Below are 72,089 nucleotides of genomic sequence, written 5' to 3' on the forward strand. Positions count from 1 at the left end.
CTAAGCTAGCCAGAGTCAGTGGATTGAACACTGGGCTTGGCCTAAGTGAGCCGAATAAAGTGGGTTAAATAGAGGGTGCGACCTAAGGAAGTCGACCCTAATTATTGTATTATATGTTTACTGTTGTTAATCTGATGATTATGGCATGTTAAATACATGGTTATAAGACTGTTGATTTGTCAATTATTATCGCTGATTATGTGAATGATGTGGACTGCTGAATATCTGGTTATCTTTTGTGAATTATTTGGTTATCGATATTGATTGTGCTATGATATCATAGTTTTCTTGCTGGACCTCGGCTCATGGGTTCTACGTGGTGCATGTAAAGGCAAGGGTAAGATGAATCAACCATGGGTTGGAGAGCTCTGGGGGCGAGGTGTACATTGTCAGCTGCTCGACTGCCACGGTCGAGGGATTGTACAGGGACGGAAACCTAAAATGTGTATTTTTCCATTAGAGTGGCTTTGTTTATTTATAATAATTGGAAATTTTGTAAATATGTCTTCTAAACCATGTTTTGGGATCCCATGTACTAAACATTTATTTTAATGAAAATTATCTATTTATGACTAAAATCTTTTAAACCTAACATGTTTATGACTTTAGGTTCACATTTTTATTTAAATGACTTGGTTAGCAAGTCTTTACTACAACAATTTTGACCAAATATGACATATTTGTAGGAGTGTTATTAATATACCTAATAAAAAAACACACGGATCTAATTTTTTAAGCTTTAGGCAGCAAATGAAAACTTAGGCGCCTGATTAAAAAGAAGAAGTAATACTTAGGCGCCAAATGAAATCGACCAAAGGAAAAACAAAAGAGGGTTTTCTCAATTATGAATCCCTAATACCTATCTTACACTTATCAACCTCTTGGTTCTCTCTCTCTCTCTCTCTCTCTCTCTCTCTCTCGACTCTTTCATCTTCACACTGGTGCTCTCTAGTCCCATCTGTTGAGCCGCTTAAACACACCTCGACCACGCTACCCTATCCTTCCCTATGTATCTCTCTCGGTCGCTGGCTAGAAGAAAGAACCCAGGTAAACATGACCTTCGTTTGTCTCTCCCTCTCATTTTATTCCCTTTTGTTTATCTGGGTTTTTCTTTTTTTTTAGGGAGTGTCGATTGTGCCGCCATTGATATGTCTGAGCTTGGCAGTTATTGGTTTGATTTTGTTTGGAAATTTTGGCTTTCTTTCCTTCTTTGTGACTCTCTCTCCGTCAATCGGGTTCTTCTCATTTCCTTCTCCAGATTTAGTTCTTTCCCTCTCACCCACGATCTCATTCTCTCTCTTTCATTCTCTGTTGTTGCAGATGTTAGCATGGAGGTGGGACTGTGGGGATGGTGTTGTAACAGCAGGGACTTCAATGGGACTAGGGTACCGTTGCCGTGAAGAAAATGGTTTATTTTGATTACATCCCCACTTATCTAAAATGGTAATGACTATTTTTTATTCTTAGGCATCATCTTTGATTAATTTTTAAAATAATTATTATATATTGTTTATGTTTTAGGGATTTATGCAATTTTTAATATGAATTATTGATGATGTTTCTATTAACTTTAGGTTTGGTTTGTTTGAGGATTTTGGATTACTAAATTTGGTGACTTTGAGGTTTGTGGATATGCTGCTAGCTTTGGGTATTCTATTTTTTATATTGGTTTTAGATTTAGAGTTTTTGAATTTTATGTTTTTGTATATTTAGATTTAGAGTTTCTGTTTTTTAGAGTTTTCTCAGTATGTTGTTGAAGGCAACTTTTCTTGATTTTCCTTTATGGCATCACATTCTTGTTCTTGAAGTCCTGAGGGTAATTCTAGAAGTGGAAACATACTCCTTGTTTATGTAGTATGTGTGACATAGAAGATTATGGTAGAGCCTTGTAAAGCTGTTTGAATAATTACAAAGGTCGAACTTTGACAGGGTTTTTGTTTGGAGGCACGAACTTTGCAGATTCTCTTCTAGAACTTTGATATGTAAGATCACTTGTACCAATCTTCTTTTTTTCGTTTAGGATATTTTCTTATGTAGCTGTATTAAGTCTGAGTGGCCTAATTTATGGTATCTTCTATATAGGCATCCCAAGAACACCAATATTGTTGAGGGCATGGTTAAGGCTTTGGCTAGAGTTGTTCCAAGTGTACATATAAGATATGTTTATGTACATATTTTATAAGATTTTTGGTTAGTCTTAGCTGGAAAAACTCAGACTAGTGGTGTTTAGTTCTAAATTTTTCATTTTTTTTTCTTTTTCATCTCTTTATCTATAATAAAACTTTTGTTTTTTAGACAAAATTGTTTATATTATTGTCTTCTTATAGAAAAAAAAATAATGGGTACAATCTTCTGGTTCAAATAAAACATTATGTGTAGTTTTGTACAGGCACACTTTGGATCGGATTGATGAGATTTTATCAGATGGAAATTAATTTGCATATTGTAATTTGCTTGACTTGAAGAAACTTTGACATGTAGGGTCAAGAGACTAGTGAGGAGAGCCTGGCAGTTGTTGCAGGGATGTTCAGCAGCAAAGCTAAAGGTAATCACCTCCTTGGCTAAGATCAAATATAATCTATTCTTATTTGTTTGATCAAGATAAAGAGGTTTTTTTTACATGTGTGTTTTTGTCGAAATCTTGGCACCCTGAGTTTGAGGATATGGTTGTCAGGACTATATTTCTAGCATATGTTATGTTGTCTTGCATTTGATTTATAGAATATGTTATATTGGATCAAGTTAAGGTGATGTAAGTAATTGTCGTAGTTGTGTTTGTAACTAATTTAAGAAGTACTCGAATTATAGGGGAATCATCTATTGTATTCTTAATTTTTCAAAAACAATGACCACGTGCCCTTTGCAGGAATTGAGTGGAGCCTTGATAATGATGTGTCCAATACTACAGTCTTAGTTGCTAGTGAAGCTCATGCTATAACTCTAGCTGTTGAGGTTTTGTTAGGAGTTGTCTTTACAGTGGCTGCATTAACAGATGAAGCAATGGATGTTGGTGAGGTATTTATTTTTTTTGCTATAAGAGTTCTCTGATATGTCTACAAATTAGTTTATGAATTTTGACCTATATCTAATTTGTTCATGAAATTGTTTAAAAATCATAGTTTAAAGTTTAATTAAGTGTTTGTTCTCTTTGTTTAATTAACCCTGTTCAATCCCCAAATAAAGTCCAGCCATTTACTGCAATTCAGAGTTGTTTCAGTTCTTATGACTGAGAATTGATTTTGTCCGTTAAGTTATATAATTTGGGGATTTTTATTTATGTTTTTGGATTTAGGTTTATGGTTCTGCTTTGTGATAATGATGTTTTGAGGGAGAATCTACATCTCCAAACTGATTTTAGGGATGTTTTGAATATTTTCTTTCCTTTGTACTGCTTAGGTTTGCACATAACATGCTTGTTAAAATGCCTCAATATGTACCAACTTCATAAACATCCATTTTACACCCAATTATGCCTCTTTGTTGTTCTTTCTCAGCTTTTTATTTTGGTTATTAGCTCTTGGAATTTCTAGATTATGTTCATGTTCAGCCACTTTTAGTTCATATATTGATTGGTGTCGAATTTTATTGATTGGTGAAGCTTTATTTGACACAAAGGATCATTGTGAAAATAAGTACTATTTGTGTGTCTTGAATTTGTTTGATGAAAGGTTCCTCTAAGATAAAATTATATTTAATTGATGATCTTGTATAGTTTGAGATGTATTTATGCATATTGTACTTGAACTTGCTGCAAGAAGCAATCTAAAACCAGTAACTTTGGAGCTTGGAGGAAAATCCCCATTTATTTTTTTTTACGATGCTGATGTGGATCAGGCCGTTAAGCTGGCACATTTTGCCCTGTTCTTTAATCAAGTATGACTTAATTTTTTTTTCTAAACAAGACTATTGATTCTGCAAAAGAAAAAAAAATCATTGTTGAAAACCAATCCCTTCCCTTTTGCAGGGACAATGCTTTTGTGTTGGTTCAAGAACTTATGTCCATGAGCGTGTGTATGACAAGTTTGTTGAAAAATCAAAGGCATGTGCAATGAAACGTGTTGTTGGCGATCCATTCAAGGCAGGCATTGAACAAGGCCCACAGGTAAATCAGTAGCTGTTCTATTTTATAGCAATCTTTATGAGATTGTCTTGTTTTTCACTAGCTTTTAGCTCTATGTTACTACTCATTTGAACACTATAAGAAGCCTAGGTTGCATTTTGATTTTTGGATTCAGAAAGAATGTTCAATTGTCACAAACCACTTTTAAGGTTTTCCATTAATCAACGAGTTGTATGTTCTGTTATTGATTAATGCTCTATTAATGTTTCAGATTGACCCAGAACAATTTAACAAGGTCCTGAGTTACATAAGATCTGGAAAAGAAAGTGGAGCTAAGCTGGAAACTGGAGGAGACAAAATTGGCTCAAGGGGTTACTATATTCCACAGTTTTATTTTTTGTTAGGATCCAGTTGCTTTAAATTTATATTTTGTTTAAGGAATATTTTTGAGTGATAATCTTTATAATCTTTGAAGTGGAAAGTGTCATGGTTTGAAGTAGTTCGTCTTCAAATGTAAAAATACTCATGGTTTATCATATATATTGAATATTTTAGATTTTTTAATCTATTTAATATTATACTGGTGATCAATTGAGATTTTTTTAATCAAAATACAATAATAAAAACTTTTTACAACAATTAAAAATGCATACTACAAAAATAACAAAATGTTATTACTGGGAGAATTTACAATAATTATGGTTGTTTTGTATAATATATTATAATTGGGAATAAAAAGTTATGATTTATATAATAGAATGAACTAAAAACGTTATAAAATGATCAAATATAACAATTTTCATATCAGTTGGAAAGTGTTATGCATAAAGTATAAGATTAAACTTCAAATTTATAACCAAATACTTTAACTAAATGTTATTATTTGAATATTATAGCAACTAAAAATGTGTTATTGAATAGTTTAAGATAACATCGAACATAACATTCAAATACTGTTATAGAAAAGACAGGACTTTTAATAACAGGAGCTATGTTAGCGTTTTCAGAAGCGTTATCAATACTCCCGGTTAGCAGTTTTTAAGTGTTATGAATACTGTTTTTTCTTGTAGTGCTTGCATTATTTTAAACACACAGTGTAACAGTCTTGGTTATCCAAGGCATTATAGTTTTATTCCTCAGGACCTTGTCCTTCCTTTCTAATATCTGGATTGACTGCTCCTCAAAGGATAAGTTTGCCTGCAGCTCCAGATCTTCATAACTCAGTACATGAGCCTCATCAGATACATACTTCCGCAGCATCAAAATATGAAATACATTATACACGGCCGACAATGCCGAAGGTAAAGCCAATCTATAGGCTACCTGAACAATCCTCTCCATGATCTCAAAAGGTCATACAAACCTAGGGCTCAGGTTGCCCTTTTTTCCCAAATCTCCTCACCTCTTTCAGTGGTGAAACTCTAAGGAAGACATAGTATCCCACTTGGAGATCCATGTGCATGCGCTTCGGATCCGCATAATTTTTCTGTCTACTCTGTGATGCAAGCATCTGAGCTCTAATCTTCTCAGTAGCCTCATTGGTCCTCTGAACCGCCTCAGGACCCAAGTATCTGTGTTCACCCATCTCATCTCAATGAATGGGTGATCTACATTTCCTACCATATAACATCTCATAAGGAGCCACTCCAATGGTCGTTTAGTAGCTGTTGTTGTAGGAAAACTCTATCAGAGACATCCAGTACACATGCTATCAGCATGTCCTCCAATATCTAGATAGTCCTCTAAGACTAACCATCGATCTAAGGATGATAAACTGTACTAAACTCCAGCTGTGTGCCCATTGCCTTCTGCAAACTTTCCCAAATCTTGGAAGTAAATGTGGGGTCCCGATCTGACACGATCGATCTCGGAGCCCCATGAAGATGTACTATCTCTCTCACATAGAGATCTTCATATTGGTCAACTGTATAAGTCATCCTCACTGGTAGAAAGTGAGCTAATTTGGTGTATCGGTCTGCAATAACCCACATTGAATCATGTTGACCCACCGTCCTGGGAAATCCCACCACAAAATCAATTGTGATGTCCTCCAACTTCCACTCTAGGATATCTAAGGGTTTTAATAGCCTACTGGTCTCTGATGTTCAGCCTTGACCTGCTGACACGTCAGACACTTGGTCACATACTCAGTTACGTCCCTCTTCATCCCAGGCCACCAATATAAAGTCTTCAGATCATGACACTTCTTCATGGTGTCGGGATACAAAGAGTACGGGGTAGTGTGAGCTTTATCCAGAATCTCTCGTCTAATAACAGTATCCATCAGAACATAGATCCGACCTTTTTATCTCAACAAGCCCATATTTAACACTGTATAATCCTTAGCTACCTCAGCTAGGACGTCCCCTTTGATCCTCGTCAACTGTGGTTTACTCAACTAACTTTTCTTTATCCTCTCCAAAAGAGTAGACTGTAGTGTGATGTTGGCTAACTGGCCTACCACCAACTCTATTCCAACTCTAGTCATATCCTCTGCCAACTCCCTGGATATCTGCTTCGCATTGTATGATTGTCCTGGACCCTTTTGGCTTAAGGCATCTGCCACCACGTTGGCCTTTCTTGGGTGATACATGTTTTCACAGACATAATCCTTTACCAACTCTAGCCAACACCTCTGACTCGTGTTCAGGTCTTTATGCGTGAAAGTATTTTAAGCTTATGTGGTCAGTGTATATCTCATACTTCTTGAACTTCGTAAACAATATGTGCTTTCTCAGCCTCTGTAAGACCACCCTGAGATGTTTCTCATCCTCTTCCTCTGACTGCGAATAAACTAAGATATTGTTGATAAAGATGATCACAAACTGGTCCAGATAGTCCTCGAACACCCTGTTCATCAAATCCATGAAAGTTGTCGAGGCATTAGTCAAACCAAATGATATGACGAGAAACTCGTAATGCCCATATCTTGTACGAAAGGCTATCTTTAGTATCTCTTCCTCCTTGATCCTCAGCCGGTGATAACCAGATTGAAGATCTATTTTTGAAAATACCATTTTTTTTCTTGTAACTGATTAAACAAATCATTTATCCTTGGCAGAGGATACCTACTCTTAATGGTCAACTTATTTAGTTCCCTATAGTCTATGCACATCCTCAGAGAATCATCCTTCTTCTTCATAAATAGGACTGGAGCATCCCATGGCGAGAAATTGGGTCTGATAAATCCCAAGTCTAACAACCCCTGTAGTCGTACCTTTAGTTCTTTCAACTCTGTTGGGGCCATTCTGTAAGGTGCCCTAGACATTGGCTCTATTCCTGGTGCCAGCTCGATAACAAATTTTATCTCTCTGTGTGGCGGCAACTCTGGTAATTCCTCTAGAAACACATCCAAAAACTCATAGACTAATCCAGTCTCTTCTGGTCCCACTGGCACGATCGACCTGAGTGGTATCTACCACACTGGCTAAGAATCCTATGCAACCACCTCGGAGCAGGTCTCTAGCTCTCAATACATATATCATAGGTACACGGGGTCCATGCACAATGCCAACAAATACCAAAAGGGTCTTCACCATAAGACTCAAAGGTTACCATCTTTTTCTTGCAATCTATGGTTTCCCCATACTTCTCTAACCAGTCCATACCCAGAATCATGTCAAATTCGGTCATAACAAACTCTATTAAGTCAATTGACAACTCTCTGCCGTTTACTATCACTGGCAGTGATCCAACCCATCTCCTGGATACTACCAATTCTCTAGTAGGCAACAAGGTCCCGAACCCCACAACATAATAGTCATATGGCCTACACAGTATATCAATAATCCTACTAGAAACATAAGAGTGTATAGCACCAGAGTCAATCAAAATAGAATGAGAGGTTCTAGCACTAGATAGATTCCATGTCACTACTGAGGGACTAGCCTCAGCTTCTCCCTGTGTCAGTGCGAACACTCGAGTTGGGGTCGAGCTGTCCACCTTCCTTGACTCTTCCTTTCTTGCTTTCGGACAATCTTTCTTTAAATGTCCCACTATCCCGTACAGAAAGCAGGCTTTTGCCCGATACTCTCCTATATGGTGCCTCCTGCATCTAACGCACTCTGGGAAGGTCCTCCAACCCTCATTGTTGCTCTGGCATCCTATCTGTATACTACGTGGTCTCCTGTCGGGGCCTGGAGCTGGAAAGGCATCTGGAGCCTTCCTTTTCAATTCATTAGGACCTCCGCCCCTACTCGAACCCATGAATGGAGGTCCCTTCCACCTAGTATCTCTCCTAGCCGTGTTCTCGCGCCATATCTTGTTCTCTACGCCCTCTGCAGTAAGGGCCTTCTCTACCGCATATGTTGTCACTCCAAGCACGGTGGTAATACGAACATCCTAGGCTATCATAGGTTGTAGCCCCTGAAGGAATCTTTCCTTCCTTTTCCCATCAGTGGGCACCAAGTCAGCAACAAACTTGGCCAATCTATCAAACCCCAGTGCGTGCTCTGACACTGACATATTTCCCCTAAAGCAATTTACCGAACTCTTCCGCCTTTGCAGCCCTAACTACATCATTATAATATTTCTCGTTGAACAGAGTTCTAAACTCTTCCCACTCCAGGGTATTAACATTTCTAGTCTGAGATATCACCTCCCACCAAATTCGGGCATCCTCCTAAAACATGAATGTGGCACAGGCCACCCTCTCATTACCAACCACCCTCAGGAACTCCAGGATGGTGGTGACCATACTCATCCATCGCTCGGTCTTAGCCAAATTTGCACTGCCCTAAAAAACTGGAGGGTGCTGCTTCCTGAACCTTTCATAAAGAGGTTCTCATCTATTCTCAGCCTCTGGCGGCTGCTCTAATGTTGGCACCATCACAGGTGGTACCTCTGACTGACTATTCCCTGCAGGAACCTGTTGTTGTCTCAAGAGGCGGATCTCTTCTTCCTGCCTCAATAATTTGGTGTAGCGCACCCAATTTTTTTTAAAATTAATTAATTTGTTCTTTGTTTTATTAATAATCATCAAGTGTTAGAAATTATTTTAATTGTTTGAATTTTTTGGTATGAATTGTGTGAATGTAATTGTTAGTTGTTTTATTTATTTATTAATTTAATTAGTAAGAAAATAGTTTTGGTTGAATGAACCAAGGTGCATGGTAGGTAGTGATGCACCTTAGTAATTGGGTGTGTGTATGTGCATGGTTGCATGGTGAGCATGCAATAGATTTCCTACAAATTATTTCCTTTTATTTGATTTATTTTAATTAATTAAAAGAATTAAAAAGAAAATAAAAGAAGAGGAAATGAGGGGTAGGCGTGCAAGGCAAGTGGGAAAGGGGTGATCTTCTTTTCCTAAATGGTTTGGGTTTAATTTGGATTAAATTGATGATGGATAGAAAAATGGGAAGGATATGGTTGTCATCTTCATTATTTTCCTTTTATTTAAGCAATCAAATAAAAATAAATAAAGAAAAAGATGAAACTTACCCATTTCCCATTAGGGCTAGTTATTTCTCTAGGTTAGATAAAAAGGAAAAATAGAGAGCTTTTCCCACACATGCTTGTGTGACCTTCGTCCATATAGAGAGAGAGAGAGAGAGAGAGAGAGCATGAGGAGCTAGAGAGAGAGAAGGAGAGAAAGGAAAAAAGAAAGAGAGAAAGAAATAGGGACAGATCAAGGAAGAAGAAGAAGGAAGAAAGCTAGGCTCAAGGGTTGTAGGTAATTGTTGTTCACTTTGTGTTTGATTTATGAAAAATAATTCTCCTTCCTCTCAATATTTAGTGACAATCTTTTCTTCTCTTGTTCATGTGGGATTCAAAAATCATAGGTGCTAAAAGGGAGAAACAACTTTATGGAATTGATCTTTATCAAGGATAGTTGAGCCCTAGCCTTATTTTGTTTTGATGATTGATGGTTATTTTTATTTTTTCTTTTGATGCCTATGGGGATTCGGCCTAGGGTGAAAAAAAAGGGAATGTGTGCATAGTTGATTTATTGTTGATTCTTTCGAATTCATCTTGATATTAGAAGCATGATCCTTGTAGAGATCCTATGTTTATGTTACCATGGTATTTTGATTTTATGATATATTGGAAAATATGCAAAGATGATGATAGATACATGCTAGGTTTCACGTGAATGTAAATGATGATTTTGGTATTTATGTTTATGTTCATGTAGGTTTCGGCCAAGGCATATGTAGAGATTGCATGTTGGGTTTTGTTTATGTTTCTCTTGATGTTCTATGAACTTGGTCATGTTATTTGGGAAATAGGAATATGCTTAGGGTTTGTGATGTTTTCTTTCATGTTCTTGTAAAATGAAAAAAGAAAATATGGGATGATGATGAGGTTTCGGCCTATAGGGTGTTGATGCATGTTTGTGTTGTTTTATTTTATTTGATGTCACCTACACTCATTAGAAATATGTTAGGTTATTTGGTTAATTGAGAATTTGTCTCAAGTCTTTTATAATTGTTAATTTGATGATACATGAAAGTTATGGTTTGGGCATTTTTAAAAAAAGCATGATTTAAATACGAATTTCATGTTAATTATGCTTACTGATTTGTAATATAATTGGTGAATATGATGGCGAAACAATGTTTTATGCTCAAGTAATGCCCTAAGATGATGTATGAGTTTATGTTAGCAAAAATATATTTTTATTTCACATATAAATTGTGTTTTTATCAAATTAACACGTGCAGATTTTTGTGTATATTTTATGAAAAAAATATGGTTTTTAATCCAAGTTTGTGACTTTGAATGAATTATTAGTTGCTGGAATTTTGATTAAAAAATGAGAAAGGTCTTTTAAATGAGATAAATAATGTTAGTGCATCAAATAAATTATACCCTAAGTTATGTATATGTAAAAGTGATATTTTTAAAATGTATATATGAATTTTTACGTTATTATTTAGGTGCAGTTTTTTTTTTATTTAAATAAGAAAATATTTTGGATTAAATTCAATTATGATTTTTAAACAAAATAAACAGTTGCTGAAACTTTGTGTTATTAAGCTAAAATAATTATTTTGTTTAAAATTTAAGAGTCTTACACCTAAATAATTCAAGTCTTAAATAATATAAGTGAAAATACATTTTTTCTACATTTTAAATTATATTTTTTCAAATTTAAACATGTAAATTGTTTATTGATTTAGAAAGGCTATTTTCTAAAGGAAACAAGAAATTTATTAAATATTTCTAAGTAGCTACAAATTTTGTTATTAAAGTTATTATTTTATGAGAAATTAGGAAAAGACTAAATGAATTCTTTTTTTTAAAGTAAATATAATGTATTAAATTGCTTAATCAAACTTTGAGATTTAAAGAAACAAATAATGGTAATTTAATTATATTGTTGAATTGTATTTGAAAAAGCAAGAAATAAGCATGTAAGAATTATCGTTTTAAAACGTTACATTTTAACAATGCTCCCACGTATACATATCGCATGCAAATGTATTTTTACGTTCAAATATATGTCTATTGTTCAAACATATGGTTTTTACTTTGTAACCATGAAGAGTTAATAGGTAGAATTAGCATTATTCATTTATGATTTTATGTGAAAATGTGTATGTTTGGAATTATTGGGAAACTTGTACCACGTGTGCATGGTATATGTGTTGGGCATGAGTATTGTTATGTGATTCTAAGAGAAGACGCTTGATTATGATTATAGGCTCGTTGTGAAGTTTTTCTCATTTTTTCTTTACTCGGACCTAATGTAAGGAAGTTAGATCGAATTTCTATGTTTACACTATGAATGGTAAGATTTGTATGTTATAAGGAAAATGATGTACTATGTATGATGATAGACCATATAATATGAAAAATGAAGTTTTATCTTGAAATGTTATGATGTGTATGATGCAACATGTGTTTCCTTTATTTTGATGTGAAATGGATTACATGTGTTTGTACGATGTATGAAAAGCAAAGGGTTGCTAGCGTGTTGAACGCGACACAACAAAGGTGTTACTAAGGATATGACGTAACTCATAGGGCGTATGCACCGAGGTTATTCAAGAATCTGAGATCCTGTTTACCTCTCAGAGGAGGTCTTTCCAGTTTTATGCTTTTGCTTGTTACCTCAAGAGGTGACATGGATAATAGCGGTGCCATGATCACAAGTATGATTATGATTATGAAGGTGATACGATATGATTATGAAAATAATACGATATGGATATGGTATGATATGTTATGAGTTTTACGATACGAATATGTTCTTCTTGTGTTTCCTTGAATATTGTTGTATTTGTTTGTAATTCCTGACTAGGCTTTTATCTCACCCCTTTACTTTTGCTCTATCAGGTAAAAAATAGGGTTTCTCTTTGGCACACGTTGTGATGTGGGGAGTTCCGACGTCTGGGTGTGTATGGCGTGGGGGTATCCTATGAACGAGTAAACGATCAACATAAGCGCCGATTTTTAAAGAATCATGTTATGGACTTTAGTTTTAAACTTTTCAGTGAGACTTAAATTTTATTTTCTTTAAATAATGCATAAGAACACTTTATTTTTATTTTAAACTATTGGGGCCAATTTGCATGTTTTATCAATGCTCCAATGAAATTTATTTGTTAAGTGGTATTTTCTTATTATCTATGAGATAATAGAAATTTTTACAAAGTAATAGAATAAGGCGTTTTACATCTGGCTTGCATATCAGCAAGCACTTGCTGCCAGTTCTCAGGAGCTAGCGGAGGGGTCTGACCCTGATTATCATTTTCGACATGTATTCCTTGGCTGACTTGCAGATCTGACTGCCCTGGAAGCACACTTTCAAACGTGCTGAGTCAAGCTTGTCTTTAGCGGCGAGTGTACATGCCCGGTTCATCATCAGGAACCCTAAAACATTGGCAGCTCCGATACCAAGTTGTAACGTCTTACTAATCAGGGACTGTTACGCCGTGAGTTTAAATTAGTGTTGGAATCGCTAAACGAGTCATTTGGACTAAAACATGTGATTAAGTGACTAATGTTTCAGGTATTAAAAATCTTGGTCAAGGAACATAAATTTTCATTAAAACTTTAGTCTTTACATGGGATCCCAAAATACAAGTTTTAAAAATTGTTTACAACTCAAGGATTACAAAATAAGCCGACCTAGGCAGCAAAACAAGGTCCAACCCTAGTTCCGATGCAATATCTCGGCTGTGGTAGTCAAGCAGATTCCATATGTACACATCATCTCTAACGCCCTCAAACTCATGGCTCGCCAAGCTTTTCCTTACCCTTACCTGCACCACATAGCACTCGTGAGCCAAGGCAGAGTAAGAAAACATACTTTCAGATTCAGGTAATCAACATAATATAACAACATGCTTAACAGTAATAACCAAAACCAAGCATACACATTGTACAAGTAAGCAACCACAGGGTCACACAAGTGTGTATCACACTTCTACTTATTCAAGTGGCATCCGAGCCAGTCAAGTGCATAATACACTCCCATTTATTCAGATGCAATCCGAGCTAGTCAAGTGAAAAATACACTCCCATTTATTAAGGTGGCATCATTGCCAGTGAAGCGCATAATACACTCCCCATTTATTCAGGTGGCATCCGAGCCAATCGAGTGCATAATATACTCCTAGGGTGGCCTAGCCATAATGGCCCGTGCTCAGTGCGCATAGTGCCGACCACGACTTATAAGCCAAGTCTTGTAAGCCCTCAACTTATAAGCCAAGCCCTTTTTTTTAGCCAAATATGCCTTCGACCTACAGAGCAAGCTTTTAGTTAAGTGCAGTAGTCAGATCCTCGACTTATTAGTCGAGCTTTCCAGTTAGGAACAAAGATCCATATAATACATTCATCATACACACATATACAACGCATTATAATGTACTTAAAATGATACTCACAGGCATAATTATAATCATGCTCATAACTGGGCCATAGCCCTAATCATGTTTACATTTAATAGTTGGGCCAAGCCCTAATCGTATTACATTTAACAACTGGACCAAGCCTTAATCATATTACATTTCACAACTAGGCCAAGCCCTAATCACGTATCTCATGCGTCGAGTGTAGTTTTCTTACCTCAATCTTCGTGCAAATAATGATAAGACCCTGAGCACTATCCTTGACCCGAGCCTAGCAGAAATACCTAGTCACAACACATGTATATGTTCATCAGTACCAAACTGAGCTCTAACTCTTAAAACCATTGTTCCCAATTAATGGGGCGTTAAAGATGTCCCTCGAGCCCCCAAGTGGGCTCCCAAATCATATTCCCAAGCCCCCGGGCCTAGCTCTAAAAATTCAGCAAACTAGCATTTTGGGGCCCCTGGTGCGGTCACACCCACAGAAAATTTGGGGCTTTTAGGCCATTGGCACGGTTGCGCCCCACAACTTGAGCTCCCCAATAGGATTCCAATTTGCCCCTTTCTGGGACACTAACGCGATTGCGCTAGGTCGCCAGAAATCAAGAATCTGCATAGAACATAGTGTTCTTCCCCAATTCGCAAACTCTACGATTTCCAGCCAAATCAAAACTCAAATTTGACCCAACCAATTGTTTCTAATAGGATTCCAACCACAGAAACAACATACTAGGCTTAGGTAACAAAACCCACTACTCAAACCATCACAAACACCACATATCAACTAGGAATAAAAAAATCTTAAAAACTTAAAAACACCATTGAATGTCAAAACAGGGGATTCTCACCTCTGAATTTTGAATTTCCTAGGGTAGATCATGACCCTAGTAACCTCTAGTCTGAAACCCATCTGCTAATCCACAAGAGTCCCCCTTCAATCTCAACCAAAATCAATTCCTTGGCCTAGCTTTGGTGTTCTTTGTGTGCTCTCCCCAAAATGCTCCATAAATCCAAAGAGAAGTGCTTGAACGTGATTAAGTGTTCAACTGCCCATTGCTATCTAATGTGGTTAAATGACCACATTGCCCTTGCCCCATTTAACCCCCAAAGGTTACTCTCAAGGGCAATTTAGTCCTTTGACACAATTCTCGCTAATCTTAAATTATCTCATATAATCTCAAATAATATATCAACTAATAATCGTCAATTAATTCTCGTTACTTTACAATTCCTGGTAATTTACCAAATTACCAAAATACCCTTAAGTTCGCCCCGAGCTGGGTATTTTACCTCATTGTGAATTTTCACTAACTAGCTCCCTAGGATGGCCTTGTGCCGGGTAACTCAAATATATCCACATAATAATGTGGTAACAATTGTATATCACATATATTTACAATTATACTCTCAGCAGGTCAAAATGACGAAAATGACCTTATAATAAGAAACAGACCCACATGCACATTTAATACACTTAACACATGCAAGCATAATCATATCATAATACAATTCACCTAATAACATGCTCATAACACATAAGCACCTTATTAACTCAATTATTGCCTCCCCGCCCCCTAATCTAGGCACTAAACCATATTAGGGAAATTGGGGCTTTACATTTTTCTTCCACTTCATTTTCTCTTCTTCTTCTTCTTCTTATTGTTTATTTGTTTCATTTTTCATTTAACATGTGTGCATACAACCATGGTGATGAACTATGATGGAAGTGTGTTTGTCCCTTGATTGTGTTCCTTTGGCTCTTTTGATAGACCAAAAAAGGGAGAATAATTATTTAGGGGGAGTACAAAAAGTTTCATGTTCTTGTGCTAATTGATCAAGTTTGGAACATGTTTTTTCATTTTGTGCCCTATGTGTTATATCTTGTGCATGGGGAGTTTTGAGTAAACTCTATGCTTCAACTAATGTATGTTTTGCACATACTTTTGAGTGAGGATAAAATAAGAGATTTTTGTTCGAAAAGATGTCAAAGGGGGAGGTTGTAAAACCATAAATTGGCTATCTTAAATAGAAAATGTATTTTATAACTCAAAATTATTTTTTACAAGTTTTAAGCAATTGTCCCAACAGGTTTATGATCTGTTGTGACAACTTATTTTTTCCAGGTTTGTTTTCTTAAGTCTTAATTCTCTAGAAATCATCATATCTATTTATGACAATTTTTTACTTGAAATTCCGTCCATATATGTTGATATTTAGTGAGAAAATATTATTTTATTTATAAGAAGATTTGTCTTTAAATAAAATATACTTTTCCTTTTTTAGACTTTGAGACTTTTTGTCAATTTATTAAAGACTATTTTGTGATATTTTTTATTGACAAATTTCGTGGTAATGGCTGGTTGTGAAAAGAAAGATTAAAAAAAATGTAGTTTCTTTTTTTTTTTAAAAAGAAAACTTTGTGTAATAAAGATTTTTTTTAAAGAATTGAATTGTGAAATTCACTTGTGATTCTTTCCTTTGGCAATTCAATCATATAAAGATTTTTCTTCCTGAAATGATTATTTTTATTTATAGAATTATTTTCTTTTAATATATCTTTCCTTGTTTGGAAAAGAAGACTTTTTGGTAAAATAAAATAATCTTTGTGAGATATTTTATTTTGCGCATCTCTGAAGGAAGTACTACATGATTTGATTTATTTTGGGAAATTTCTTTGTCCCACAATGAATTTGGTCATTTTAATTGTCCAGGTACATTCAAGCTGTTAAGACAGTTTCCTAATTTGTCGAAATAGATTCTGGCAGACAGACATAATTTTCTATTTAAATAATTTTTATGATTCTTTAATTGATTTTTGCAAATTTTGTGGACTGCTTTGAAAGACCATTTCAGCTATAAATAAAGGACCAAGCAGCCACAAATCCTTAGCTCTTTCACTTCTCATTTTTTAATATAATTTGTATTTTTGCGAGAGTTCTTTTTGTGAGATTGAGAGTTGATACCTTAATCTAGTATCTAGGAGCTATGTAGCTTCCTTTTGTATTCATCTCTTTTGTATAGAAATAAGTGTCATCCATTGATACGTGTTCAACAATTTTCGAGTGAAGATTTTCCTAAGACTTTCTTCGGGGGGAAGAAAGCATTCATCAACCTTTGAAGGGGGTTCAAGAGCATTGTTGTCTCATCAAGAAACTGGATTTTTGAAGGGTGTACAAAAGCTTGCGATATAAGTATAGAGGGAGTCTAATAATGTATAAGTCAATTGTGATTTTATACTTTGTGATACTTTAATAATTAGTTTCATCTCTGGGCATGTCCCCGTGGACTAGGATTTCCGAACCACGTAAAAAATCTCTAGTGTTGATTTTTTTATACTCATTTTTTATCTCTGTAATAATTTGTTTAGACAACTGCCTTGGTCGTTAGATCAGATTCTGATTCTGTCAAAACAACTTAATCACTATTTCGTAATTTATTAAGTTGTTTAATTTAATCACTTGGTAAATATTAAAATATGGAATTTCAGCTAATAATGTTGTTGTTATTAATTTTAGGACACCTCCACAAAAAAGAAAAAAAAAATAGTACACAAAACTTGTGAAAAAAAACGTTTGCTAATATTATAGTGAGAACTATGACCTTTTTTGGAATTATTATAAGTTATGATATCATAAATGAGAATAAAAATGAGTTTTTTTTTTCATATACATGTGCTGTTTATATATTGATTTCTAAATATAATTTAAGATTTTTTAATAGAAAAATTAATAAATTTATTAAATATTAAAGATATGGTATGAACTAGTAGAGGAATAACAAGAGATAGATTAAATGAAGAGATCATTAAAAAAAAGAAGAGAAAATAAAATGTGTTGAAAATAGATATCAAAATATATTTAGAAAAAGTAATATAAAAAATAAAATATGAAAAAAAAGGAGAAAATACAAAGTGATCATAGAGAAAGAAAGAAAGCAAAGAGAAAAAAAAATGATGATTTGAATAAATATTGTAAGAAAATGTGATGACAAAGATGATAATGTAAGACAAATGATGAGCAAGATAACACTAATGAAGAAAATAAAGTAACTTGCTAAAATTTAAATTTTGAGAGCAAAATTATAATATGTTGTATAATCCATGACTAGTAGTGTTAAATACTCATATATTTTTGCAAATAAATTAGATAATTATAAGGGTAGTGATTTCTTATAATAAACTTTTTAAACCACAAATTAAGTTGGACTATGTTATTTTAAAGTTATATAATTTTAAATTACATCACACTATATAATTGCTATTACATTACAAATAATATATGTTTGTTATTGATAATAAAACAACCAATAAATATAAATATACACATTTCATCAAAATTCCAAAAATATATTTTGTATGCCTTAAAAAAATATTATTTATAAATTAATTAGTATAAAAAGAAATAAATATTGAAATAATTATAATATAATATGACGGAGAAAAGGGCACCTAGGCACGCTCACCGTGGGATTAGGGTTGGAAAGCAGCGAATGAGCCCTACGTAATTATTGTTATCATTTGTTTATTATTATTATTATAAATCCCTTAAATTATTCTATGAGAAAGAGAAAAACAAGTCAGAAATTGTGAGGTTTACTTTTTGTTTCACAGCAACTGGGAACTATAGCGGTTTCGCTTTAAACCTCATCCCTCTCCCACCTACACCTTCTCTTCGCCCGAGCGCTGCTACTCTTTCTACTACGACTACTCACCTCGCCACACCCTCGATTGCATCCTCACCCGTCATCCTCTACCGACTCTGGTCAGATTCAGAGCACCCGCCCAAAACAATAACAACCAGGTTCGTGTTTTACATTGGTTTTTCAGCTGTAAAAGCTAAGATTTTGAATTGGGTCATTGGTGGTGCCGAGGTTTGGTTTTTGAGTATGTATATGGATTTATAGTAGCTTCTGAAAATGTTATATAAGCAGTGTTTCTAGTGCCTAAGGGTTCTTAAAAGATGAAGTTGTTGAGATTATTCTGATGAAGGTTCAACTTTTGGGGGGTAATTAGTGAAATTACCGAGAGAAGTTGCCATTGTGGCTATTTTCTGGTCCGTTTGGATGGAAAGGAACAATAAAATCTTTGAAGACGCCGAGGGAGATGTAGTGTCACTATGAAACATGGTTAAGTTGTGGTTGGTTTCTCAGCACTAAAGGCTTCAAAGATTGTAAAATTTTGAATTTGATTAGGGTTTGGTAGTATGTTTGTAAATTTTATATGATATCTTATCATCTTATGTGACTTTTTTTTCTTTTCATTTTAGATATTTCGATGATTTTCTTATAATGTCTAACATAATTTAGAAAAAAAAGAGAAGTTCAAGAGAATTAGTATGAAATTGGCCATCTGGGCCAAAAACCCGTTGACCGTACCATGTAATAAAGGAAAGAAACTTTAGTGTATGACTAGGTAGGCCCCCATGAGGAATTGCTCGTGATGGAAGCAAACTACTCCCATATGCCGGACCACTTTACGCATATATTTTAGTGCTAATTACAATGTTATGTTGCATTCTGGTCTCAATAATAGATTGCATTTAGCCTCTCATTATCCAACAATACCGGTATTTGGTTCCTAAAAGAATTGAGTGCTGGTAGTTCGGATAGATTATTTTACTTGGTGTTAACTGAACACGAACCATACTTGCTGGTTTTGCTTACCATTTGAGTTCAACCTGTGAAGTTCGTTGCAGTTTCTCTCATTTCTTTGTAATTTTGCATTATTTCTTATGATTTACCTTGTACTTTATCTCAATTTTTCTGTACTTCTACTTGCAATAGTCAATCAATATAATTGAGCTCATTTATTTGTTGAAGATATTTTGAATGGCAATTGTACCTTCTGGAAGTACTTGTGCTGCTCAATGGGGCATTCGTCCTCAGCCTATGCTGAAGCATGGGACAAACAAGATGACATCCCAATGTTGGTAAGCATATTTGAAAGCCTTGTTTGTAGAAATGGAAGTGTTTATATATATATATATTTATATATAAATTTAAAGTTTGGTTTGTCTGATCTACTGTCCTTTTTTCATTTGCTTAATTGTATGATGCAAGTTGATGGACAAATTGAAACTGTGTCAATATTCCTTATTAGATTTAAGTATCTTTAGTAATTAATTTTAAGAAAAGAATGCTTGACTGCTCACTTGAGCTGATGAGTTTTTTATTGGTGTCTCACGAAGGCTTTTGCGGTGTTTTAACTGTCATCTAGCTGTTAGGATACTAGGGTAAATATTGTTATAATTTTCAATTCTAGTTTAATGCTTAAGGGTTGTTTGATGTTTTTTATAACATATTGCTTGCAGTGTTAGAAGCAAAATATGCAATTTTGGGGCACCAGCATCAAGCTTATTTTCTCAGGATTCCTTGCATGCCCTGTCATCTTCAGTGTCATCTCAAACTTTACATCGCCGTAGAGGAGCAAGGTTTATAGTTAGAGCAGATGCTGTAAGTAGCAGCACTGGTTTTTATTTGCTCATTATAACAGAGCTAAATGCAATGAATACCAATTAGCTGCTCTACCTTCATTCATTGCATGGTGCTAACTTCTTTTTGTGTCCAGGATTTCTATTATATCCTTGGGGTGTCAAAAAACGCCAGCAAATCTGAAATTAAAAGCGGTTTGTATTGATGTTTTATTATTTAATTTCATGGACAGTTATTGTTTGTTTCCTTGCTGCCAGTGCCACTATTTTCTTTTAAATGCTTTGCTTTTCTGCTGCAAATTGCCTTCTAGGGCACGTTTCTTCACATGAATTTGTCTGGTTTTGACACCAACTGGTTGTTGTTTTTTATCTTCTCGTACAGCAAAGAAGTTCCATATTTTAATATGCTCATTCGGTCAAAACTGTCTTTACCTTCAGTCTTTCATATTTCATATGCAATATATGATTTTATAGTTAGAATCTCTCTCTTCACTAAATTTAATTGGATTGTTATTTTCACCATAGCTTATTGTCACCCTTTTCTCACATATATAGTTTTGTGTTGCTGTTTGTTTCAGCTTATAGGAAGCTTGCAAGGAGTTATCATCCAGATGTAAACAAGTGAGTTTAATTTTTTTTTTTCAGTTATAAAATGTCTCCCAATTTCAGATTCTCGGCATTGCTTTTGCTGTTTCGCGTGGTGTATGTATAGAGATGTATGCATGTGTTTGCTCTTTAGCGAGGTTCCTATTCTTACTTGCTGAGAGTTCACCCTTCTATATTGCAGAGAACCAGGGGCAGAACAGAAGTTTAAGGACATTAGTAATGCGTATGAGGTAAAATAATTATTTTGGATTTATGATTAGGAGGTTGAGGTTGGAGCACAATCCATTTATCTGGTCTAATAGGAGGGTAATTTATTTGCAGGTTCTGTCTGATGATGAAAAGAGATCCTTATATGACAGATATGGAGAGGCTGGACTTAAAGGTGCTGGTATGGGCACCGGGGTAAGTAAATCTGAAATCATGATACAGAAAATGAATTTTCATAGCTTGATGTTATTTGTTTACCATCTCACATGAGATGACCTTTGATTATCTCAGGATTTCAGCAATCCTTTTGATCTATTTGAGTCGCTATTTGAAGGGATGGGTGGTATGGGTGGTATGGGTGGTATGGGGGGAAGATCCAGGAGTAGAGCAGCTGATGGCCAGGACGAATATTACAATCTTGTCTTGAACTTTAAGGAAGCAGTTTTTGGGGTTGAGAAAGAGATTGAGATAAGTCGTCTAGAGAGCTGTGGAACTTGTAATGGTTCTGGTGCGAAACCAGGTACCACTCCTTCCAGATGTAGCACCTGTGGTGGGCAAGGTCAGGTTGTCTCATCAGCAAGGACACCATTAGGTGTCTTCCAGCAAGTTATGACATGTTCTACTTGTGGTGGAACTGGGGAAATGTCCACCCCTTGCAACACATGTTCTGGGGATGGTCGAGTTAGGCGAACAAAGCGGATTAGTCTGAAAGTTCCAGCTGGTGTGGATTCTGGAAGCCGATTGAGAGTTCGAAATGAAGGAAATGCTGGGAGACGAGGTGGATCTCCCGGCGACTTATTTGTTATTATTGAAGTTATCCCAGACCCTATCCTTAAACGTGATGACACCAACATTTTATACACCTGCAAGGTGTCTTACATTGATGCAATTTTGGGGACTACAATTAAGGTTCCAACAGTTGATGGCATGGTTGATTTGAAGATCCCAGCTGGTACCCAACCAAACACGACCCTTGTGATGGCAAAGAAAGGTGTTCCTCTTCTAAATAAAAACAACATGAGAGGTGATCAGCTGGTTCGAGTGCAGGTCGAAATACCAAAAAGATTAAGCAGTGATGAGAAGAAGCTAATCGAGGAACTTGCGGACCTAAGCAAGGGTAAGGCTGCAAGCAGAAGATAGTTGTTTGTGTGGTTCGTTTATTTATATCATTACTTCAAAATTATACCTTGTTGGTGCATCTTTTTTGGAATCTGGATGCACATTGAGAATTCAGCTGTTCCTCAGCCGTTGAATCAACTGTTGGGAAACAAAGATGCTTGGATGGTTGTGGTCGTAGGTAGAATTATCTTGTGATGATTGTCATCTTAACTAAAGCAGTTAACGAGGAAAGTGAAACTTTAAGGATATCCCCTTCCAATATGTACTAGTTATAAAACTCTACATCATAAAATATTCTTTGGAATCAGAGTAAACTTCTTAGATGTCTTGTATTTTTTTCCTTTCTTTTTTGTTCTGTTTGGATACAGAAGCAAAAGTACATTCGGTTTAGCCTGTTCTTTTCATCCATCAACAGTGACCTGGGTCACTATTTTTGATCGTTATAAAAAAACAATTCTTAAAGATATGAGGGATTACATGTTTGCAGTGCTTGTTCTTATGTTACACTGTCTACTGTAGTACCAAAATGCATTTGGTCAGGCTACAGCTGTTGATACTTCTCAATAAAAAACCTCGAGATTTAGAAAAAGAATTGAATTTAGTGTCAAAGATTTATTCTATGGGTTTCATTTGTTTTATTATTGGAAGAAGCATATGCTACTGTAACATTTGTTGCCTGTGCGGCTGTACACAGATAACATAGAATAGCTGTTCATATAAATCATACACTACTGGGCCACTGGCTGGTATATCATGTGTGATACTGATACATTCAAATCATTGAATATATCTTTTTATTAAAGACAGTCCATTGAAACTAAACCACTAACCCGAATACAGATAATATAAATCATACACTACCAGCTTACATATCATGTGTGATACTAATACATTCAAATCATTGAATATTTCTTTTTATTAAAGGCAGTCCATTATAACTAAACCACTAATCCGAATACTTCTTTAGTCCCTACCATCAAAGCCGAGACTCTTAATCAATTTGTCAAAATCATGATAAGAATCACCACCAATGTCAGTAGTTTCAGCTGCTTTCTTCTTCCAATACGAAGCCTTTTCCCTCATTTTCTCCCCCTTCTCCCCTTCCATCATCTCCTTCACAAGCCCAGTGACTTCCTCTCTTTTGACATCAGGGCTAATTTCCACCCCAATACCCAATGTTTTACAAGCAAAATGACAGTTGGTTTGCTGATCAGCAAAGAAAGGCCAGCAAATCACAGGCACACCAGCACACACAGTCTCCACAGTGGAGTTCCAACCACAATGGGTTAAGAAAACCCCAACTGAAGAATGTTCCAAAACTTCCTTTTGTTGGCACCAGTTTGCCAGCAGCCCTCTATCCTTAATCTCCTCGAAAAATTCTTCGGGCAAAACAGTGGCTGAATTAGAACCCATTATAACATCAGGCCTAACTATCCACACAAACGAGTGTTTACTATTAGCAAGTCCCCAAGCAAATTCTCTGAAATTGTCTTCAGTCATTGTTGTGATGCTTCCATAGTTCACGTACACAACTGAATTGGGTTCTCTTTTGTGGAGCCATTGGAGACATGTTGAGTCTTCTTTCCATAAGCTTGTACTCATGGACTTGACTTGACTTTCAGCTGGAAGATGACGGTTGAGCATAGGAAGTGGTCCTATAGTGTAGATGTTTGGGTACATGTCCGAGATCGAATCTAGTACTTCTAGCTCTAGCTCTCGGAATGTGTTGAAGATTATAGCGGAAGAAGTCAGGCAGTTCTTTGCTTGTGATCCGAGAAAATCGAACATTATGTCGTCGGTTGATGTCACTCTCAAGAAGCTTGGCAAGTCCCTCAGTCTTACATCTCTTATGCCTGGAATCCAGTCTATTGGTGTGTCAAGAGTACCATCTAGCATGAAGCTTTCGTCTGAAACATATGGAGGATTAAATTAAATTTTGAATTGTAACACCAAAGAAGACTAAAGGAGAAGTGTGACTGAGTATAGTTTACATGTTTTGTTAATCCAAAATAGGATATCAAGCATGAAAAGAAACAAGTTTTCTCTCAACCTATACATATCTAGATCTTTTTAGCACTTCGAGATATGAGTGATGCTTCATAGTATTTTACATGCAATTATCAAAACCAAATAAAGAGAATTCCAGGGCCATAAAAAAAAAAAAAAAAAGATCTATGAACAGTTGATATCTTTTAATATTATTATCATAATGAAAATATCTGAACGGATAACCTTCCTGACACTAAGTTAATTCGGGTTAATTCAATAGTAATAATGTTATTAAAAAAGAAAAAATCAATATCAGTTTATGAAGAAACTTATTATATAGAGACGATGAATAGTATTATTGGATTAGTTCGACGGTTGATTTGCTTAGGGAGTGAATGGAATAAGTCTAATAAATGGCTGGTCTCTTGTATGTTAAGATCTTGAAATATAACATTGGTTTGATATATGTGCCAATGATTTTTTTTTGTATAGATCCCCTTTATATGGAACTTTATTACACGCATAACATAAACATAAACATATATTATTTATATATATAAATATAAATATATCATATAAACATGTGAAGAACATGGGTTCAAGAAAGTTGGTACCTTTGAAAGGAACGATGCCTCTTCTAACAAGTTCATCGTATTGGAGGTACCCCATGAAGCTACAAGCAGAAGCAGTCCAGAAAACAACCTCTGGAATCCCAAACTCCCTAGCAGCTTTTATACCAAAGGTCATGATCCCATCAGTAATGATGCAAGTGACTGGAGGCACTTCAGAACAACTTCTGAGCTTATGTAAAAGCTCTTTAAATGGACCTAAACAGTTCTTTCTAGTTGCGTCACATAAAGGTGGAACTTCTTGGGTTGCATCACGATCTGATGGTGGCAAACCATCTGGTATGGTCTCAAACTGAAAGTCAGGTAGGCCTTTCACAGAGTCCGGACCTCTCGATCTGATTAATCGCCTGTGGTTGAACTCAGTGTTGACATAAGTTATATGGAAGCCTCTTGAGTGTAGAAGCTTGGCTAGTTGCATCATGGGGTTAACATGTCCTTGTGCTGGAAATGGAACACACACTGCATGCGGCTTCATCATTTCGCTGATTGAACCCATCTTTAGACCAAACTAATAAGCAAACAAGAAGATATGGGGATCAAGTGAGTTTGAGTTTGAGTTTACTAGAGCTTTTGGGAGCTAAAGCTTTAGTTGGCTTGGTTTTTGGTATATTTCAGTACCTATTTTTATAGGAGCTTCAAGGATTATTATACTATTTTAAACAAATGGCTGGACTTCATAGTACTAGCGTGTCAGACAACTTTACAGTATTCCACAGTGGACTTTTCCTATATTTTGGACAAAGAGATCATCAATATGATACGAAGATCAAGTACTCAATCACAATCATTGAATGACTATTTAACTTCTTTTACATTTTCTCACAACTTTAAGATTACCTTCTGAAATTAGATTTAATAAAATTGGATGAATTTTACAAGTAATTTTAATAGGGAAATTTCATGTGCTTGATAACTTAGAAAAATTGTTTAATATGATAACATAAGTTACTATCTCAAATGACAATTTCAATATTTTAGATAAAAATACATTTAACATTCAAACACATATTTTCTCTCTCAATCCGAACTCTCTCTCTCTTTCTCTCTATCCTTCTAATTTTGTAGATCTCAAAAAAATACAAAAATAAAAAAAAAAATCATCTAAAATCGACATTTGAGTGAAAAAATATGAACCTCCAAAGTTTTCGTCAAATTTCAGCGCAGAGCATTGAGATTGTATTGAAAAAGTATCCTTTTGGTCAAAAATTAAGTTTTTATGATTGCATCGCAACAACATCGAAACAGTATCGATTTTGCATCGAAACACCATCGATTGAGCATCGTTTTGGCCAAAAAACAAGTTTTCATGATTGCATCACAAGAGAATCGAAACACCATCGATTTTTCATCGAAATCGCATTGAAATACCATAAAAAAGCATCTAAATTGCATCAAAATGATGTCTTTTTGATGTAAAATCGATGCAATTTCGATGCTCTTGTGATGCAATCATGAAACTTGATTTTTGGCAAAAACGATGCTTTTTCAATGCAATTTTGATGCAAAATCGATGGTGTTTCGATGCTCTTGCGACACAATCATGAAAACTTATTTTCGGCCAAATTGATGGTCTTTCGATGTTGTTGCAATGCAATCATGAAAACTTGATTTTTGGCCAAAACGATGCGTTTTCGATGCAAAATCAATGGTGTTTCGATGCAAAATCGATGGTATTTTAATGCTCTTGCGATGCAATCATGAAAACTTGTTTTTTGGCCAAAACGATGCTTTTCGACGCAAAATCGATGATGTTTCGATGAAAAATCGATGATGTTTCGATGGTGTTGCGATGCAATCATGAAAACTTGATTTTTGGCTAAAACAATGCTTTTTCGATGCAATTTCGATGCCATTCCGATGCTCTGCATTAAAATTTGACGAAAACTTTGGAGGTTCATATTTTTTCACTCAAATGTCTGTTTCAGATGATTTTTTTTTTTAAAATTTGATATATTTTTTTAGATTTACAAGATTAGAATGAGAGAGAATGAGAGAATGAGAGTTGTTAGAGAGAGAGAGTTCAGATTGAGAGAGAGAAGGGATGCTTGAATGTTAGGGGTATTTTTGTCTAAACAATTGAAATTGTCATATATTTGGGATGGTAACTTATGTTAGCATATTAAAAAATTTCACTAAGTTATCATACATATAACATGAAATTTCCCTTTTGCTATTAAATTAGAAAGAAGATTAAAAAGATTAATCCAACACCTAAATAATCTCTCTAAATAATTTTATCGAATACAATTCTTATCTTTACTTAACTCTAAATAAAAAATTGCTATTTTGCATCCAATTTATTTTCTTTTAATTTTTTATTAGTTAATAATCAATTCTTCCATTTTTTATATCTTTTTTCTTATATTTTTTAGTCTAATTCAATTCTATTTAATCTTCCTATCCAAACGTGATCTAGGTTGTTCAAACTTTACTTTGTTGTTTTTAATTATGCTATTCGTGATGTTTTCAGGCAACTCAAATTACGATTAGTATAACTAATTAGTTGTTAGTTGCTCGGGTTGTTATTCTTTAACTACTTTCAGTTGTATTCTCTTTTCTGCTTCTTGTAATGATTTCATACATATTAATAAAGTCTTTTGCTCTTTGGTCAGGCCGAGACCTTTCTTTCATTCTTTTCACTTAGATTTACATGGTATCAGAAGCTTCAAGATCCTATAATGTTTCCAATCTTGCTTCCTTTCTTTGAGCTACTCCAATGGCGGACAACACCACCACCTGTCAAGATTCTGCTCCCCCAGTTCAATCCACAACCCTGCCATCCCCAGCTCCATCATCTTCTTTTTCTGCCCTTACAGTTCAGCAACAACAATTCATGGCCCTCTCCCAAGCCTTGAATCATACACTTCCAGCCAAACTTGATCTATCAAATTTCCTCTTATGGCAAGCCCAAATGGAAAATGTTATACTAGAAAATGGCATCGAAGACTTCCTTGATGGCACCAACATTGCTCCTCCTCAACAGATTGGATAATCCACTGCTCTCAATCCTGATTACACCAATTGGCGTCGGAAAGATCGACTAATTACCTGTTGGATCTACTCCTCCTTTACTCCAGAGATAATGTCTCAGATCGTGGGTCATACAACGAGCTTTGCTGCTTGGGGAGCACTTCCAATGATGGATTGCATTCTCAAGGTCAAGAGTCTCACGAACCAACTTGTTGTGGTTTCAGAACTAATCTCCGATCAAGATCAAGTGTTGTATCTTCTTGCTAGCCTCCGTGCCGATTACAACTCCTTTGTAGTCTTCATTACTTCGAAATCCAAAGGTATCTCCTTTGAACATGTCACAAGTCTACTTCTTGCTCACGAGTCTCGCCTTGAGCAAGAGACTACCATTGACGAAACAACCCTGATTACTACCAATGATGCTTATCGTCAACCTCCACATCGAATCAGGAATTGCACACCTTCTGTTCAAGGAAATTACTCCACCAATGGTGTCCCCACCCATGCTTCTCGTGGTTCTTTTTCTGGCAAGAACACAAACTCAGGATCAAGAATCACTTGCCAACTCTGCCTTCGGCCAGGTCACAATGCATACAATTTTTATAGGTGCTTTGACCCCAACCTTCCTACTTCGAATGCTTTGGCCCCGACACCATCATCACCTATTTCTGTCATGATTGGTAACTCTACTATGGTAGCTGATGATTCTTGGTTGGTTGGCTCCAGTGCTTCTCACCACTTTACTCCCAACTCTGCCAATCTTGATTCCCACTCTTCCTACATTGGTTCTGACTCTGTCAAAGTTGGGAATGGTAATACTCTTCCTATAATCTCATTTGGTTGTTACTCTTTACCAACTTCTTCTCATACTTTTCGTTTACAAAATGTGTATCATGTTCCTAAATTGTTTACTAACTTGTTATTTGTTTCCCAATTTTGTCTTGACAACAATGTGTCCATCGAATTCTATTCCAATATATGCCATATCATGGATTTCCAATCAAAGAAGGTGTTGCATCAAGGTACCTTGTTCAAGGTCTTTACACTCTTCAAGCAGCCAACTCTCTCAAAGTGTCAACCACTCCTCATGCCTCCAAGTAAGCCTTTCACACGACTGCTCTTCGACCCACTTCTTGTTTTGCTTTTCATGTTCAATTTCATGCTGTAACTCGTCAGCCTGTAACAATTTGGCATGCAAGGTTGGGTAATGTGTAAACAATGTCCTCCAGCAATGTAATTCTTCTCTTTCATATAATAAGATAAAAATATTGTTTGTTCAGCTTGTCAATGTGCCAAAAGTCACAGGCTCCCCATTTTCCTATTTGATACACATGCCACACGACCCTTGCAGCTCATTCATACAAACCTTTGGGGTCCTTCACCTACTCCTGCAACAGATGGGTCACATTACTTTATCTTGTTTTAGATGAATTTTCTAGATTTTGTTGGCTTTACTGTAACGCCCTAGTTAGCCAAGACAGTTACACTGTGTATTTTAAATAGTGCTTAACCCGCTAAACGAGTCATTAGGCCATAAACATGCATATAAATGTGATTAATGGTCCAAGGTTAAAAATTTCGGTCAAAAGGAATGGATATTTCATTAAAACATTAAACTGTACATGGGATCCCATAATAAACGTTTACAAAGTTGTTTATAGTTCCAAAATGGTCATTACAATTCAAAAGTTACAATCTGCCGACCTAAGTGGCAAAAGTAGGGTTTAACTCTAGTTCCTCTGAGAAACCTTGTCGTGGTGGTCAAGCGATCGCATATGTACACGTCGCCACCTAAGCTCTCTAACTCATGGCTGGTCCAGCTTTTCTTTCCCTTTACCTGCACCACGTAGCACCTGTGAGCCAAAGCCCAACAAGAAAACTTAAACATGCTCATAAGCACTGAATAACACATTTCCATAACATAATAGACATGCCAGTAGTAATAACCCTACCCATGCACGCATATCATTCATATAAATGACTACAACGTCATATGGGACCAAGTGCCCTAATAATTGATTAACAGAATCGTATCGCAGCCCGTTGCCCAAGTACGTGACTAATAAATCATACTGGGGCTCAGCGCCCTAGGATCTGGGACTAATAAGTCACCCTGGGGCCCATGGCCCTATCCTATGTATAACCAGCTTTGGAGCTGGCCCAGTGTACCTGATGCTTTAGTTTTCTACGACCATTGGGTTGGTCAAGTGTATAAGGCGCTCCTGATTAGGTCTAATCATATCGACCAGCTCTCAGCGCGCTATTGCCGCCATTGACTCATAATTCAATGCTTTACGACCAGCACTCAACGCTATTGTCGTCCTTGACTGATAAGTCAATGCTTTACGACTAGCGCTCAACGCTATTTCCATCCTTGACTAATAGGTCAATGCTTTTCTCAAGTATATAATGCTAACAGACATTCATCATATAACAAACATCCATATACAAAGCATTCAACATGCTTTAATCAATCATTCATAGGCATAATAATAATCATGCGCATTTACAGGGGCCAATGCCCAATCAAAAATATATTCAGCATTTGAGCCAAGCCCTAATCATGTATGTCACATAATAGGTGCATTTTTCTTACCTCATGTACGAGTGTAATATAAAATAAGAACGACCCCCGAGCACGATCCTGATCCTGAGCCCCTCGCGGTAACCTAGTCATAATCAAATATAAGATCCCGTCTGGTATCCCTGTTTTCCGCCTGTAACACGTGGCATGACCCAATGGTTCCGTGGGCCCTCTTAAAGAGGTCCAGGCCCATCCTGAGCCCAATGAGCGGGGAAGGAAGAAATCCTGATAGCCCAATCATCATCAAGCCCAATAACGTTCGATGGGCGCGGGCATAACGAAGGAACCAAGACTAAGATGCAAGCCCGACTCATCTTCCTGGTCCCAACTTACCTATATCCTCCGGGATGCCAATGAGGTGGTAGAATAACTATTTGATGGAGATAGACCTTATCAAGAGTCTAGGGGAGATATTCAGTGTCACAATGTCCGTCTTGGAAAATGAATCTGAGTCCTGGTGAACGAACCAGGACCCTGGTAAGTAAATTGGGACATTATTAAACAAACTCGGACCATACGTTTGGATAGGGCAAACCTGATCTTCCCTGATGCTAACATGTCCCCAAGAAATCTGGAAGTTGGTCTCCTCAACTAACCTGCAGAAGAGGGTACGCACGTAACGTACACTGTTCCTAGGAAACAGTACTGCCACTACTCTGATAGATCCTGTCCCCAAGATCTCCTTAGAAGCCCACGCGGACCAGTCCAAGCTAACGTACAATGTGCAACTGTAAGGCTTGGCCATGCTTGAGCCGGCCCAATGGGCCCAAATTAACTACATTTTATTATGTAATATTCTTTGTATTATGGCTCCATTAGCGAGCAAATCATGATTGCATCCCTATTGGGCCCGGATTAGCTCGGCCCAAGCCCACTGCACTTGACTGCCTATAAATAGGGCCAGTTGTGCACTGTAGCGAGGATCCCAGATTTTTTCTTGTAAGCAATTAGTATGCAAAAACTTGTAGAAAAATCCATTGTTAAAAGCTCTCTAATGCTTAATACAAATGACTTGTGGACTAAGTCTCATTAACGCCCCAACCACATAAAAACCTTGAATGTTCATCTCTAATTCTTTCATTTCAGCCCTCACTTCTAAAGATATTTCTAGTTTCCGAAAAACTCGGTAAATATTTTGGTGCTTTCATTGAGAGCTGAAGGAAGTTTGAATCGATCTCGATCATCTGTAAATATGGTGAACACCAGGCACATCGTATTTGATCCTGCTAACCAGCAACAACAAGACAATGGAGAACCATTGCCCAACCAAACATTTCCTCAAGACCAACCCGAGGCTACGCTATATCAGGGGCCTCTGCCCGAAGATTCCTAGAACTTCGGGGATGAGGGTGACTACGAAGAAGGCTATTACAAGGAAGATGAAGAGGAATATGAGGATCACGAGGATGGAAGCCTCGTTGATCCTGACGAGAAGGACATGATTCCTAAGCAGGAGGACCCAGAAAATTCGGAGGTAACCTGCCTGAGACAACAGGTCCTGGATCAGGAAGCCAAGATAGCTGAACAAAAAGAGGCTACCCGCAAAATGCAAGAGTCCCTCCAAGTTCTTCAGGCCTTCATTGCTGCCCAAGGATTGGCAGCCAATTCTTCAGCCGTTCCACCTCCAGGAACGCAGTCGCCTATCCCACCTATCAGGATTGGTGTAACCAACAACGCTAGCCCCATTCCTCCTCCGGAACCACATCCCGAAGCCGTCCCGTCAAATCCTGCTCATGAGAAAGGAAAAGCCAAAATGGTCGATCTTGTGGGAAAAACAAACCCCCAGAAGAAAGCTCATCTCTTTCCAAAAATAGGGGCTAACCCAAGGAAATTCCCTAGGAAAGAACGGATGAATCCTGTCCCAGGACGGGATCATCCGAAAAATCTGTAGGGGAAGCACTCACAGGGTATTAAGCCCCAAAATGTCCTGATACAGGACGAATGGGAATGACGCTTTTATCCCAGCGCCTTCGTGAACAAGGGTCACGGAGGGCACAAACGTGAAGAAGAACCAGAAGATGTCAGTTCGGGGGACAATACTTCCCGAGTAGACTTTCATGATGGCCCTAACATTCGAAAGGAACAGGCCCGCAAGGAGAAGATTCACCCCCAAGGAGGCGACTTGAGGAATAACCTCAATGACAGAAGGAATGAGAGAGTCCCCCTGGACGATGGAATGGCCAGACAGTTCATGGAATAGCTGGCCGCTCATAAGAAAGTCACGGACCGCTTGGTCCAGAAGCAAAAAGGCAGAGGTTCCGATTCTAAAAAAGAAGAAAAGGAGCCATGCGCCAAGCACATACTGGATGATCGTAGCTCATACCGGAAACGCGGACCCCAGAGATCACCTGTCCTGCTACAATTGTCTGATGATCGTAGCTCGCGTCTACGACAATGACAAGTGCCTATGTTTGTCGATCACTCTGGATGGACCCGCAGAAGAATGGTGGAAGAGACTTAAGCTGGGATCAATCCAATCTTGGTTTGGATTGCAGTCAACATTCCGTAAGCAGTTCGTAGCCACCATGAATCTGGACATGCAAGTCAATGCGCTAGCTAATGTCAAACAACATCCCACGAAAACCCTCAGGGCTTACATCTAGCGCTTCACAGAGGAAGCCTAAAAAACTAAGGTGGACGACGGACAGTGCCTGTGGCTCTCGAATCCGGAATCAAAGATGGATCCCCTCTCTGGGTTGACATGCAGCGCAGCAAGGCGGCCACCCTTGAAGAGTTCATCAGAAGGGCACAAGGTTTCATCAACTGGGAGGAGGCCCGAATCCAAGCCTTTGGGTGGCAGCTAGCAACCCAGCCAACCGCCCAAACCTTCCCCGGATACAGAGTGCAGTATCTGACAACTATCTATCTGGCACCCCAATGGCGTCCGGATTCGCTGGGACCCTTGTGATGCCATTCATGACCCCGACGGTCTATGGGCCCACTTCAACAAGGTACGCTCCGGCTTCGTCAACCCCATTTTTCGGGTACGGAGTTGCACCCATCGGGTACAGTTCTGCTCCCGGCATTGCCCAACCGCCTCAAGCCAGAGGAGTTGAGGCAAGCATAAACTCCTCCCGGGGAAAAATATCGGGCAAGAGCCAGAACCGATCCAAGCCATCAAAGAAGGGAATAAAGGGTTATGAGCCTCAATACATAGAATATACCAACCTGGCGGACACCCGGGAAAATATCTACCTGGAGACGAGCAACATAGTCCATTATCGGAAGTCAGCCCCCATGTTTAAAGGGGGAAAGAATTCGAGGGACATCAACAAAAGGTGCACTTACCACAAGGACGTGGGTCACACGACCGAAGAGTGTCGTCAGCTGAAGGATGAGATCATCAACTGGGACATCTCCAGCAATGGGTCAGGATGCCAACAGAGGTTCTGGGACTGCCAGCAATTCCCGAGCAACCTATGGCCCCAGGTGAACCTGGATCGTACCGAACTCCTCATGGAGGGTACGCTACATGCCTCTCAGGGGGCCCAATAGTGCAAGCACCTGGACCCGGAATGCCATATCCTCCCGGAACCGCGCCTCCACGAGTAGACGATCACATGGCCACCGTATCAGGAGGCCCTCATCTAGGAGGGCCATCCCGGAATGATCAGAAATGATACCTCAACGAAATCGAGCATGACCATGAGGTATGCGCCTTGGTCCAAACTCCGGTCTAGCGCCCGAAGTTAATGAACCTACCCATCACGTTCACAGAAGAGGATGCCTGGAACATTCATTTCCCGCACCCTTTGGTCATTGATGCCTAAATCACCAACAAAAGGGTATCCCAAGTGTTGGTAGATGACGGGAGCTCCGTCAACATACTGTTAAAGCCAACATTCACAACAATCAGATTGACAGAGGCAGATCTGGCCTCATGCCCAACACAGATCTACAACTTCAATGGGGATTCATTGCTCCCGATGGGTAAGATCCAACTACCTCTGACGTTGGGGAACAAGGTTCAGGGTTCGTTCAAATATTGCACTTTCGTAGTGGTAGACTGCCTCACTGTGCACAACATAATTTTTTGTCGTCCCGCTTTAGTCAATTTTGGCGCCATCACGTCCGTCCGTCGTCTCTACATGAAGTTCCCAGGCGATAGTAGAGGAGTGGGAAATATGCGGGTAGATCAAAACAGCGCCTGAAAGTGCTATCACATCTCCTCCCGAACAGTCTACATGGTCTGCGAAGAGCCTCTTGAAGAGGAAAACGCTGATCCAATCCCACTACCACAACCAGCATGGAGGGTGGTCCAGGAGGAGGATGAATTGAACCCGCAGATAGAAGTGGATAAGGAATTAGAATCCTTGGACGAGGTGTGCATCTATGACAGCGGCCCGACCAAAGTAATCCGAGTAAGATGAAACCTGAACTCGGAGGTCAAGGCTGCCATAATTGCTCGGGTGAAGGAGAATTGGGATGTCCTGGCCTGGTCTCATTCGGATATGACCGGGAGTGACTGAAACATCATATGTCATGCCATGAACATTGAAGTAAATGTAACTCCCGTCTGGCAGAAGTGAAGTCCCCTAGGGGCGGAGAGGGTAGAATCCCTCAAGTTAGAAGTCGAGAAGTTGTCCTCGGTCAACTTCATTCGGGAGGCCCTGTATCTCGTTTGGCTGGCCAATCTGGTGTTGGTACCAAAGCTGAATGGGACGTGGAGGACTTGCATCGACTTCACCAATCTTAACAAGGCCTCACCAAAAAATTGCTTCCCACTGCCCCCGATTGACCAAATGGGGGATGCTACTTTCGAATATGAGTTGTTGAGTTTCATTGATGCCTACTCTGGCTACAAACAGATCTCAATGCATGTAGCAGACCAGGAACACACCAACTTCCAGAGGAACAAAGGTGTATACTTCTACATCGTCATGCCCTTCGGGCTTAAGAACGCTGGGGCCACCTATCAGAGGCTGGTCAATAGGATATTCTGGAACCAACTGGGGAAGAACATGGAAGTCTACATAGACGACATGTTGGTCAAATCCAAGACCTCAGTCGAACACGCAAATGATCTGGTAGAAACATTTGCCATCATGCGGAAATATGGGATGAAGGTGAACCCCAAAAAGTGAACCTTTTGTGTGGCATCTGGGAAGTTTCTGGGCTTCATAGTAAGCTCAAGAGGAATAGAAGCCAACCCGGACAAGATCAGAGCACTAATCGAGATGCCTTCGCCACGAAAGCACAAAGACGTTCAAAGCTTGACAGAAAGAATAACATTATTGAGTCGCTTCGTCTCGAAGTCCACGGACATGTGCATCCCGTTCTTCAATATACTTCGCAAAAGCTAGAGGTTTGAATGGACGACCGAGTGTGAAAAGGATTTCCAGAAATTAAAGGAGCATTTGGCCCAAGCACCATTCGTGTCGAAACTAGTGGACGAGGAGCCATTGTACCTATATTTGGCAATGTCGAAACACGCCATCAGCGCTGCTTTAGTGCGAGAAGAGGGAAAGGTCCAGCTCCCGGTCTATTACGTAAGTAAAAGGTTGCTGGGCGTGGAGTCAAGATACCCATTAGTTGAGAAGCTTACATTTTTCTTACTGGCCGCCTCCAGGAAGCTTAGACCTTACTTTCAGGCCTACACCATTAAGGTACTGACAAACCATCCCCTACGACAAGTACAATAGAAACCCGAATCATCAGGGAGACTCTTAAAGTTGGCCATGGAGCTAAACCAGTTTGACATAGCATATGTCCGCAGGATTTCTATCAAGGGATAGGCCCTGGTCGACTTCATCTTATAATGCACTGGGATAACCAAAGATGAAGAGCCCATCGACCCCATACTCCCCCTGTGGAAAATATTCATAGATGGAGCTTCAAATGAAAATGGGACCGGGATCATCTTGATATCCCCGCAAGGTCACCACTTGCAAAGCAGCCTACGCTTCCAGTTTGAAGTGTCAAACAACGAGGCTGAGCATGAGGCCATGTTGGCCGAACTACGCCTGGCCCGGGAGGTAGGAGCAGCAAATATAGAAGTCCACAGCGACTCCCAACTGGTGGCCAGGTAGATTTCAGGAGAGAACCAAACGAAGGGGGAAAAGATGGCCGCCTAAGTGACACAAACCTGGGAGTTACTCGAATCTTTCAAGAAATACTTCATCCGCCAGATCCCTAGGGAACAGAATGTGTTTGCAGACACATTGGAAAAATTGGCCACAGATGTTGAAGCATAACTTTCTGGGGTTGTCCCGATCGTCCATCTTCCAGCGCCTAGTATTCAATCCCTCGTAATCATCAATGCCATCAATTAATCTACATCCTGGATGGGCCCTCTCATTCAGCACTTAACCATTGGGAAATTGCCCGCGGATAGGGCAGCTGCCAGGAAACTTTAGTACCAGGCTCCCAGATACGTCATGATGGATGGAAAACTCTATCACAGGGGGTTGTCCATGCTTTAACTTTGATGCGTATCCGGGACAAAAATGTGTGCAATCATGCACGAAGTGCACGAAGGTTTTTGTAGAGATCACACAGCAGGACTCAGCTTGTCCAAGAAAATCCTAAGGCAAGGATATTTCTGGCCAACGATGTAAAATTATTGTGTTGATTATGTCCGCAAATGTGAACAATGCCAAAGGTATGCAAAGATCCTGCGAGCCCCTCCGACGGAAATAACCTTAATGACTAGTCCCTGGACTTTTGCAGTATGGGGAATCGATTTAGTAGGATTGCTCCCGACCGGGAAGAGTAGAGTAAAATACGCCATTGTAGTCGTTGACTATTACACGAAGTGGGTATAAGTAGAACCAATGAGCACCATCACCTCCAAAAAGGCCCTGGACTTTTTCATCAACAACATTGTTTGCCGATACAACCTCCCTCACAAAATTGTGTCCGACAACGGGAAGCAATTTGATAGCGTCCATTTCACTAACTTCTGTGAAAGGCATGACATCATCAAAAGTTTCTCCGCAGTTGCAAGGCCTTAAGCAAATAGGAAAACGAAGGCCGTGAGCAAGATTTTGAAGGGGACATTAAAGAAAAAGCTACAAGCCCACAAGAGCAAGTGGCCGAAAGAGTTGCCCTGTGTCTATGGGCTTACCGGACCATAGAAAGAACATCAACCGGACATACTCCCTATGCAATGGTGTACGGATGTGAAGCGGTCATCCCAGTTGAAACGACGATCCCGTCTCACAGACGAGACACATATGATCCCATACAGAACCACACCTTACTTCAAGAATCTGTAGATCTCATTGAAGAGATCCAGGAAGAATCACAGGTGCAGCTGAAGATGTATCGGGGAAAGATCGCCAGACACTTTAAGTTAAGAGTCGGAGGTTCAAAACTGGTGATCTAGTCCTTAGAAGAGTCTTCCCTGAAACTCAAGATCCAAGAGTGGGGGTTCTAGTACCAAACTGGGAAGGACCCTATGAAATCTAAAACGAAATATGTTCGGGAACGTATCGCTTAAGGCGACTAGACGGAATGGAGGTCCCAAGGGCTTGGAACGTAGAACACCTCCGCCAGTACTATCAGTAGTCGGGAGGATCTAATTATTTTCCTTTCTAAATTTTTTTTGTTATTATTTCTAGTAATGTACGCCCCATGGAGATTTCTTGTTTAATGAAAAAGGTGTATCCAAAACATCATAAGAAATGTTGTAAGGAAAGAAAAAGTTCACGTCTGTCTTCATTTTTTACACAAACAAGTGACCTAAGACTACACTCTTCGGTCACTTGGGGGGTATGGCCATCTATACAAGTCCAGGATTAAAAAAAAAAGAGGATGCAAAGCTCAGGGTTTAGTCTGGATCCAGATTCGTATAGACTGAGGGTTCAAAACCTAAAAGGATGCAAGGCTGAAAGCTCAGTCCTATCTGGACCCACATCCTCCGAGGGGTTAAAAACCTAACTCCCAACAAAAATGATGCAAGGATAAAAACCCAGTCCTAACCTGGACCCACATCGTCCGGGGGGTTCAAAACCTAAAAGGATGCAAGGCTGAAAGTCCAGTCTTAACCCGGACCCACATTGTTCGGGGGGTTCAAAACCTAAAAAGGATACAAGGCTCAAAGCCCAATCCTAACCCGGACCGATATGGTCCGGGGGTTCGAAACCCATCTCCTAAAAATTGATCCAGACCTAACGTGGTCCAGGATAACCCAATCCCTATTCATGTTTTCCTTAGAATGGCCTAGAATCGTTGAAACATGAATCTTAGGTGTAAAATGGTTAAAATTAGTCTTATAAATGACCCAATCCGTTGGAACCTGAACCTCAGGTTCGAAATAAGATAGTCAACTAATCTTTGATGGTCCAGACCATTGGAACCTGGACACTAGAGTCAAGACAAATAAATCAAACGACAATTATTGACTCTTAAACGGTCCAGGCCGTTGGAACCTGAACCTTGGGTTTAGAACGAGTTAACTAATTAAATCATATTTAAAAAAAATCTCTAACGGTCTAGGCCGTTGGAGCCTGAACCATAGAGTCGGGGTAAATCAATTAAGTTATATTGATAAGTCCAAAACGGTCCAGGTCGTCAAGACCCGAACGTAGGTCTTAGGACAAGCTAAATACCTTCTACATTATTTCCCCTAATGGTACTGAGTGTTGGAACCAGGACCCAACATTCGACCTAGATTCATGCAGATTGATAAAAAACTTAGGGAATTTTAAGGAAAAACAGATGAATGTAAAATGGAAATCATTGTGCAGAAAATAAAATCAATATAACAAAACAGATAAATAAAAATTGTCTTAGACGCATCTGCGTCCATAAATATGATTATTACAAAAATATAAAAGAGAAGAGAAAAGAAGCCATAATCAAAGTACAAAGGCTCAGGCTTGAGCTTCTTGTTGATTCGGGGCATTTGGAGCGTTCTCGTCCTGTTGATCCCCAGTTGGTAGCACCACATTAGCCTTTTCTTTGGCTTCAAACTCAGCCCCCTTCGCAGCTGGATCCAGAAAGAGGAGGAGGTTCATGTCTTTGTCTTTGAGCCAAGCCATATAAATGGCCTCGTTGAAAGTGATCGCCAACATTTTGTCGGCTTGCTCCTTCTCCAAACGAGCCTCCTCGCTCCGCTTCATCTCCAACTGTACCATGGCCTCCAAAGCCTGGTTCCGGGAACCAAGGTTTGCCACCTTTTCCCGCTCCTAGCAAAGTTGGGACTCAGTCGCCTCCAGAAGAGCTTTGGTCAAAGCCTTCGAACTGCGAACATGAGATAGATCCGCCTCTAGATCATTCGCCAACTTCTTATGTTCGACTCTTTCTTGGACATCGCTTCCTCGTGCTGAGCCCGAACCCTGGGAGCCTCCTCACACTCAGTCGTAATCTGGGCAAACACCTTGGCCAGGGCCTCCCGGGTAGCTTCCTGCTGGTTAACGACCCCTTCCAGCTCCATCTGAGCTGTCTCTAGCTTCACCGCCATTTCTAGCACCAGATCCGCGTTCCTATGGGCCAACAAGGCATCCTGGAATAAATAAAAGTTAGAAAATCCTCAAGAAATAACGGTGATGGAAGACAAGACAAAACATATATGTGATTTACCACGGTGGCCTGATGACGAATGACTTGAGAGACGAATAGGGCATCTTGGCTGGCCAAGGTAGCGTACCGCTTCAGCTTGAGGGTGGGCATGGTAGTCCCCACCTGGGCCAGCGAATTCGCAGCCAACGGAGCTGTGTCCTGACCCAGTTTAGGCTGAAACCCGATCTCTGCTACCAATCAGTCCACGATGGGTTGGGGAGCATTGAAGGCCACTAAATGATTGGAAAACTCTACCTTCTGTCAGATGAGTAAAGCCTGGGCCACTTCATCCCGTTGGTCCCGAACTTCGTCCCAAGCCCGAGACACCACCTTCATCCTCTCTTCCCAAAGGATCAAGTCCTCTTCCTCGGGAAGGTTGGGTTGAAGGGAAGCCCGGGCGCATCCGGAAGCTGCTGTATGACGATCAGGCTCTCCCCAGAGAAATGCTCCTCAGCCAAGGCAAGATCCTTGGTCCTGGACCTATTGGCCCTCTTCGGGGACTCTGCAATGACCGAGTTCCCTGCCCTCTTCTCCGCCCTTCCACCTTTAGAGGGCTCCTGTTCCAAGTTAATAACCTGGAGAGGAGCAGATTGGTGCAGGCTTGGTTCGATAGGTGCCATCGGAAAGGAGCCCACAGTCGGAACTCTCTCAGGATCCTTTGCGAATGGCTCTAAGTCCCCGAGGACCAGCTCTATAATCTTCTTTTGGGATGGCCCCTCGGCAGCCTTCTTCGCCAAAGCCTTGGTTGCGGCCGCCCTGGCCGCGATCATCTCCTTCATATTGGCCACTATAATGGACATCTCTGAATCACCTAAAATGAGAATAAACACAACCGATCAGTGGTGCAAAGGAATAGGGACCATAAACTAATATAGAAAAAATAAGCAAGTCTAAGTCCTCTGGAACAACCCTTATTTATAGACTGGGCCTGACTTAACTCCCCTAGTGCGAAAGCATGAATTCGATCCCCTATGTCATCCAGGTCTAAAAAAATATCATACTGAAGGAACCAGGATTAATGCATGAGGGACAATAGATCCACGACAATGGGGCAAGGAAGCCCCACATTGCTAATGGTCTCGAACACATAATGATGGTACAGTTGCATATTCCTAGCTAAGCCTTCAAGATGAGGGGCATAAGTAAAAATCAAAGGCGTTTTACCTTGCCCTTGGGAGTTCCACTATTTGGTTGCCTCCCCTCAAGAAGGGCGTCCAGTTCTTCGGATGCGACCTTCTCCACTTGATGGGCCTGCTCTTTCTTCTTCTTCTTCTTCTCGCTTGACTGGGCCACGACCTCCACTGCCTCGATGTGAATGAGGGCCAGCTTCTCCCTTAAAGCCATATCCCTTTCACATTGTAGCCCCCAGAAACTGGGGGCGTCTATCGATTGGTGGGTGGCAATCAACTTGACCAAACAAAGGTTATCTGTGGTCACGAAGCCCCCCATGTCCAGTTCCTCGGCGCTGAGAGTGGCATAGAATTTCTTGCGGTCCAGGATGGATTTGGTGAGCTGAGTTTGGGCGTACGAACCTGTTTTCTAGGAACATGAGTGTGCAGTAAACAAAACTAAGGAGCTAGGTGAACCAGGAAGAAAAGTGACTTACCCACGCGCTGAAAGTCCAGCACCAATGTGGGGTTCTTCTCCAGGAGAACCCGGATGTCATAAACCAATAATGTCTGGTATCCGGGGGTGCTTCCAAGTGCTGAATGGAACCGAACTAACACCATGGGATTTCAGTCTGTAAAACTCGTCCTGCGTCTTATCCTTAGAATTAAGTTGCGGCTCCAGCTTGTAAGAATACAAAACCTCCGCGGGGGTAGGCGCTAGGATCTCCTTTGATGTGCAGAATATGCACCATCCCGTGAGCAACTTGTACACTTGAGGCAGAAGCTAGAAAGGCGCGGTCCCCATGAATTTAAGGAATTGCACAAAGCAATCATGGAGCGGATGAGTGGATCACGCACTGATGTGGCCTATGATCCAGGCCTTGAAATCGTCCACACTGGTATGGGCCTTCTCCTCCTTTCGGGCCAGTCGGTTGTAAAAAAGCCCTGGACTCGACTCCACTCCTAGGTGTTTTGAAACTACAGAGCTTTAATTGGCCTAGTCGAACACTAAATTGTGGATTCATCAATCCACGATCTGCACCTACCTCACCCAACGGTCCATGTTGAGAATCTCAAGGTTATCCCCATCCAACGGTTCCAGATGGTGCAAAAGAAATAAACAACCCACTCGAGTACCCAATAAACTTTTATCGTACATACGGGACGTCTCGAGAATTGCACTAACACCCATCAGTCACCTGAACAATCAAGAGATTCTTTCCAGATCTTAAGGGCTCGAGTTGCACAGACGCACCATCAACATGGAGACATGTGTCTGAGACATTGAGAATTTGAAAGGATGAGGATACCCAAATGGCCCTCGAGTAAATGAACCCGACTTCTGGTAAACGAACCATGATATTTGAGATTGATCCAGGAGAGTAAGGCAAGTCTCCACCATGCAAACATGGATGAAGACTTGGGGGGTAAATGTTATCCCCGTTTTCCACCCGTAACACGTGGCATGACCCAATGGGTCTGTGGGCCATCCTAAAGAGGTCCGAGCCCATCCTGAGCCCAATGAGCAAGGAAGGAAGAAATCATGATAGCCCAATCATCATCGAGCCCAACAACATTCGATGGGCACGATCATAACTAACGAACCGAGGCTAAGATGCAGGCCCTCTCATCTTCCCAGTCCTGACCTACCTGTATCATCTGGGATGCCAATGAGGTGGCAGAATAACTAGTTGATGGAGATAGGCCTTATCAAGAGTCTAGGGGAGATATTCAGTGTCACAATTTTCGTCTTGGCAAATGAACCCAAGTCCTCATGAATGAACCAGGACCCTGGTAAGTAAACCGGGACATTATTAAACGAACCCGGACCATACATCCGGATAGGGCAAACCCGATCTTCCCTAATGCTGACATGTCCCCGAGAAATCTGGAAGTTCGTCTCCTCAACTAACCTGCAGAAGAGGGTACGCACAGAACGTACACTATTCCTAGGAAACAATACTGCCACTACTATGACAGATCCTATCCCCACGATCTCCTTAGAAGCCCACGTAGACCAGTCTGAGCTAATGTACAATGGGCAGCTGTAAGGCTTGGCCATGCTTGAGCCTGCCCAATGGGCACAGATTAACAACATTTTATTATGTAATATTCTTCGTATTATGGCTCCATTAGCGAGAAAATTGTGATTACATCCCTATTGGCACTGGATTAGCCCAGCTCAAGCCCACTGCACTTGACTGACTATAAATAGGGCCAGTTGTGCACTGTAGTGAGGATCCCAGATTTTCTCTTGTAAGCAATTACTGTGCAAAAACTTGTAGAAAACTCCATTGTCAAAAACTCTCTAAGGCTTAATATAATTGACTTGTGGACTAAGGCTCATAAACGCCCCAACCACGTAAAAACCCTCATTGTTCATCTCTAATTCTTTCTTTTCATCCATCACTTCTTAAGATATTTCTAGTTTCTAAAAAACTTGGTAAACACCGTCAATAACGAGCAAATAAAGGTCTTCCGGACCAAGTCCTAGCCTCCTGAACCTTGAATTCTACCAAACCGAGAAGTAAAATCGATCCCGAGCCTTTAGGTTTGAAATATCGTCAATAAAACCTAAGGTCGCACAAAATGACCAGGCGGGTCGTGACTTTCCCTTAAGGGTCGCGACGTGCCTTCCAGACGAAAAGCCCCCATGTTTGGGTCCAGGGCATGGGTCGCGACATGCCCTTGAGGGTCGTAGCGCGCCACCAAGATAGAGCCCCCACCTAGGCCATGGGGTTTGCACGGGCCACGACACACCCCTACGAACCCAAAAATCTCTGTTTTTCCTCAGCCCAAAACTCATCAAAAATCACTACCAAATAACCCAAACATTACATCTCAATCCAAACAGCAAAACCCAGCTTAACCACATACAAAACACTACCAAAAACTCATACCAAAATCTTTAACTTACAAGCTTAAGAGCAACTATAACCACAAAAAAATACCAACTAAAACAGAGTTCATAATCTTTACCTTAGCTGTGAATCACACTCCCTTAGCTGCAGCTAATCACCTAACCTCAAGCTTTGAATCTTCAAGATTTGAATTCCAAACCTTAGCCTCAAAATCCCAAACCCAATTGAGAGAGAAACCATGAGAGAGAAGAGCACAATCGAGAGGGAAAAAAGAAGGCTAAAGTGTTATGTTTGTTTCCTTCAGCCAAGGGAGAAGGTGACTTATCACTAATTTTGCCCCCAAAATGACACATATGCTCCTTACCCTTTTGTCTTGCCTTCCTATGCCACGAGGGAAAACTTTTCATTAGCCAATTGTCCCGTTAATCATAATTAACATCTCAAAATTCCCGTTACTCTCAATATCCTCAAATAATTTCCCATTACATGCTCAATCCCGATAATGTACTAAATACCAATTACTCCTAGGCTCACCCCGAGCCCGATATTTGACCCCGTTAGGACCTAACCGCTAACTTGCCTCGTAAGATCACCTAGTGTCAAGTAACCCAAAAATATCCACATAATAATGTGGTTTCACACATATATAACATATATGAACACAAATATACAAATATGCCCTCAACGACCCAAAATTACAAAAATGTCCTGCTAATAAGAAACGAGCCCACATGCATGCAAATACAGCCATATAATAATACAACTCACAAGATCATGCATATAATCACATAATAACACAATAAACCAATTATTTCCCTCCTGCCCCCCTAATCAAGGCACTAAGCCACATTAGGGAAATTGGGAAGTTACAACTATCACATACCTTAACAGCTCGGGATACTGACTCTGCATATCTGACTCCAGCTCTCAGGACGCTTCCTCGACCTTGTTGTTCTTCCATAATACCTTAACCAAAGGTATAGTCTTGTTTCTCAGGACCTTGTCATTTCTGTCTAGTATCTAGACTGGTTGTTCCTCATAAGAGAGATCTGCCCCTAGCTCTAGATCCTAGTAACTCAACACATGAGTCACGTCTGACACATATTTCCAAAGGGTCGAAATATGAAATAAATTATATACGACTGACAGTGCTAGAGGTAAGGCCAACCTATAGGCCACCAGACCAATCCTCTCCAAGATCTCAAATGGTCCTACAAATCTAGGGCTCAGCTTGCCCTTCTTCCCAAATCTCCTCACCCTTTCCATGGTGAGACTCAAAGGAAGACATAGTCTCCCACTTGGAACTCCACATTCCTACATTTGGGATCAACATAACTTTTCTGCCTACTTTAAGAAGCGAGCATCCGAGCTCTGATTTTCTCAATAGCCTCATTGGTCCTCTGAACTGCCTCAGGACCCAAGTATCTCCTTTCTCCTGTCTCATCCTAATGAATGGGAGATCTACATTTCCTACCATACAACATCTCATAAGGAGCCACCCCAATGGTCGACTGATAGTTGTTATTGTAGGAAAACTCTATCAAAGGCAGATACTTACCCCAGGACCCATCAAAGTCCAGAACACATGCTCACACCATGAGGATGATAAGTAGTACTAAACTTCAATTGTGTACCCATGGCCCTCTGTAAACTTCCCCAAAACTTGGAAGTAAATGTGGGGTCTCGATCTAACACGATCGACCTCGGAGCCCCATTAAGGCGCACTATCTCTTTCACATAGAGATTTGCATTCTGGTCAACTGTATAAGTTGTCCTCACTAGTAAGAAGTGAGCTAACTTGGTGTATCGATCCATAATAACCTACACCGAATCATGTTGACCCACTGTCCTGGGTAACCCCCCTCACGAAATCCATCGTGATGTCCTCCCATTTCCATTCTAGGATGTCTAGAGGCTGTAATAGCCCTACTGGTCTCTGATGCTTAGCCTTGACCTATTGACATGTCAAGCACTTAGCCACATATTCTTTCACATCCCTCTTCATCCCAGGCCACCAACACAACGATCTCACATCTGGATACATCTTCGTGGTGCCTGGATGCAAATAGTAAGGGGTAGTATGAGATTCATCCAGAATCTCCCGTCTGATAACAATGTCCATCATAACACATATCCGACCTTTGTATCTCAACAAGCCCATTTCTGACATTGTGTAGTCCCTAGACAATCCAGCTAGGACGTCCTCTCTGATCTTTGTTAGTTGTGGATCGCCCAACTGACCTTCCTTTATTCTTTCTAATAGCGTAGACTGTAGCATAATGTTGGCCAACTGGCCCACCAGCAACTCTATACCAACTCTGGTCATATCCTCTGCCAACTCTCTAAATATCTGTCTCACACTGTATATCTGTCCCGAACCCTTATGGCTTAAAGCATATGCCACCACGTTGGCCTTCCCTGGTTGATATAAGATTTCACAATCATTATCCTTCACGAACTCTAGCCAACACCTCTGTCTCATGTTCAGATCTTTCTACGTGAAAAAGTACTTCAGGCTCTTGTGGTCAGTGTATATCTCACACTTCTCCCCATAAACGTAATGCCTTCATACATTTAATACAAAGACCACTCCTGCCAACTCAAGATCATGAGTGGGGTATCTCTGTTCATACTATTTCAATTGGCTTGATGCATAGACAATTACCTTCCCTGACTGCATAAGAACACAACCCAAACCCTGATGTGAGGCATCACAGTACATCACATACTTCACCTGATCTATTGGAAGACTCAGAACTAGAGTTGTAATCAATGACTACTTTAACTCTTGGAAGTTGTTCTCACACTTATCTGACCACGCAAACTTTTGATTCTTGCATGTCAGCTCATCCAATGAAGTGGCAATCCTTGAGAAACCTTCCACAAAACGCCTGTAATAACCTGCCAACCCAAGGTAGCTCCTAATCTTTGAGGCAGTCCTTGGCCTTGGCTAATCTCTGACTACCTTAATCTTGGCTAGGACTACCTTGATCCCATACCTACTGATAATATGACCAAGGAAAGTTACTTGAGGTAACTAGAACTCACATTTCTTGAATTTTGCAAATAGTCTATGTTCCCTTAGTCTATGTAGAACCAACCTCAGATGTTGCTCATGTTCTGACTCTGACTGAGAATAAGCCAGAATATCATTGATGAAGACGTTCATAAACCGGTCCAAGTAATCTTTGAACACCCTGTTCATTAGATCCATAAAAGTAGCTGGGGTATTAGTCAACCCAAAGGACATGACTAAGAACTCATAATGCACATACCTGGTACAAAAGGACGTTTTAGGTATAACTCCCTCCTTGATCGTCAACTGATGATAACAAGATCGAAGATCTATCTTTGAGAATATCATCTTACCCTGCAACTGATCAAACAAATAATCTATCCTGGGCAGAGGATACTTGTTCTTGATTGTTAACTTATTCAGTTCCTTGTAGTCAATGCACATCCTCAGAGAACCATCTTTCTTCTTTACAAAAAAGATTGGTGCACCCCACAGTGAGAAACTGGGTCTAATAAAACCCAAGTCCAACAACACTTTCAGCTGTACCTTTAGTTCTTTAAACTTTGCTGGGGCCATTCTGTAAGGTGCCCTAGACACTAGCTCCGCCCCTTGTGCCAATTCAATAACAAATTCAATCTCTCTGTGTGGCGGCAACCCTGTAAAATCTTATGGAAATACGTCCACAAATTCACAGACTAATCTAGTCTCCTCTGGTCCCACTGGCACGATCTGAGTGGTATCTACCACACTGGCTAAGATTCCTATGCAACCACCTTGCACTAGATCTCTAGCCCTCAATACAGATATCATAGGTACATGGGGTCCATGTACAGTGCCAACAAATACAAAAGGATCCTCACCTTCAGGCTCAAAGGTTACCATTTTCCTTCTGCAATCTATGGTTGCCACATACTTCACTAACCAGTCCATACCCATAATCATATCGAAGTCGGTCATAACCAACTCTATCAAATCAATTGATAACTCTCTTCCTTCCATTGTTACTGGAAATGATCTGACCCATCTTCTGGATAATAATCACTTGGTCTACACAGTCTATCAATAATTCTACTAGCAACAAAAGAATGTGTAGCACCAGAATCAATCAAAATAGTATAAGGTGTTCCAGCACTAAAAAGCTGACCTGTGACTACTGAGGGACAAGCCTCAGCTTCTGCCTATGTTAACGTGAACACTCGAGCTAGGGTCGAGCTGTCTGCCTTTCGTAGTTCTTCCTTTCTTGCCTTCGGGCAATCTTTCTTGAAGTGTCCCATTATCCTGCATACAAAGCAGGATTTTTCCCAACACTCCCATATATGGTGCCTCTTGCATCTGGCGCACTCTAGAAAAGTCCTCCAATCCTCATTGCCCCCCTGGCGGCCTAATGTAATACCACGTGGTCTCCTGTCAGGGTCTGGAGCTGGAAATGCATCATGAGCCTTCCTTTTCTGATCAATGGGGCCCCCGCCCCTACCTGAACTCATAAATGGAGGTCCCACCCTCCTAGTGTCTCTTCTGGCTGCGTTCTCGCGCCAGATTTTGTTCTCTGCGCTCTCAGCTGTGAGCGTCTTCTAAGCAACATGTGCATAAGTAGTCACTCCTGGCACAGTGGTAATGCGAGCATTCTGGGAAATCATAGGATGTAGCCCCTGGAGAAACCTCCCCCTTCTGGTCAAATTTCAGGGCATATTCAGTCATTGATGAGTTGTCCTAAAGTAATCTACTAAACTCTTCAGCCTTTGCCGCCCTGATGGCATCATTATAGTACTTTTCATTAAACAAAGTCTGAAACTCTTCCCAATCTAGGGCATTAACATTTTTTGTCTAGGATATCACTTCCCACCAGATTTGGGCATCCCCCCCAAAACATATACGTGGCACAGGCCACCCTCACATTACCAGCCACCGTCATAAAGTCTAGGATGGTGGTAACCATACTCATCCATTGTTTGGCCTTGGCCGAATCTTCACTACTCTCAAAGACTGGAGGGTGTTGTTTCCTAAACATTTCATAAATAGGTTCCCATTTATTCACAGCCTCTGGCGGCTGCTCAACTGTTGGCACCATCACAGTTGGTGCCTCTAGTAAAATGTTCCCTGCAGGAACCTGTTCTTGTCTCAGGAGGCGGATCTCTTCTTCCTACCTCATTACCCTGGCTTTCAAATTAGCAAGCACTTGCTGCCAATTCTTAGGAGCTGGCAGTGGGGTCTGACCCTAGTCATTATCCTGACCCTGTCTAGCATTTTGGCCTGATCCGCCTGATCAGCTGATGATTCAATCTGCCTTGGAAGCATACTTCCAAGCTTATACCTTGCTGCAATAATCAATTCAGCCATTTAAGTAGTAATAACTAAACCTCTTACCGCCTCACAATCCAAGATCAAGTATATAATAATTCACATTCAACAGTCATGCTAATAATCATGTCGATTCATATTCATATTCAAGTCTGGCGCTAATAAGCATGTCTTGATATCCATAACAACCCACAATGCTAATAAGCATCTTCTGGCATACATGTATCTATGACAGCGCACATGAGCGTGTCCTGGCCTACATGTCCATATTACAATGCTAATAAGCAGTTTCTTTTCATTCACAAGCAATATCAGTGCTAATAAGCACATTCTGTTTAAACATGCACCATGTACCATGTAGCACCTGTGAGTCAAGGCCCATCAAGAAAACTTAAACATGCTCATAAGCAATGAATAACACATTTCCATAACAAAATAGACATGCCAGCAGTAATAACCATACCCATGCATGCATACCATTCATATAAATGACTACAGGGTCATATGGGACAAAGTTCCCTAATAATTGATTAACATAATCGTATCGGGCTCGTTGCCCAAGTACATGACTAATAAATCATACTGAGGCTCAACGCCCTAGGATTTGGGACTAATAAGTCACCATGGGCCCCATGGCCCTATCCTCTGTATAACTAGCCTTGGAGGTGGCCCACCATACCCGGCGCTTTAGTTTTCTACGACCATTGGGTCAGTCAAGCGTATAAGGCGCTCCTGATTAGGTCTAATCATATCGACCAGCGCTCAACGCGCTATTGCCGCCCTTGACTCATAAGTCAATGCTTTACGACTAGCGCTCAACGCTATTGCCATCCTTGACTGATAAGTCAATGTTTTACGACCAACGCTCAGCGCTATTGCCATCCTTGACTAATAAGTTAATGCTTTTCTCAAGAATATAATGCTAACAGACATTCATCATATAACAAACTTCCATATAAAAGGCATTTAACATGCTTTAATCAATCATTCACAGGCATAATCATAATCATGCACATTTACAGGGGCCAATGCCCAATCAAAACTATATTCAGCATTCGGGCCAAGCTCTAATCATGTATGTCATATAATAGGTGTAGTTTTTATACCTCAGGTCGGAGTGTATTATAAAATAAGAACGACCCCCGAGCACGATCCTGATCCTGAGCCCCTAGCGGTGACCTAGTGATAACTAAATATAAGATCTCGTCAATAACGAATAAAGGCCTTCCGGACCAAGTCCTAGCCTCTGGGACCTCGAATTCTACAAAAACTGAGTAGTAGATTCGATCCCGAGCCTTTAGGTTTAAAATCTCATCAATAAAACCTAAGGTTGCAAAAAATGACCAGGCGGGCCATGACTTGCCCCTAAGGTCCTCGGCGCACCTCCTAGACAGAAAGCCCCCCTGTATGGGTCTAGGGCACGGACCGCGACATGCCCTTGAGGGCCGTGATGCTCCACCAAGACAGAGCCCCCACCTAGGCCCTGAGGTTCACACGGACCGCTAGGGCCGTGACGCGGCCTTGCGAACCCAACAATATTTTTTTTCCTCATCCCAAAACTCATAAAAAATCACTACTAAACAATCTCAAACATTACATCTCAATCTCAACATCAAAACCCAACTTAACCACATACAAAACACTACCAAAAACTCATCCCAAAACCTTTAACTTACAAGCTCAAGAGCAACGAAAACCACAACAAAATACCAACTAAAACAAAGTTTATAATCTTTACCAAGCTATGAATCTCACTCCCTTAGCTGCAGCTAATCACCTAACCTCAAGCTTTGAATTCCAAACCTTAGCCTCAAAATCCCAAACCCAATTGAGAGAGAATCCGTGAGAGAGAAGAGTACAATCGAGAGGGAAAAAGAAGAGGCTAGAGCGTTCTGTTTGTTTCCTTCAGCCAAGGGAGAAGGTGACTAATCACTGGTTTTTCCCCCAAAATGACACATAGGCCCCTTACCCTTTTGTCTTGCCTTCCTATGCCACAAGGGAAAACTTGTCATTAGCCCATTGTCCCATTAATCACAATTAACGTCTCACGATTCCCATTACTCCCAATATCATCAAATAATTATCAAATAATTTCCCATTACCCGCTCAATCCCAATAATGTACTAAATACCAAATTACTCCTAGCATCACCCGAGCTCGGTATTTGACCTCGTTATGAGCTAACTGCTAACTTGCCTCCTAGGATTGCCTTGTGCTGAGTAACCCAAAAATATCCACATAATAATGTGGTCTTACACTTATGTCACATATATGCACACAAATATACAAATATGCCATCAATGGGAAAAAATTACGAAAATGCCATTTTAATAAGAAACAGGCCCACATGCATGCAAATACAACCATATAATAATACAACTCACATGATCATGCATATAATCACATAATAAAACAATAAACCAATTATTTCCCTCCCGACCCCCTAATCAAGGCACTAAGCCACATTAGAGAATTTGAGACATTACATCTACCCTCTTCATAAAAAAGATCAAGCTCTCCATGCCTTCAAGCAATTCAAATTTCTCACTGAAAACATATTTGACACCACTATTAAGGAGATTCAATATGATAATGGTGGTGAGTTCAAATGCTTTCTTCCCTACCTCAACTCTTGTGGCATATCCCATAGATTCTCTTGTCCCTACACCTCTGCTCAAAATGGGCATGTAGAACGTAAGCATTGACATATTATTGAAACATTCTTAGTCCTCCTTGCTCATGCTTCTCTTCCACTCCAATATTGGCTTTATGCCTTTCGAGTTGCTGTCTGCACAATCAATAGACTTCCCACAAAGGTCTTAAAAGCTTAAATCTCATTTTCAATGCCTTTATAACAAAACACCAGATTATTTTATACTTAGGACATTTGGCTGCCTTTGTTTTCCTTGTCTCCGTCCTTATAATGCTTATAAACTACAATAAAGATCTGCCTGTTGCACATTTCTTGGTTATAGCACAAATCATAAGGGTTATTTATGCTTATAAAGAATTACTCATAGGATATATATTTCAAGGCTTTTTTTTATGAAAATTACTTTCCTATATTCTCAAATGTCTCTCATAATACTCCACCATCCCAATCTTACACTCCCATAACTCCAGCACTCCTTCCCTTCTCATTTGCACCACCAGCACCCCATTCTCCTTCCCTCCCTTCCTCTCGGTGTACCTCATCATCATTGTCTCCCAATGCATCTTCTCATGCTTCTCTTCCCTCACTCTCCTCCTCCTCCTCCCTTATCATCATCTTTCTCACTATCTCCTCCTCCCTTATCTTCATCTTTCTCACTATCTCCTTCTCCCTCACCTTCTACATCTATCAATTATCCACTCCACTCGGTCCCTTCTTCCTCTAATGTTGAGCATACTAATATTACTAATCAGCTACCTGTGGAGGTTATTTCTCATGGCAATACTCATCCAATGATTACTAAGGGGAAGTGTAGAATTCCCAAGCCAAGGGCCTATGTTGCTCACCAACACCATAACATCAATTTGCCTCCAAAATCATACAAGCAGGCCCTCACCATTCCGCATTGGAAACTTGCTATGGAATCTGAGTTAAAGGCTATTCAGCGCAATTGCACATGGACCCTTGTCCCACCACCGAGTGGTTATAATGTCATAGATTGTAAATGTTTGTTTAAGCTCAAGTACAAACCATATGTGACAATTGATTGACACAAAGCAAGACTAGTCACCCATGGCTTCACCCAAACTCAAGGGGTAGACTACTTTGACACTTTCTCCCCTATTGTAAAATAAGGTACAATCCGAGTGGTTCTTGTTGGAAAAACATTTAGAGTGCACAGTGAAATTGAATGGTAGGCCCATTGATAAACAACAAAAAAATTTCCACCTCTCATATAAACAGTTTACATGTTCAAGAATACACACAGAAACCGTTAATATGCAATATCATTAATCATGCAACATATACACACACATCCATACATGTATATATATACATAGATATACACGCATACATATATATACATACAAACACTTATATATTATACACACACATATACAAATATTTAATGATAGAAATATTTACCTTTTGAAACCTATTAAGTGTCATTAAGTATTTTTGTATAAATAACGATCTTCCTATCCAACGCTTTGGGTACTCAGACCACGATATTTCTAAGTGTTCTCTACACCTCAAGATATGGGTGGACACATAGAGAACAAAAGTTTGTAATTTAGAAATAAGAAGTTTATCTCAACACATGAGTACTTGGATTATGGCTTGGGAAATGTTGGAATAATAAGAGAAGAAGACGAAGAATTTATTGTCTGACTCACCATTGTTTTTCTCTTATTATCACATAATATATATAGATTATATATTACATTATTATTCAAAATAATAATAATAATAATAATAATAATAATAATAATAATAATAATAATAATAATAATAATAATACAATCATAATCATGATAGGAATTGATTTAGGTAATATCTAACTTATCAAATTTGAAAAAAAAATCTATTTTCAAATTATTAATTAAATAATTAATAAAATAAAAACAATACTAATACTTTATCATTATCATATACACGCATGGCACAGTCCTTGGACTGTGTCATGCGTGTAGCATTATTCCCTTTCAGGAAATATTGCATTTTTCCTATTTTCTTTTATTTATTTAAATAAATTCTTCCTACAAAATATGGTATCATCTTTTTAAGGAAAAGATCATAACCACATTTCATATTTAAATTTTAAATTTTAAATTCAAAATTCAAATTAATAATCATCATTCTATCATCCTTTTGAAAATCAATAAATCAAAATGTATTTTGACTTACAATTTTTATTTTCTCCCACTTAAATAAAATAATTAATTTCAAAAATTAATTTATTTATTATATATATTTCGAAAATTATATATTTAAATAAATAAATATATTTTCAAAATTTAATAATTAATTCCAAATTAATTATTCAACCTCAATTATTATATAAGTGTATATTTGACCCAAAGAATAAAATTCTTCTCAAATTTCTAAATTACAGTTTTACCCTTGTATCAATTCTTACCTTGATATGGTGTTGTTAGAGCCACCATGAGGACCTATGGACCTATAATTTCAAGCTCCAATAAATATTAGATTATTAATCAAAGCTCTTTGATTAAGTAATTATATTTATTAATCTCATGATTATTCCACTATATGAGATTGAACTCTTGATAATTATAGACATATATTTACTGAGTACTTCATCAAAGAATAAAGTGTCCACTGATATAATCATCACATACAATGTTAATCCTCTATTAATGGTTCATAATTAAAAGGGAATAAAATTATCATTTTACCCTTTAATCTATATCTAGCTCCTAGTATACCATTGACTTTACTAGAGAAGGTTGTGTCACGACAAGTTTTTGACGTGAGCGCTCATAACCTTTTCAGTTCCAAAATTCAACCCAATGGGGAACCATTATTCAATATATAAGAAGGTATAGATTCCATATCTGTTAAACTATGCCCCCAGCCATATATATCATTGAGTCTCCAAAACAATTGTTCTCAGCCTGATCATTTTGACAAACCTTAACGCATGAATCAAAGGATCAGACGACATATATATGAGTTCATAGTAACCTCAGCATTAAGATCATCGTGTATATGATCATCGTTTGATGTGTTTGATTAATACTATGAAACATTGTTTAAACAAGTATTAACAAATCACATCTGATCTAGTTCTATGTATCACTATATATAAAGTACCTTCACTAAAGTGTCCTACTACACTAGTGACCCGGATTTAGGTCACTTGTATTCATAATACTAGTGAACCATACTAGCACTGATTAATCTAAAGATTCCATAACTTTATTTTACTGCGAACTATTTTAAGTGTGTTGTACCCTAATTTCAGCCCGAGTTCATTCACTCAGCTCGGGTACAGCTGGCAAATAAATATACAGAGAAATAACATAGGAATGATATATGCTTATTATCCAGGTGGACAGCTCAAGTTTCGTGTGGTCACACGTGGTGTTAGGCGTCCTGGGTCTAACCCGAGCAAGGGATACGAAGGCTGTTAAGCGCGAGATCAGAATATTAAAATAGCTGTCGAAGCACGAGCTTGAACGAGATATCCAGCTCGTGGTAATTCTAGTATATTGCATACCCGCGGATCCCGAGAGACTCGGGGTCCTTTTATACGTTTATTTATGACCAGATTGTCATATTTAATATCCCAAATATTAGGAGAACATTTAGTTTGTGACCAAATCATGTCCCAATATAAGTGGGAGATATATGTATGAAATGTATTAATTATGTAAATGCGTAATTGAATCATGCGGCTACCAAAACCTATCCATGGAATTCCCTTAGATATACTGGAAATATTGGACAGAGAGGGGGACCATTATTCTATAATACCAAAACTCTGCCAAAATAGAGAGAAAAACAACAATAATATAGACTCATGGACTAGGTGGATTTTAACCACTGAACCACGTAAAAGTTCTGTGTTCTTGAGTGAAATCATTTATTTTTCATTACGGTTTATTAAGCATTAATCTACCTTATTATTTCTTAATACACTGTTGGAGAAAAACCGCGTCAACAGTTTGGTGCTTTCATTGAGTGGAAAATTTTCTTCATAAAGATCCCAATCGAATCTCATCATGGTGCTCATTCGCTCAATGCACGATAATGAGATAGAACAACCTGGTGGGCAGGAGGCCCATCATACCGCTGTTTTGAACGAGCGGGGCCCTGAAATCCAGTAGCGTCCGAGGAAGCAACCGGCGAGTCACAGCGACATTGGGAGTTTGGCGTCATTGCCACCGAATCCAAATCTAGACTACATAACCATCGTCGAGATGGAAAACATGCAATTAAGAAGCCATCTCGCTAAGGCAAACATGCAAATTGAGGAGGTTTTGGCTCGGTTACCCCCTCTTGCAACCGACGTTAATGTCGGAAAGAGGCAAAGTGGGTCTCACAAGTCCCATAGGAATAACCAATCCAAACCAAGTTGATCAGTCAGAACTGCCACCCCAAGTTCTGTGCCTACAGGTCAAGATCGCCCGAATGCTCGACGCAGTGGCCTTCATAGGGGTCATTAGCATGTTAGTCGATCGGTTAGAATCGCAACCCCAAGTTCAATGCCTCCTTCACAGAAACCAAGGAATGCCCATGGTAATCCACGAGGAGGGGTTGGGACAGACCCAGAGAGAAAAAATATTTCATCAAACCCTCCTACATCACGATCGGATCGTTAGGCGCATAGAGCTAGAAACAATAGAGTAGAGTAGAGGCGGGCTAATCTAGTTTGCCCTGATGGGACAAGGATTGCCTCACCAATAAGGCATCCCCCATCACCTATAAGACATCTGACGCCACCTCGTCCTGTACGAGACATTCCAGCTTATGGAGACAGTAGGAGAAATCCTCATCCATCTGCCAATACCTACGTCCCACAGATACGTGTTGAAAATCCAGATCCTCGACCCCAACCGCGAGCTGTAAGCTTCACAAATGGGAGTTATTGGACTGAAAGTCGTCTTAGTGGTAGGTCCGAGGGCGATCTAAGAAATTAGTTGAGTTCAGAACAAAGCCCTTGGTACGATCCACAACTCGATCTACGCGATCGTCTGAATTTGCAGAGAAGGAATCCAGCTCGAAATGAAGATGTTAGTTATATTCGACAAGAGGGAGGTCCATCCATAGTACGTGATAATGGGAATTCCCCCACAAAACTAAGCTCGAGCTTGGAGGGAAAATAACTCATCAAACGCATACAATAGGATGGGAATTGTTGAACAACTCCCAGGTAACCTAGGGACCAGAGACCAAACCCTCAAGAGGCTAGCTTTGATGGAAGAGCAAGTGAAGAGGATTTTATCTGGAAAAGATAAAGATGATTGTGACTCAGAGGATGAGCTCGAGCCTTTCGCTCCAAATATTGCGGGACCACATATCTGGTAGGTTTCATAATACCACACTTGTTAAAATTTGATGGAGATGGAGATTCGTCAGACCACCTCGAAATGTTTAACACCATGATGATGGCCCACAATGTCAGACTCAATCTAAGGTGTATTTTATTCCCTGAAACTCTGGTCGGGCCAGCCAGGCAGTGGTTTAAGTAATACAAGAGACATTCTATAAGCTCATGGAAGAAGTTTTCTTCTGAGATCAAAAAGGCATTCCGAGCTTCTCAGGCAGCTCGAGTTATGGCTGATTCATTATCTAATGTAAAGCAGCAACCTGGCGAAACATTGAAGGCATATCTAAGTAGATTTTCTAGTGTCGCTGCACGAGCTAGGGATGCCAATGACAGCTTCAAGCTCATGGAAATGAGGACGAGAATTCTTGTTCGGGGCGAATTGTGGTAAGAATTACAGAGAAAGGGAGTTAATAGTGTGGACGAATTCTTTGCCCGAGCTCAAGAGTGGATTAACCTAGAGGAGGCGCGATCTTCTGTCGCAGGAACCAACCAGACCCTTGTCTAGCCTGTTGGAGCGGTAACAGATGTTGCAGCTACGGCTCAAACCGTTACCCAGAATAACCAAGGGGGAAATAACAAGAGGAAGGGAAATGGTGAGGGAGACCAGAGCGGGACAAAGAAAAATAAGTCTGGGGGGAAATTCAAGCCTGTTTACGCCACTTTCACCAACCTAACGAATACTAGGGAGTGCACCTTCCTAGAAAATTCTACTCGCCTTCCATGGAAGAAGCCAGAGTCGTTGAAGAACCAGAGGGCGAAGAGAGATTCTTCGAAGTTCTGCCGATTCCATAATGATATCGGTCATAACACTGATGATTATCGAAAACTAAAGGATGAAATCGAAACTCTCATCAGAGCGGGACCTTTGGCCTAGTACGCTCAAAATCGGGTGGTTCCTAATCAACCTGCTAGAACAAACCATCAATCAGTCTCCGAGGCTCCAATAAGTCAAACCTGAGCTCAAGCAAGTCAGGTCGACCCCCATCCAATATTAGGAGGAGGTATAACCACCATATCTAGAGGACCTCATCTGGCAGGCACGAGCAGTGGGGCGCAGAAGAGGTACATTAATGAACTAAAGTCCCATAACAGAGTGGAGTTTGTCCCGGAACAGCGATTATCGAAACAACATCGATCTGAAAAGCAACCAATCATTTTCATAGAAGAAGATGCTAGTCACGTCCAATTCTCACATAACGATCCCTTGGTCATAACCGTTCAGCTCGCCAACCAGAGGGTCCGGAGGACACTAGTTGATAATGGAAGTTCTGTGAATCTACTTTTCTGGTCCACCTTGGAAAACATGGGGTTGTCTGTAACTAATTTGAAGGCGACCTCAATGACTCTGTACGATTTTTCTGGTGAGGGGTCAGCAGCCATCGAGACGATCAGATTAGTGGTAACATTGGGAGAAGACTCACAAACTGTTTCCAAGTTACTTGAGTTCATGGTAATCGATTGTCCAGCCGCATAAAATGCAATTTTGGGCCGACCTGCGCTGATGGTGTTTGAAGCCATAACCTCTATCTGCCACCTTTCAATAAAATTCCCCTCAGCTGTGTGAATATGAACCATCAGAGGTGATCAATTCGCTGCCAGAGAATGCTATAGCATTTCTATGAAGGGAAATTCACAACCCAGGCAGCAAGCTATGGTCATAAATGACGGAGGTGAGGAGTCCCAGGAAGTAGAAGATACTTGTGGGATGGAAGAACCTCAACAAGCAGAGGATAGCGACGTCGCCCCACGTGAAGACATTGACCCACGAATGGGCAAAGATAAGTCAGAACTCCAAGCTATAGAGAAGCTCTAGGAAGTAAACATTGACCCTAAAGAAGCTTCAAGATTCATAAAGGTTGGGGAGAATCTGGATGATAAAAGGAAGAAGGAGCTGGTCAATTTCTTACAAGAGAATCTGGACGTTTTCGCCTGGTCACATGAAGATATGGTGGGAATAAGCCCGAGTGTAATCATTCACACTTTAAATTTGGACAAGAACGTGCCTGTAAAATCTAAAAAACGGAGACACTTGGGACCAGTCCGAGCTGAAGCTCTTGAGGAAGAAGTAAAGTGTGGGTTTATCCATGAAGCAAAATAACCGATCTGGGTCGCAAATCTCGTGCTAGTCCCAAAGCCAAATGGGAAATGGAGGACCTACATCGACTTCTCTGCTTTGAATAAAGCTCGTCCCAAAGATTGGTTCCCACTGCCAAGAATTGATCAGTTGGTAGATGCCACGGTAGGTCACGAGCTCAATTCTTTCATGGATGCATATTATGGATATAACCAGATTGCAATGAATCCTGCAAAATAGGAATATACTAGCTTCATGACCCCAAATAATGTATATTGTTATAAAGTTATGCCCTTCGGGCTAAAGAATGCCGGAGCTACATATCAACGCTTGGTCAACAAGATGTTCGCCAATATAATCGATGATATGCTTGTTAAATCAAAGACTTCCGATAACCATGTGTCCGATCTAGAAGAATGTTTTGGGATATTGAGGAGGTATGACATGAAGCTGAATCCTCAGAAGTGCACTTTCGGAGTGGCATCTGGAAAATTTCTGGGATTCATAGTCAACACAAGGGGGATAGAGGCGAATCTTGATAAAATCAGATCGTTTTAGAAATACCCTCGCCTAGGTCGCGTAAAGAAGTTCAAAGCCTGACTGGAAAGGTGGCAGCTTTAAATTGTTTCATTTCAAAATCAACTGGCAAGTGCTTGCCATTCTACAACTTCCTTAGAGGAAACAAAAAATTTGAATGGACTGAGGAGTGTGAATATACCTTCCTCGACCTAAAAACGCACCTGGCCGAGGACCAGCGTTATCTAAACCTATGTCTGGAGAACTTCTGTTCCTTTATTTGGTCGTGGAAGAAAATGCAGTCATTGCCGTGTCAGTTCTAGAAGAAAATCGTACTAAAAAACCAATATATTATATAAGCAAGAGAATTCTCGGAGCTGAGTCACGATACCCACTGATAGAGAAACTAGCATTCTGTCTGACATTGGCTTCTAGAAAGCTCCGACCATATTTTCAGTCCCATTCAGTCAACGTCATGACCGACCAACCTTTAAGGCAAGTGTTGCAAAAACCTGAAACGTCGAGATGTCTATTAAAATGGGCTATCAAACTTAGCCAGTTCGAGATATTGTACGTGTAGGACCTTAATCAAAAGTCAGCCCTTGCTGATTTTATGGCTGAATGCACCGAATTTCAAGAGGAGCTCTTGAAGGAACCGGTCCAGGAGTTATGGAAAATCTTCATGGGTGGATCGTCAAACAAGAACGGATCGGGAGCAGGGACCATTTTAATCTCCCTAAAAGGGCATCGATTTCATACAGCTCTGAGATTCGATTTCGAACCGTCCAACAATGAAGCTGAATATGAGGCTTTACTAATTGGGCTAAGAGTGGCAAGGGAGCTCAAAGCGAAAGCCATCCAATGCTACAGTGATTCTCAGCTCGAGGTACCAAGATGGCGACCTACCTAGCTAAAGTGAAGGGAGAACTGTCAGGGGGTGTTTGATATGGGGGTTTGGTTTGGTGGGAATGGGAATGTCAAATCTAACCCATGTTTGGTAAATTTAATTTTAATGGCTTGGGGGTTTGTGTTTCCAAGTGGGTCCCATTTTTTAGCTTGATTTTAGGGTAATCTTAACCCCTTTAAACACTTGAGTTTCACATTCCCTTAATCTAAACCCCCTCTAACTCTACTCCCTCAAACCCAAACCGCATACCAAACACCCCCTCAGATTTTGAGTACAGTACTGTTGAACAAATACCCTCCGAGCATAACTCTAATGCTGACGCTTTGGCGCTGCTTGCCACCACCAAAGAAGCTGAGACATTGAATGTAGTGCCCGTGGAGTTCTTGGAAAGTCCAAGTGTAACAGAAGAAATGATAGTGGTCGAAATGATTGACACGAGATCGACCTGGATGACTCCCATAATGGAATACCTCACAATAGGAAGGCTACCTGACGAGAGAAAGGAAGCAAGAAAATACTTTATCAAGCTCTGCAGTATGTAATAGTGGATGGGACCTTGTACCAACGTGGTCACTCGTTGCCTGACCTACGATGTGTTCTGCCCGAGGAAGCCAAAACCTTTTTACTAGAAGTGCATGAAGGCTTTTAAGGATATCATGCTGGGGGACAAAACCTAGCACTAAAAATACTGAGGCAGGGCTATTTTTGGCCCACTTTAACAAAAGACTCAATCTCGTATGTTCAAAAGTGCGACAAATGTCAGCGTTTCTCCATAGTTTCTCGAGCTGCTCCAGTCGAGCTAACGATGATCTTATCCCTATGGCCATTTGCAGTATGGGGAATCGACCTAATAGGTTCCTTACCTATGGGAAAGGGAGGAGTTCGTTACGCGGTGGTGGCGATCGACTATTTCATGAAGTGGGTAGAAGCTGAACCCCTGGCAACCATCACTTCAAAAAGATTCTTAGACTTTGTGTGAAGAGTATTATATGTAGATTTGGGCTTCCTAAAAAGATCGTGTCAGACAATGGGACATAGTTCGACAACGATCTCTTCACTGACTTCTGTGAAAAGTATGACAACATTAAGAGTTTCTCCTCAGTAGCGTATCCACAGGCCAATGGGAAGGTCGAGGCAGTGAACAAAACCCTAAAGGCGAGCCTGAAGAAGAGGTTAGACGAAGCCAAAGGATTATGGCCCGAACAGCTCCACCAAGTACTTTGGGCCTACCGAACTTCTCACAGAACCGCCACGGGAGATACTCCTTTCTCCTTAACTTTTGGAAGCGAGGTCGTGCTCCCAGTCAAAGCCATGGTAGCCACTCATAGGCAAAGGACATTCAAACAAGAACAGAATGATGAACTGCTTAAAGCATCTCTTGACTTGATCGGAGAAAAACAAGAAGAATCGCAGTTGCAGCTCTCCCATTATCAACAAAAAAGCACTCTCTATTTTAATTCTAAAGTTAAGAGGCATAGATTTGGACTGGGCGACCTGGTTCTCCGAAGGGTCTTTTTGGCGAATAAGGATCCTAAGGACGGTGTATCAGGTCCGAACTGGGAGGGTCCATATCAAGTCGTTGAGGTTTTGTGTGAAGGAACTTTCAAGATAGCTTGACTAAATGGGAAAGTAGTCCCACGGACGTGGAACACCCTACATTTTAAAAAGTATTATCAGTAGTACCACCATCAATTTAAGGCTTATTTATGAAAGCCATTTGATTAAATAATAAATGGATTATTAAATAATTTTTTTTTGTTAAGATTGTTCTAGTTCGTGTTCTAATGTTTGTAAAAGCAACCAAGAAAGTTTCTACATTCTGGTTACTTGAGGGGCATATAACCCAAAATTGGCAAAAATAAGCTTGCTTGATATGATTAACAAACTTAGAGCTTGGAACAATTTATTATTCAACAGCTTTTTAAGAGCTCGAGTTTACAATAAACCTAGCGCGAACTAAGTTTAAATCATTTAAAACCCTGGATTCAACCAGGTCCGAAACTTAGAAGCTTGGAAAAATTGATTATTCAACGACTTTTTAAGAGCTCGAGTTTTCAATAAACCTGGCGCAAACTAAGTTTAAATCATTTAAAACCCATGACGTAATTAGCTCAAAAGCTTGGAAAGTTGGGAAAATGGTTTAATACCAAGGGCTTGTTAAAGCTCGAGTTATCAATAAACCTAGCATGAAATAAGTTTAAATTATTAAAAACCCCAGATATAACAGGGTTCAAGGCTTGATTCTTAACATGTATGATACAAATCAACACACAAAACTTGGATATAACCAAGCTCGATAAATTCTATCCCAATCTAAAAATTGATTCCTAAAATCTCGAATGTACAAGTCTAAGGATTCATAAACATGAGAGATAGTAAAGGAAAGATAAATGGATCAAAAAGTTAGATGCATATTGAAATAAAGCAAGCAAATTATCCCGAGGAGAAAAAACCTCGAACTGAGCCTGAAGGCAATTGTTTAATAAAAAAAAATGTTAAACAATTACAAACAAAAAAAAAACAAACACAAAAGAGGTATCATTGAGCTCCATCAAATCGCCCCGAAGATGTGACCTCCTCGCCATCCCCTTCAGCTACTCCAGAAGCCTCCCAGTCTCTGACGATTCTTGCAATAGTTGAGCCTTGAATTTTGCAAGGTACGGATCCCACAGCCCGAGTTCCATGAAAGAGAAGTTCCCATCCAGGTTGAAGGCCCAACAATGGTACAATAGCTCCTCCATGGCCGATGAGGACGCCACCTTTTCTTCTTTGGCTGTGGCCTCGGCCTCGAGCAGTTTTGCTTTGGCCTCATCAACCTCGGCCTGAAGTTGTGCAGTTTGATCTGGGAAGGCAGACAATGCAGTCTTTGTAGCCTGCTCGCTTTCTTTGGATGAGGTGAGAGCAGCCTTGGCATCATGCTCATTTTTCTGAGCAGCTTTGGAGGCCTGCTCGCCTTCTTGAGCAGCAGTCAGGGCGGTGTTGGCAGTGTTCAATTCGGCCTAGAGCTCATCGTTTCTAGCCCTAGCACGGGCTATGCTGCAATACTGGGCCAGGGCAGACTGCAAGATAACAAAACAAGTAAGAGATATACCCTTGGTCACAATAAAAAGAAATTTTTCACCAAGGAAAGACAACTTACAGTGAGGTTCATCCCCATAGCTGATTCCATGACATTCTCCGGGCTGCGTTCCTCGATGGTCCTCAGATCCCTCGAACTGGCCTTATAGGCTTGCCCCACCATATGGCTCGCAGTCTCATAAATGATACCCCAAAAGGCTTCAGGGATCTTCTCCAGGTCCTGGGGATTTACTGGTATTTGGGTGGTGGGGGCTGGAGGCTCAGTATGTATCACTTGAGGCTGAGAAGGCATGAATCGAGGTGGAACCCTCCTAGCGGTAACAGAAGTCACCAGAGCTGTTTCCTGAGCTGAGCTCGTGTCTTTCCCCTTAGCAGGGGATTTTGAGGTGTTTCCCGCTGCAGGGGGTCTTCTTTGTAATCCTGGGCCTCTTCACAATGGGGCCTGAGCTGGCCTTCCTAGCTTGGAAAATAGTTTGGAGGTTAGGAGCTCCAGGTTGTTCCATCTCTTCGCCTGAAAAGAACAAAAAGGAATTAGTTCATAAATAAAGTTGTCAAAAACATATATAGAGAAAGAAAATAAACAAAGATCCTACCCTCCGGGTTGGGGAAGGAGTCTATTATCACAACCTCCGGCCTTGGAACCAATGGAGGAGAGGGGGAATCTACAGTTAATATTTCTGAGATCCTAAGGGGTTCAGGTTCAGGTCCTTCCTCAGGGCTGGATTCCTCTACATATTGTCTAAATCCAAGGGCAAATGCACCCTGGAGCAAAGAAGGCCAGGTCCTACAATTGGTCCCATACTCGTCAAAAATGGCGGATCTAAAGTTTAAAGTGTTATCTACTACGACTGTGCCCTTAGGATAAATGTTGTCATGGCAGACCACTAGTTGGTCTACGCACTGGAGCAGGGTTATATTTTGATCCGGGTTATAAGGATGGCGGTGGATGAGCTGATTTGGATTAAAATGAAAAAACCTAAAATTGGCAACAGCCCTATCTAAGTCCCTAAAGAGGTATGGGTTACCTTGGCCGAAGGGACCAACTACTGCCCCTGATGCAACTCGCTCTAGGTCGAGTTCCCGGACAGCCTCGGGAGCCCGCCTTTTTTGCACTAAAGGCACCTCGTCCTCTTCATCCTCCTCTTCCTCAATGGTTGGCAAGGCCTCTTGAGAGGATGGGAGCTCGGGGATCGCCGGAAGGGTAGCCTGGGTCCTCAAGGCCAGTGTTTGGCCTTCGCTAATCATCTGGAAGGCCAGCATTGTGACGTCATTCACGACCTGGCGGTAGTCCTTCTGATTGGGGGGGAAGCCTAGATAGCTTCTTATATTGAACCCCTAGGGTCACGAAATTTATATGGCTGCATGAGAAACAAATTCAGTTAAGACAAAAAAAATATATATCTTAAGAGGAAAAGAAATTCACGAGCTGAATTCGCAAGGATGGAAGACTTACGAGGTCGTTTGGATGGCTAGGAAGCTCGATGACGAAGGTCGCGTTAGGGAATCATGTGAGGTAGTAGAATCTTTCACCGCGTCCCCTCTGGTCGGGACTTGCCTTGAGGCAGAAGAAATAAAGAATGTATGCCAGAGTGGGGACCTCCCACTCATGTTTCAGAAACAAATACTTCAGCCTCGCCAAAAGTCTATATGAATTTGGGGGGAGCTGAAATGGAGCCAGCTTCACGTAATTTAAAAAATCCGTGAAGTACTGGTCCAGAGGGAGGAAGGCCCCAACCTTCAAATGCTCATCACTCCAAGCCGTGAAGTCGTCTTAGAGAGGGGAACAACTCCGTTCCCCTTCAAACGTAGGTTGGACTAAGAGAGTTCCAGTTCCGACATCTATATTGTGGCTCAAGATAATTTTATTTACCCTCCCCTGAGTCGTAATCTTTGAGATGATACGCTCGACCTCGAAATATGCGTTGGGGTCGACCACAAGCTCCTTCTCCACCGCCGGACCAAAGTGCGGGATGAGAGATTTTGGGGCAATCTACTTCCCCTTCTTCTTCTGTTGAGAGGACGAGCTTGAAGCATTCTTCTTTGGGGTGTTCTTATTTTGAAGATCCATCGGATCGCCTAACGACAGAATGACCTAGTTAGTAGGCGACCTAAGATGATCTAAAACTGTGACGCGAGAGTACGAAGAGGGAAACAATTTACTTTTGTTATACGAGCTAAGGTTAGCCTCTGCCCCATCGCGTGATGCCACGCGATATCCTAAGCTACACGCCTCAGTTTCCTAACAGACCCCTGATATTAGGATGCCAGACCACTACTTTCTCTGGGAGGCAGTTTAGTGCAAAACCACCCAAGAAACGTAACCTCTAAGCTATCTGGTTCTAAACCTAAAAACCCTCCATTTCCTTTATCCCGAATGGGTATTCTTTAAATTAATGCACCATTAGGATTACCCAGATTTACCCAAATTTACCTAGAAATTTCCCAGTTTATGAACATTTTATTTCTAAAACATTTTTGGATTCACCCATCGAACCTAAGTCAAAACCTATTCCCTAAGAACATTTAGAAGTAGCCTAACAATAACCCCAATGAATTTTGCAGATGAACATGGTGAAGAACAAAAGTTCCATTGGATAAAAAAAGAGGAAAAAAGTCTTCAAACCAAAGAATGAGATACTTACAGTGTGTTCTTCGACAGTAAGATGTAGACTCGGTGATGGGAAGCTCCTGGAAAGCTTCTGAGTGGCTAGGTACGATAAACGGTTTTTGGGATTTATAGGAAAGAAGAGAGGCTTGGAAGTATAGAAAAGGAATTTTTTTAAATGAAAGGTGGTGAAGTTTGAACTTTGGCCATCCTATTTATACGTAAATTGTGTAGATTAATCTGGGCCATCCAATTGGGTTAGTTCAAGATCCAAGGGCCAAGGTTAAATAGACCAAACGACGTCAAAAAGGTGACAAGACAATTATTGCAGTCATCGAAACCCAAATAGACGCCAATTGCGGTATACCACGTGTCTAGTACTCAAGTAGTGGGCAGGCGTGGTTTTATGCAACAAAAGTCTTAAAGCCCCTACTATGTAGGTCAAAAAGTGTCGACGTCATACACGAGCAGGAGCTTGGGGGGAAAATGTTGTACCCTAATTTCAGCCTGAGTTCATTCACTTAGCTTGGGTACAACTGACAAATAAATATATGGAGAAATAACCTGGGAATGATATATGCTTATTATCCAGGTGGACAACTCGAGTTTTATGTGGTCACACTTGGTGTTAGGCGTCCTGGGTCTAACCCGAGCAAGGGATACAAAGGCTATGAAGTGCGAGCTCAGAATATCAAAATAGATGTCGAAGCATGAGCTTGAAGGAGATATTCAGCTCGTGGAAATTCTAGTATATTGCATATCCATGGATCCCTAGAGACTCGGGGTCTTTTTATACGTTTATTTATGACCACACTATCATATTTAATATCCCAGATATTAGGAGAACATTTACTTTGTGACCAAATCATATCCCAATGTAAATGGGAAATATATGTATTAAATGTAATAATTATTTAAATGTGTGATTGACTCACGCAGTTACCCAAACCTGTCCATGGAATTCCCTTATAAATACTGGGAATATTGGACAGGGAGGGGGACCATTATTCTGTAATACCAAAACTCCGCCAAAATAGAGAGAAAACAACAATAATATAGACTCGTGGACTAGGTGGATTTTAACCACTGAACCACGTAAAAGTTCTATGTTCTTGAGTGAAATCATTTATTTTGCATTACGGTTTATTAAGCACTAATCTACCTTATTATTTCTTAATACACTGTTGGCGAAAAATCGTGTCAACAAAGTTCATTATCTCAATCTCGATCCTCTCATACCAATATGAGATTAAGACCACATAGATGAACTTTGGAATTTTCTGGTATTTACTTAATATTATCAACATAATATCAGACATAATCTATATATATATAATAATTCAATTAAATTATTTAGTTCATTTAAAACATTTGTCAACTACAATTGCTTTAAGGGCAATATTCCCAACAATCTCCCACTTGCCCTAAAGCAAATTGAGGCATCTCTCTCAATGTGTCACTCACATTATCCTGAACGAATTTGTTTAACAAAATCTTCGTAAACAATTTTGTAAGAAACTGTTTTGAAGCTATCTTCAAGATCATTACATCAATTATGTAAAATTGTCTCGAATTAAATGATACTTCATTTCATGTGCTTTTCCCTTCTCATGATTTCTCAGTTCTTCTAGAATAGTTATATCTCCAATGCTTTCGCAATAAGGTACTAGTAGCATATCCAAGTTTGAAACCCTTTCTAGAATGGTAAAGAACTCATCTAAATCAAACAACCTATTTAACTGCTCAGTATGTGTTACATTTTGGCTTCTATGGTAGAATATACAATTCTGAAATGTCCAACACTTTTCCAGATTAATGGGTTTTCTCCATAGTTATAGAAACTGGTTCTGATATCATTCTTTGAAGATTTCTATCTGATTGAAAATCAGTTAATCCTTTGGGATTTTAGGTCACTGCCTAAATACACAAACATATAATCTCTATTATATTCAAGATACTCAGAAAATTAAATCCTTATATTTATTCAATGATTCAATCCAACATTGGATTGACAACTGCTGACTATTCTCACAGTTTAACAAATGTCAATTTGAACACATAACATTTGATACATAAAACAGTCCATCACTGAGTTGTAGGAATACTGTCGCATGTCCTTCTTTTCTTGTAAAAGAATAAATGGTCATTATTATTTAGATAATAAATCCTCTTGACCAGGAAGGAAAAAAGTCTTTCTTGCACTTTTGTAACTAAGGTATTTAAGCTTCATATCTATATAACTCGCGTGAGACAGTGCCAAAATATTGTTCTTTCAATCTCTAAAGATTTGAATGTATAGAACATATTTGGCTTTTCCAAATCTAATATTTAGAAATGTTCAACTAACCATTTCTTTACTATTGATAATTTCTCTACATCATTCTCAATGATCAAAATGTTATCAACATGAAGAATAAGAATCACAATAGAATCTTTGATTAAATCAAAGATATTTAAGATCTGATGACTCGTTAAAATCCAAAAGTGGATTTAAGAAGCCTTGCAAAAAACTTTGCTTTTGATCTTTTATTTCGAATCTTTCTTGTCGAGATCTTCAAACGGTTTTGTCATGTCAACCATTCAGAAAAGACTATTTAGACATCCATTTTAATAAATCTCATAATCCATACAAAAATCAATGGATAAGAGTATGTACACAGATTTAAGCTTGGTTACATCGAGTAATAAATTTCTTCTTTCTGTTTATAACATTAGGCTATCAACCTTACTTTGAACAGTCTATACTTTCCTCTATTCTCCTCTTCATCTTGAATATCCTTTTGCAAACTAAAGTTTAATGAACTTTAGTTGGATGTTCAAGAATCCAGATGTCATAGGAATTCCAAATTCCATTTCTAGATTCATGGTGTTTTAACCATTGTTTTATGTTAAAATCTTTCATTACATACTAGTATGTGAATGAAATATAGTTAGATTGTGTTACACACAACCAACTAAACTTTATGTTTGTAACAGAGTAGTTACTAACTAACGCTCCTACTATAATAAAGCTTTTCAAAATCTGTGATATTCTTTAGTTTTATCATTGTTAATTATCAGTAACTCGCTTACTTGACTTATAGTCATTATTTTTATTACTAGTTAACTAGAAATATAGTGATTGTAATAATGATGCTTCATTAAAGTATCATATAAAAGATACAAACACTTTTGTAATCTCTTTATAATTATTAAATTGTTTCACTAAATGACTTCGTGGAAAACTTTCAATTTATTCACATAACTACTTGTGAATCCCGACCTTTAAGTCTTTGATGATGTACAATCAAACATATACAAAGTATAATAAGTGTCAAAATTATAGAAATAATAAAGACGAAAATGATCAATTATCATTTATTTAATCTTATCTAATATGATTATATTCCATTTCAAAATACTAATGTTGCTTAGCATTTCAATTGTATGTGAGTTGGGTTTGAATTCCAAGTTGACATGCAAATTACTTGAATTCCAAATGCGAGTTTATACTTCCTTTTGATCAGATCAAACATGTCTTAAGTGACTTTACTTTCAACGATGCACGGAAATTTCTAGAAATTTCTTTTTCATTCAACAAAGGTAAACATATCTTAAATAAATGTCAATCAATATTGACTTAATATTCATTATCTCTTTTAGCTTTGAACATTAAAAGGTTCAACATACATCTCTATGTATTAGCTAAACGATTATGTGATTTTTGAGCCTTTATAAGAGAAAGGTCTTTTGGTTAACTTTAATAAATAGACTATATAAACAGGGAGAGAACCAATGAATGGTTCTAATAAAAGATTGTCTTTTATTTGTTTTATGTGTCTATTTAATTATAAACCAATCTCAACAAATAATTCGCATTTATGTTTCACTTAATTGTTGTTGGAATAATATGTCTTCTTTATTAAATCTATGTTTTGCACAATAACGAATAATTCATAATTATCATTTATACTCATTGATGAAATAAGTAGAACAAATATATTTCAAAAATAACAACTGAATTTATTATTTAAAATAAATATTAAATTGTTCACTCATCAATAAAGGAGTCTAAAATATTGTTTCTTGGTCTACCAATCTGCAATCCTCTTCTTGTTTCTTTTCCGCATTTCTATCTTTTCTTGAATAATGCATTCCTGAAAACAAGATGAAAAAATATGGTTTGTGGCATAAAATTTAAATCAACTATTCAAATATATTAAAAGGAGATGAGTAAATCATATTTACCCTTTCTTCTTGCAAACTTCTCAAGTGATCAATAGAGTCTCTTTTGATATTTTCCCATATCCAGTATATGGAATTGAGGTTTACATATCTCAATTTAATATCGTCAGGCATAGTCTTTAGTATGAAGTGACGAGCCAGATAATTAGATCTCATCCAATCCGCATATTTTTTATGATCATCATAATCAGATAAAGTTGATGGCTCATTTGGAGGCACATCAATGATTACATCATACACTTTTAGTTTACTCAAAACTATATGTATGCCTCTGTACCAATCATCAAGATAAGTCTAAATGAAAAGTACTTAGGTAGTCTTTATAAGGATTCACTGGTTCTTTCACATTTTGAGATCCTTGATTAGGATTAAGAGAATTAACCATTGTTGCTGGAAATAAATAAATAAAATATAATGAATCAAAACATATAATAAATACCAGATATTATTTGGAAAAGTAAACATGATGCATGAATGAAACATTTAAAAACACATAAAAAAAATTAAATACTAATCCACAATAAATTAATTTGAAAATTAATGGACCAGCCTTGGGGTAGGTCAGAATAACTCCAAATTAATTTTGAGACAAATCTATATTTCATAAGTGAAAACTTAAAAACGCATTTTTCTCTTTTGACATATGAACTAACGCTAGTTTGGTCAAGATGTACTAGTCGAGCTTGAAAGCCTAGATACACCTTCGGAGTGTAACCCATTATTTTCGATTAATGACTTAACTCAAGAGTGTGTCTTAGGGCCAGTATAATTTGAAATACATCATTAATTTTATTCTCAAAAGAGAAGTCAACCGTGAGATAAAATAAACATATTAAGAAGTCTTTCCTTAGGGAGGCCGCAAACGGAGGCGACACGAGACCCTTCCTATGCCTCTCGGTGTTCAACCAATAATGGATACCATGTGACTAATTGTCATAACTCCCTCTCCCACTCACTATTTTGGAAAAGTATGTTTTTCACAAAATAAATATTTTCAATTTAGTTGTAAAAATAAATTTAATTATTTTCACCAAATGATATTCTAATAATTACTAATCCAATTAAGCAAAAAATAAATGAATAAATTGTGCCTTTGATTCTAATTTTAATTTTGCTTTAAAAGAATGTCATTTTTATTTTAATAAAAAAAATTCATTAAAATAATAAATTAAACAATTTTAATTTACCATCTTAACTAATTAAGACTAAATTTATTATTATATGAGTTATTGTTAGAGAATATATATTATTGCTCAATGGAATTATGGAAAAAACCAAATACAACTCTATGCAAAAAATACAATGGACAAGATAATATTGATTAAATAAATATTACAACTCAATTACTCAAAATACAAGTAAATAGAAAGATGTAGAAGAAGAAGATTACAAACTCAATACTATAACCATACAAGTAAATAAGGAGAACAAAAGAATGAAAACACAAACAAACTCTCACACTCAACCAAAGTGTAGAGTAGTGGGGATCACCAACT

General features: G+C 39.4%; 2 protein-coding genes and 1 long non-coding RNA gene across 3 annotated transcripts; 2 read left to right on the forward strand and 1 right to left on the reverse strand.

Moving 5' to 3' along the window:
• Positions 1–3,968: 3,968 nt before the first annotated feature.
• Positions 3,969–4,501, forward strand: LOC133831617 (uncharacterized). The gene is made up of 2 exons (XR_009892540.1): positions 3,969–4,102; positions 4,332–4,501. It is a non-coding gene; the product is annotated as an uncharacterized LOC133831617 (long non-coding RNA).
• A 13,927-nt stretch (positions 4,502–18,428) lies between these two features.
• Positions 18,429–22,686, forward strand: LOC133805623 (chaperone protein dnaJ A6, chloroplastic-like). Its single transcript, XM_062243799.1, has 8 exons — positions 18,429–18,659; positions 19,678–19,787; positions 20,169–20,310; positions 20,426–20,483; positions 20,867–20,909; positions 21,076–21,124; positions 21,216–21,296; positions 21,393–22,686. The coding sequence occupies exons 2-8, from the start codon at positions 19,687–19,689 to the stop codon at positions 22,239–22,241; spliced, it is 1,323 nt and encodes a 440-aa protein (XP_062099783.1). The 5' UTR covers positions 18,429–18,659; positions 19,678–19,686; the 3' UTR covers positions 22,242–22,686.
• A 285-nt stretch (positions 22,687–22,971) lies between these two features.
• On the reverse strand, positions 22,972–25,587 carry LOC133805618 (linamarin synthase 2-like). The gene is made up of 2 exons (XM_062243794.1): positions 24,824–25,587; positions 22,972–24,127 (listed from the first exon to the last, which is right to left on the reverse strand). Exons 1-2 carry the CDS (start codon positions 25,332–25,334, stop codon positions 23,184–23,186), a joined length of 1,455 nt encoding a protein of 484 aa, XP_062099778.1. The 5' UTR covers positions 25,335–25,587; the 3' UTR covers positions 22,972–23,183.
• Between the last annotated feature and the right edge of the window lie 46,502 nt (positions 25,588–72,089).

This window comes from Humulus lupulus, chromosome 1, assembly GCF_963169125.1.
Source record: "Humulus lupulus chromosome 1, drHumLupu1.1, whole genome shotgun sequence".
Lineage (NCBI taxonomy): Eukaryota > Viridiplantae > Streptophyta > Magnoliopsida > Rosales > Cannabaceae > Humulus > Humulus lupulus.

Excerpts from the sequence above, each read along its gene's own strand:
- LOC133805618 (XM_062243794.1), bottom strand. The coding sequence starts at position 25,334 with ATGGGTTCAATCAGCGAAATGATGAAGCCGCATGCAGTGTGTGTTCCA. Across the intron at positions 24,128-24,823 it reads AGGCATCGTTCCTTTCAAAG|ACGAAAGCTTCATGCTAGAT; the intron begins GTACCAACTTTC and ends CATATGTTTCAG.
- LOC133805623 (XM_062243799.1), top strand. The coding sequence starts at position 19,687 with ATGGCAATTGTACCTTCTGGAAGTACTTGTGCTGCTCAATGGGGCATT. Across the intron at positions 20,311-20,425 it reads TTATAGTTAGAGCAGATGCT|GATTTCTATTATATCCTTGG; the intron begins GTAAGTAGCAGC and ends TTTTGTGTCCAG. Across the intron at positions 20,910-21,075 it reads TATCATCCAGATGTAAACAA|AGAACCAGGGGCAGAACAGA; the intron begins GTGAGTTTAATT and ends TCTATATTGCAG.